The sequence below is a fragment of the Thamnophis elegans genome, chromosome 1, assembly GCF_009769535.1.
Source record: "Thamnophis elegans isolate rThaEle1 chromosome 1, rThaEle1.pri, whole genome shotgun sequence".
NCBI classification, from domain to species: Eukaryota; Metazoa; Chordata; class Lepidosauria; order Squamata; family Colubridae; genus Thamnophis; species Thamnophis elegans.
Window position 1 is genome coordinate 139,704,399 of NC_045541.1, and position 72,089 is coordinate 139,776,487.

Sequence of the window (72,089 nt, forward strand, 5' to 3'; positions counted from 1 at the left end):
ATGAAATGCAAGAGGTCATTGTACAAGTATGCCTACATCAGCATGCATCAAAGAACAGCTGTATTTGGTCTTTCGGCCAATTTATTAAAATCAGCATGACTGTGATCTATGCAGAGCTACCTGGGACTGAGCTGCATGGAAGCCAGCAGCGGTGATTCACGACTGTATAAATTTGATTTGTAAAAAGATCAAAGAACATATCAAAAGTAAAGGTTTGTTTACTTTTTCATTAGAACTACAAACAATTTGCATATATATAAAGTATTTCATCTCAGCTAAAGGAACGAATGAAGTAGTCTCTTATCATTTGCATTATTATTTGCTTTCTCTTGTTTTATACACTGTCAGAATTTCTCACAAACATTATAAATCATTTGCAAACAATTTAGACCCATATTAGCCATTTATAGCAAAGAGTAAGGAGGTTTGTGGCATCTCAAAAGCCAAAATACTTGTTTACCTCACTCACTGCCATAGGAAGAAGGCCAAAGCAAGAAGGCCCCATTAGGTTAATTTTCCTGACATTCAGACGTTATCTAAGCTCCACTCCCTAATCTTCCACCTCAACTACACCACTATCTACTCTCAAGGGGCAGGAAGACAATATCTTAATTTATAAAGTAATTAAACAAAATTTCTTATTGTAAAATTTCAAATGTTTATTGCCATTTTTTCAGATGTGTTGGACTTAAATTTCAGTGATGGTTTGCATCTTGGAGAAATTGGAGCTAATTCTGGTGATAGCATTCATCTGCATATGACTGAAAATGTTAAGAAGATGCAGATGGTACAGGTTTACTTTGTGGATCATAGTTTGTAAACTATAATTGTTATTTGTAGATTATAAACAAGTTGATATGTGATTTAAAGTAATTTCCCAGATAGGTTTCTGCAGTATTGAAGCAGTTGTCTCTTGAAATAGAATAGCTAAGTATAGACTCAAAGTCTGAAGTAACTCAATGGATTCCCTGGTCTGTGAATTATACAAGTATACTGGAGTGGAAAGCCTTGGTGACTGTACCTCATACCTTATACTCATTCAGTTGGTCTCCATGGGATTGACTTTGGAAAGAACCCGGAGACTGCAGTTGACTCAGAATGAAGTGGTTTATTCTTGAATGTGAATCATCATCACCATGTGATAATCTATGGGCCCATCAATAATTGACAGATTTCTTGATGTAATTTAAAGTGTAATTTAAAATTTTAACATAATGCCATATATGGCTTGGCACTTAGCAACCTTTAAGACCTATTTCAAATAGAACGGATTCATCTTGTGCCTTTTCATGGCGGAAATAACTAATGGTTTCCATTAATTATTTTCAGGAGATTTTGGAGCAGGGATTCGCAAACTGCGCCTTTCTGTTGTGGTCCTTATTTAGCACCTATCCTAATTACTTTCTGGAAGTTTTTGAAAACTGAACTGTTCTGGGAAGTTATTCTTTGTAATCATTATTCAGCAGCTGATATATAGCTTAGCTTTTTTCTTCTTTTTATTTTCAGCAAACTTGATAAACTTGTTCCAAATTTAGCTTTGCATCATCTCTACAAATCCAGCATATTTCTGCATACTTTTTGTTGATGAACTGTCCCTCTTTGCACCTTTTTGAATTGGATTATATTTTGGTGTAGTGTATTTGTATCAGTTGTCTTTGATTCCCCCATCCCACTCACTGGAATAGTTTCTTTTGTGATTTTAAGATATTTTTTCTTAGGAATTCTTATCTATCTCGAGTTCCTTTTCCATTACAGATGGTCTTCAGTTAACAATGACAATCTGGACTGGAATTTCTGTCACTAAGTGACACCGTTGTAATGTGCAATATCACATGACCACATCACTTAACAATGGCAGTTCCAGTACTTTCCAGTTGGTATTGTTAAGAAAATCCCATGCTATTACTATGTGACAATATCTGTGAGAGATGGTGCCTATGGAAGGGGAGTTGGCGTGACGGATTACATTGAAGCAACAGTTTTGCAGGAAAGAAGGATCACATTCCAGAAAGGTGGAGGTGCGACAAGAGGCAGCACAGCCTGGAGCTGGATAGGAGACAGAGCAAGAGATTTAGAATAGCCAATCCATAGAATTCTTCAAAGTCTATCCATTAGGGAGAGAATACCAAGGGTTTAGCCTGGCAAGATGCTGTCTATTGCATGTAAGCAAATAAAGAACTGAACTCAGCTCAGTTAACAATATCACATGGTCACATTTGCAATATCCTACCAGCTTCCTTGTTATATATTCCTATAGGAAGCCACCAAAGAAGGTTGCAAATGGCAATCAAATGACTTGCAGAGATTCTGTTACAATCAGCGCTTTGAGGAGCAGTTATAAGTACCATTCTTTCAGTGCCATGGCAAAGTCAATGGTCACTGAATGAGTAGTCACTAAGAGAGAAGCATCTTTAATTTCTTCTGCCATAAGAACCTGATTATTGAGCTTTTAGAAGCCAGAGTATTCCAGAGTTGGTAGGAGTGAAAATGATGGAAAGGTCTACTTCAAACTGCTTTGGAGTGAATGGGATATGGATGGGTCCAAGTGGAAGTGTTTCCTGAATACAGTGGGCTTGGCTAATGCCTTTGATCAACTGAGATTGGATCTGTAGTAGAACAAAATCATGAATGAAATAAGAAAAAAATGACATGTTCATATTCATCACATATTTCGTTTTCAAATTTACATTTTGATTGAGTATGTTGACAAATTTTAAAGATTAGAGCTAAAGCTTCCTGATTAAATCATTATTTATATACTGGATTTAAGAAAAAAGGTGATGGGAATTTTTTAAAAAAAAGGTCCATCCATCCTCCAACTCCAGGTGGCATGGAACCATCTATTTCAACACATTGCCCTCTTCTGTATAGAGCTCAGACTTCCCTGTGTATTCATAACTATATAGGCAAGAAGGCAAAATGTGAACCACAATTTGTGAGTAGAGCACTGAGTTGCATTTAATTTAATTTTATTTCTACAAAAGATATAACTTACCCTTCTAACATATATGCATCATTCAATCTAATTGAAAATTAACCCCATCTCCTCAGGCATCATTTTGTACCTGCCTTTACCATCTCTCAGCTCCTAAAGTGTACTTGGATCCACTTAGAGAAACCCTATTTTTAACTAAAAAATGCTTGAAGCATGAAATTTGGGCATTTATGCCAAAAACGTGACTCAAATATTTTATGTGGCTACTTCATGTGAGTTGATGACTTGATGTGAGTACAGCACTGTGAATGTTAGATGTTAGGTTGCTTGAAAACCACTGACATAATTCAATCTAGAGACAGAATATTCTAGGGTCAAAGTAAACCTGGCATTAATTGCAAATAGGCTTTTGAATGAAATGCAATTATGGTTAAAATGCCATTACATTAATGGAGTTATTGTGCACATTTTTAGGTAAATGACAGCTTACAGGAAAGCACAAACAGCCTTTCAATGTTAGAGTAACTGCAGATCTACTCTCCAGAGTTGTTATTTTCATTTCTACAAATGCTGTCATTGATACTAGTGGAGATTTCTTTGAAGAACACCAGGAGGTCACATTAATAAACATATATACTACCCTCTTGGCCCTTTCTTTGCATGGTTCTTTGATCATAATTGGCACTTTTCCTGTTAGACCCCAGAATGACCATCATTTCTCATGTGCTCAATAAAATTGGAAACGATGGTTAATTGTTGGTTTCATATTCCACTTAGGTCTCATTCCGCTATCACGAATCCAAAGTGCTCACATTTTGGATATCTCCCTGCTGATGCTGCTGAAATAACACCAGCTTCTCCAGAGGCATTTAAATACAGAGTAAAATATTCACAGGCAGAAATAATTGTATATTCCTCTTTTGAATGTACAGTACAAATACTACTGGGAAGCCAGTGTTACTTATGTGGTATCAGTAGAGTGTAGGGGTGGGTTCCAGCTGCTGCTGCTGCCAGTTTACTCAGGATATGCTGCGCATGCGCTTGATGCGCACTACATGTGCATGCACAGTACTAAAAAAAATGCTTCTACGCAGAAGCAAAAAACAAGATGAACCGGTTTGGAGGCATGGCAGGCCAAGTTACTACCTATTTGGCTGAACTGGTACGAACCGGTAGGAACCCACCTCTGCTAGAGTGGGACTTAACCGACAACATAATTTAACCACAGTGCTCAGACAATAAGTTTTGAAACGTTTAAGGCCATACTTGATCTTTAATATTTAATAATAGCTACCCTAAACATAAAAATATGCAGTTTGGTGAAAAGATTTGGAGGACCAGGGGTGGGAGTTATGCTCATGATTAGTGTTGCTCAACCTTAGCCACTGTAAGATGAATGGACTTTGACTCCCAGAATTCACAGCTGGCTGGGAATTTCTGCGAGTTGAAGTCCATTCACCTGAAAATGATTAAGGTTGAGAAACACTGCTCAAGATCTTTAAGAAATACATATAATCCTGCAAAAGCCATTCTGAACATAACATGCATAATCTATCTGCAAGATTCTGTGAGGAAGATATGTAAGATATCTGACACAAAGAGGATTTGTAAAGGTATTGAAAATAAGTAACGTTTAATGGCGTTTAAGTTCAAGCTTCAGTTTTCACAATTCACAAAAGTTACGTCAAATAAACTCATTAGTGCTAGGAGCATATCAAATTCCTTTTAAGCCATTATGTTTTTGTACCTTATTTACTGTTTTTCTTCCTTGTTAGGCCACATGCCAAGTCTTTAAGAAAAGGCAGCCGAGGCATGAGTAAGGAAATCCTATTTATAGTTTTTAATGTAGTCCTGCAATCACTAAAATAGTCTGATTGAGTGTTGCAGTGTAAATAGATACCCCCTTCATTATAAATCACTGGTGCCCTTTCATGTGTGACATGATGTTTTAACAGTATTTTTATTAATAGTCATAGCAATATATATCACAATTAACCATTCTGATGATAGTTAGATAGAATGCAATAGTATGTTGTATTGCACGTCTAACATAACGTGTCTTTTAATCCAAAAATTATATATTTCCTCAAGCAGATGGGATTGCCAGTTCTTCACTGACTTTCTGCATTTATTGTATTTTTGTATTTTAGTTATTTTTATAAAATCCGTGTGCCACCTCAATCATAGATTGTAGGCAGGTAAATGCAACTGGTCAAGGCTGTCATGTTTTTGGCATCAGATGATTTGCCTATTAAATTTCCACATGTGAGAATGCTATGCAATGCCTATGAGCAGGCCATACAGGTAGTCCTTGATTTACGACCACAATTGAGCCCAAATGTCTGTTGTTAAGTGAAACATTTGCTAAGTGAGTTTTGCCCCATTTTACAACCTTTCCTGCCACAGTTGTTAAGTGAATTACTGCAGTTGTTAAGTTAGTAATACTGTAGTTAAGTGAATCTGGCTTCCTCACTGACTTTGCTTGTCAGAACACTGCAACCATGATAAATACAAGCCAGTTACCAAGTGTCTGAATGTTGATCACATGACCCTGATTGTAAGTGTGAAAACCCATCATAAGTCACTTTTTTCAGTTGCAGTTGTGACTTTGAATGGTCACTAAATGAACTGTTGTAAGTCGAGTACTACCTGTAATGCAGAATCAAATGAAACAATGTGATTTCTAAAACATAATACATTTTGAAGCAATTTGACTCACCTCAATCCACATCTACATTACACGCACCCGCTTCAGGAATACTGCTTCTCTCTCAGGAGTGAAATCAGCCAAAGATTGCAATATCGTATATCTCCCTCAACAGGGTGTCCTCAGTTTGGAGCTTCCAAGTTAAGGGACTGAGAAGAAAAGGCAAGATGACCTCTTCTACCCCTTTGCCAAAAGGAAGGGCCTCATTCAAACACCAATTTTTATTCATCTCAAAGTAATCTAATAATCTTTGGCAATTCAGGGCTGTATGTGATATTTGGGGCTGGAGTAATGCAACTGTGGAAGAGACAATGATGTCAAGTATGGGTTGAGTCTGAAGCACCTGCAAGACAGGGGTGGGTTCCTGCCAGTTCTAACCTCTTCTATAGAAGAGGTTCCATAAATCTACAGTGCCATTTAGAACTGGTTCCAGCTTCCTCCCTCTGCCCGTCCACACATCATCAAGATGAAGAGCGAGAGGAGGAATTCTGGGAGTTGAAGTCCACAAATCTTAAAGCTGTCAAGTTTGAACACCCCTGGGTTTTTTTCTAAAGGGTTAGGGATGCAAGGTCTTGTAACTTGACAGCTTTAAGACTTGTGTGCTTCAAATGCCAGAGTTTCTGAGCCAACATTTTGGTTGCTAAGCAAGAGCATTGTTAAGTGAGTTTCACCACATTTTATAAGTTGGCCACGCCCACCCAATCACATGGCCAGCAAGCCACTCCCATCCGGTCACATGGCCAGCAAGCCACTCCCACAAAGCAGGCCACACCTACATAAGAGGTTCTAAAAAAATTTGAAACCCACCACTGCTGCAAGACCAGGAATTTCTAGGGCTCACATGGAGTTTCAGGCTTTTATAACCTTCATCTGAAAATAAAAGGCAAATGTGCTGCTGAGTTTGGATTACTACTTGGTCAGAGTGAGATTTGAGAGCCATGAAAGGATAGACCCCAAACTGTTCTTTTCAGAATAATTGTCAGGCCTGCAACCATCTTTTCTTTTGGGTCTTTGGTCTGCCACATTTCTATTATTCTGCTATGCATTTTTTATTGTGGGGAAAATGGGAGGAGAGTCACATATGATGTAGCCACAACAAAAAATTTTCTAGAAAGTCAAGGTCATCCTTTGTTTCTGCACCGCTGCACCTGACCGGAATTGGCTGGGTGGAACTGCCAGCATGGCAGTGGGAGATTGGGCCATGTGATGGACTTGTGGGTGTGGGTGCAAGTCTTGAACTTTCAACCAGGTGGGGAAAACTGGGAAGCTTTCAGATTCGGGTTTTCCCAGATGTGCCAACATGGCTCTCTTAATAAATTAGAACTTTGAGCAATACTTTGCCTTGGACTCTGATTTACTTTTGGATGCTATTTGGAACCCTGACAATAATGTTCCTTGATCATGGCAATTTCCAGATCTTTTGACTTAAATTCCTGGACTTTTTAGTAACAGCTCCACTGTTACTAGAACCGAGGTGGCGCAGTGGTTAAAGTGCAGTACTGCAGCCACTTCAGCTGACTGCTAGCTGCAGTTCGGCGGTTCAAATCTCACCGGCTCAAGGTTGACTCAGCCTTCCATCCTTCCGAGGTGCTTAAAATGAGGACCCAGACTGTGGGGGCAATATGCTGACTCTGTAAACCTCTTAGAGAGGGCTGAAAGCCCTATGAAGCAGTATATAAGTCTAACTGCTATTGCTATTGCTACTGTTTGGTGAATTCTTTGACATCTCAAAGGCTTGGCTTTTTTGTCTCTTTATTCTGATTTGTGTTTGGTATTTTCAATTTGGTTATGCTGTTTTAATTATTAGTGCATTTGTATGCCTTCCAGACATTGTGTCACAAGAAGGACTATATATATTTACTTAAATAACATATTTAAGAGTGCTCAGACTAACATGGTATAGAGTATAGACAAGGGCCATGTTCTAAGTGTAAACACAGTATAATTGCAGAGACAAGTGAATAAATTTCTTTAAAAATTAAAAAAGCTACCATATTTTTCGGAGTATAAAACACGCCTTTTTTCCTCAAAAAAGAGGCTGAAAATCTGGGTGCGTCTTATACACTGAATACAACATTTTTGCCTCCTGAAGCCCTGCCCCTTCACCAAAATGGCCATGCATACCCTTATGGAGGCTTTCAGAGACCTCCTGGGGGCTGGGGAGGGCAGAAATGAGCAAAAACTGGGCCATTTCCCCCCCTCCCCAGCCCCCAGCAGCACTCTATAAGCCTTCATAAGGCTATGCATGCAATTTTTTGACAAAAAATGGGCCCACTTTTCATGAAAAACCGGCCAATTTTTGCTCATTTTTGCCCCCCCCCCCCCGTAGCACTCTGCAAGCCCCCCCAAGGCTATTCATGGTTTTTTTTAAAAAAAATGGGCCCATTTTCGCGAAAAACGGGCCATTTTTCGGAGGTTTGCAGAGTGCAAAAACTTTTTCCCGCTTTTGGAAAGCTCTTTAAACTGATTGATGAGAATTACATTGATCAAGGGTTGTACCAGCAGAAACAAAGTCTTAGGTGCTGCAGATTGTCAGCGATTTCCTTCTCCAGCACATGGATAAATATACCTGGAAACATCTCCTTACCTACCTACTGTATTTCTCTCTCTCTCTCCCTCTCTAGCTACCTACATACCTACCTACTGTCTCCCTCTCACTACCCATCTACTGTATTTCTCTCTATCCCTCTACCTACCTACCTACCCTGTCTTTCTCCCTACCTACTTATTGTATTTCTCTATCTCTCGATCTCTATTTCTCTTTCTATCCCTTTATCTACCTACCTACCTACCTACCTACCTACTTAACTACTCCCTCCCTCTCCCTACTTACCTACTGTATTTCTCTCTCTTTCTCTCCCTCTCTATTCCTCTATCTACCTACCCACTTTTTAAAAAAATTGCTGCGTCTTATACTCAGGTGCGTCTTATACTCTGAAAAATATGGTAATTATTACAGCGATGGTCTTTTTCCTGCCCTGCACTGGCATATAGATTAGAACTGCAATACAACTGCAGAAATGACTTTTTATGATGATTGGAACTGTATTTTTCAAACATCTTCTATAGGTTAAAATGTATAAGTACTCAATACCAATTTTCTTGGTACTATGATGTGGGGTTAAAAAAAACCTAAGTCTGTACTTATATGATTACCGTATATACTCGAGTATAGGCCGACCCGAATATAAGCCGAGGCACCTAATTTTACCACAAAAAACTGGAAAAGTTATTGACTTGAGTACAAGCCTAGGGTGGGAAATGCAGCAGCTACCGGTAAATTTCAAAAATAAAAATAGATACCAATAATGTTTTTGAATATTTATTTCAAAGAAAAACAGTAAACTAGCGGTGTATTCAATGAAATACTTCACTCACCTCATGATGCTGATGTCCCGCTGTGATGATGATGTCCCGTGCAGCCGCGGGAGCGATGTCCCGCCTCCTATGACACACGGCACAGTGATTCCTATCATTGGATCACTGTACCAGAGGAGGTGGGACATCGCTATGTGGCTGCTTGCCATAACAAGGAGGAGGTGGGACATCGTTGCAGAGCGGCAGGAGGGGGAGGAAGGGGAATCGTAAGACAGCCCTGCATTACATTAGAACGTGAGGAGGGGGGATGGTGCGGTGCGCGCTGCGCGGCAAACTGACACAGAGGGAGGGGAAACTCACAGGGGCACTGGGCCATTCATGAGTGTCACCCAGCGGCATGGCCCCGCCCCTTTTTCTCCTCCATTTCGGGCAAATTTTTCACTGACTCGAGTATAAGCCGAGGCGGCTTTTTTCAGCCCAAAAAGTGGGCTGAAAAACTAGGCTTATACTCGAGTATATACAGTACTTTATACTTACTTTTTCCTTTAGTCTAGTGAAGCTATGTTAGTTCCAAAATTATTCCTGTCCTTCAGTTCCCTTGAAAGCAGCCTGAATGTAAATAGCTTAGACACAGATTCAAGTACTAATTGCTAGAACCATCCAACTTTAAATATTGTGATTGAATTCAGTGCTCCTAGCCAAACTCTCCTGCTAGCTGAAAAGTGAATTCCCTGTTACCTGTGTTTCAACAATTAAGGAATCTTAATTTGATTTGATTTTCCTCTGGGTTCTCATTGGCAAGAAAAATGGAAGTCAGCATCCTAAAAATGAGATACTAGAAAATTATGCACTCTGACTATAGGGTCGTTATTCAGAAGAACTGAATAATTATCTGAGAATAGTAGTGTATTTGTTATTGCTCCTCCTTTTAAAAACATGATTAAGTTGGATGCATGATTAAGTTGCTCTCAAGTATTCAAAGCAACTGGACCTATAATGATTGCATGACTGATTTGCACCATCAAATGAGTTTCATGCTGTCAAGGAAGTTGAGGCTTATATAACTCAAGCTAAAGTAGAATGACATATCACTAAGATAAGACCATAAGAAGAACCATACAGTATGAAATGAAAGTTCTAGTTTAGTGTTCTGTTCCCACAATGATCAAGCAGATGCCTCTGGAGAGCCTACACTGAGACTATCCATTTCTACCACCCTAACCATAACAATGGCTTCAGCATGTTCACCCTTATTTAACCTTTTTCTTAAACCAAAGAGCTCTACAATCTATATACTACTAAAATCTCATGTCTCTAACTTTTAACTGGGTGAAACAGTGCATCATAGGGCAAAACATTTTGAACCCAGATACTTCACATAGCCTAACTCCAGGGGTTGGCTGCTGGGAGTTCGCAGGGGTTTGGGAGAACCTCTAGTTAAGATTCTGTGCAGTTTGGAGAACCCCCAAATCCCACTCCTGGCTGGTCTTGCCCATCCCTCCCCTCCCAGGAGTCCCCACACGGCCTGTTTTGGATGCAGGTAAGTGCAGGGCACGCACAGAGGCTATGTGAGGGTGAAAAACAGGCATACCGGAAGCTTGAGAAGGCCAGAAAGAGGCCTATTTCCAGCCTCCGGAGCCTGGGGACGCCATTTTTGCCCTCCTGGAAGCTCAAGGAAGGCCTACGGAGCCCAGGGAAGGCAAAAACACCCCCCTTGCTGTGGTGCAGGAGGCTAATCAGGCCACACCCACCATGGCTATGCCCACCCAGCAACCAGGCAGAGAACCCCTTGCTAAAAAATTTGAAGCCCACCACTGGCTAACTTTCAGAGTGCATTCAACATCCAGGACCAATGACTCCAATGGAATTGAAATTTAGCAAATTTTATAGAACATTTTGCAAAAATTATCAGAAAGGATTTTGTGGTATAATATAAAATGTCATTAGACATTTTGGGCGGTCACCTCCTGATGTTTGATTGTGCTATACAATCCAACATGGGTTACTTTCAAGGCAGGTACATCTCTAAAAATCCCTTTGAATGTTTAAGAATTTTACCAATACATTAGGAGCTGTGCCATTGTGGAAGGCATTGAAGGATCTGGTAAGGAAAAATCTCTGAAACAATTACCCAACCGGTAACAGCTAATCTAGTGTTACATAGTCCTCTCAAAAAAATGTTTTGCTCCAGCCTCTTAATTATTTTGATCGTTCTTTACTAACACATTGTTCTACTCTGGATCATAGGTTCTAAATTATTCCTGGTATGTGTACAAGAGCTGCTGAATGGAGCACTTGTGTGGACCTCCTTTGCAGCAGAGACACATCCTAGAATCCTCCTCACCCCAAATTTAGGAATCTGGGCCAGCTCTAGACATTTTGGGACTTTAGATAAAGTCATATTCTATTGCCTCCTATGATTTGGCTCCTCTTGTGATATTGTTACTGTAGGAATTTCAAAATGATGCTCTTTTGTTTCTTTTCTTTGAGTTTTTTTAACTGTACACTTACAATTTTTAGTTCCATTTTTTTCCTTCTCTTGGATAATTTCCCCCTATTTATACTGCAAAATTATATTTAATACTTGAGCAGGCATGCTGATTCATAGAGTGCCTTTTTACTGCTTTTTCATTGCATTTTTCAGAAATATTTTCAAAGTTGGTGTCCTTTAAAACGTGGCACTCCAAGCCAATGCCTATTTAACCTTTACTTAGAATCAGCCCTGTTAGGATGTTTCTACTCTGCTATTTTTTAGGCATTGATTGAAACCCTACATGTTCCTCCAGACTTTCCCAGTATGAAAGTTGAAAATATGTTTTTCTTCTTTACTGCCACCTTGATAAATTTTATTGGGTATTATTTTGAAGTGCTCTTTTCTACTATTTTGGTATTATTTTATTGTATACCTTTTGCTGTTCTTAAGTGGATTGGGATACTTTGGTATATGAAGTAGCCTATAAATACATAAATGTTTTCATTTGGAATAAAAATTCTGTTCATGGCAACACATAATGGTTTAGCCTTCCATTGTTTTCCTGCCAAAAATGTTAAAGATGCTACTTATCTTCCCTTTGGAAACATCTGACTTTGGCAGAGTAACTCCACACTAGGGCTTCACACCAGAGGTGGGTTCCTACCGGTTCGGACCTGTTCAGTTGAATAGGTAGTAACTCGGCTGGACACGTAACCATAACAGTTCTATCCTGGGCACTGCCATCTTTATTTTCTGTTCTGCACATGCGTAGAACAATCTTCATTGAAAAAATGTAATTTCCCCCTTTTTAATGGTGTTTTCATGCCAGTCCCAGAGAGGTCCCAGAGTGGGCTGTTTTTCACAAAAATGGAGGCGTTTTTGCCTTCCCCAGCCCCCAGAAACACTCTGCAGTACTCTGGAAACAACTTTTTTTCTTACTGGGTAGTTTGCAGGCGCTCCCTTAGCACCGGTGAGGCTGGAGTCCCTCCACCCCAAGGGTGGTTTTCAAAAATTTTTACTACTGGTTCAGTGGGTGTGGCTAGATGGGGGGAATGTGACTGAGTGGGCATGGCCAACTTGACGTCATTCAAGCCCTCAGTCACATGACCCCCTCACCAAGCCATGGCCACTGAAACGGTGGCTAAAAGCTTTGACAGTTGTGGAGGGGGGGCTCCAGCCTTGCCGGAGCTAAGGGAGTGCCTGCAAACTATGTGTCCGGCCGAGTTACTACCTATTCAGCCAAACTGGCCTGAACCGGTAGGAACCCAGTTCTCCCTCCCCCCCATCAAAACTTTTCACCGTTTAGGTGTGCATGGCTTGGTGAGGGGGGGTCATGTGACTGAGTGTGCGTGAGTGATGTCAAGTTAGCCATGTCACTCAGTCATATGCCCCCCCCATCTAGCCATGCCCACCGAACCAGTAGTAAAAAAATTTGGAACCCACCCCGATTCAAACCCGTTCAAAACTAGTTCTAAACCTGTATACTTATACTTCCATGGAGTTTGAATTGAATCAGACCATTTTTGGCCTTGCTGTGGTATACAGGTATGTGAAGCTGCAACAAAGCTGGCATTTTCATTCCAAGCTTTGCTGAGCATTTGGCCAAAGACTCATCATTGCCCTGCCCCTTGCCTTAAGATAGCCTTTACTCCCTTCCTGCCTTCCCAGAGAGTGGTGTCCTATTCCTGATACTGTCTGTAGCCAGATTGGGGTGACTTTTTTTTCCTCCAGACTGGTAGCAGTTTGGAGCAGGGCACCAATTTTGATGCTCTTTAAACATTTTTTGTGGGTCAAAACAGAAGTTCTAACTGGGTACTAGTGTTCTCTATCTCTTCTCAGGATTTCAAGTTTTGGGTTGGGGGGGAGAAGACAATTGCTTTTTAGTTTCAGAATGCTTTGGAGGAATTGGGAAACTACTGTGCTAAAAATAATCACAAGTCATTTGGGACTTGTGTTAATCAGGTAAACAAAAGAAGACAGTACTGCACAGTTATCGTTCATGTGCATAATTTATTCTGTAATTTATTATATTTTACATAATTTCTAATGCTCTTGGAAATTACAGAAATGCAGGAACTTCAGTTGGCCACTGAAAACTCATGCCTTTGCTCTGGTAATTTTATTCAGTATCCTTTCTCTTCATGTGCTATGTAAAAAATGATGTTATGGATTGAACACTGCAGAAACTGCCACAACTATCAAGGAGCTGAGGCAACTCACATATTAGAAAAGCTACTATATTTAACTTTTGGGCATTTTAGATTATGTTTCCATTTGTACCAAGTTGCATGGATCGGGCTAAGGGTTCATGGTACTCAGCAGAATTTTAAACTATTATGATTTTCTGCATTCTCCTATGCTTAATAGCACCTACTGTGCAAGCCCTTTACATTGATTTATACTAAGGAGTCCTAAGTCCATTTGTGTTGTGTTTCCTTTTTTATATGGCTCTGGATATTTGAAGACCTGAATATAGTTTCCAGTAACACAGCATTTGTTGCAGAGAGTAGACCTAAAGATTCAAATTAGATTTCCAGACAGGATAATTTACTGACAAATATAGTCTGCTTAGCTCTCTCCTTATTGTTCTATTTCTTCAAAAACTTGACATGAGGATCAGAGTGTTGAGGAAGAAGAAATCTCTTCTAAATGGCTCTCCGGTTGAAAGGGAAAGCTCTGTATATCCTAGATGCTATCTCATCCTGAGGAAACATTAACCACTCAAATAAGCCATTACTGTTTAACTTCCCTATGGCCAGGATTCATAATGAAATAAAGCAGCAAAATTGTAATTATTGATAGTTACTGTAGAGCAGGGGTGAAATCCACTTACCTTTGCTACCAGTTTGGACCTCCCGTACATGCACAGAGCATCAAAAACCAACACGATGACGTCCAGGTGGGTGGGCAGAGCCTGCTACCGAGCGACTGCAAAGGTAAGCGAATAGCGAGGGGGAGAAATCACCTATGCCACGTGATTTAGATTAGCTAGAAAGCAGGAAATCCTGCATTCTAGCTAATATAAAACGTGTGTCACAGCTGATCATTGGAAAAACCAGTTCATTTTTTTTTACTACTGGTTTGGACAAACAAGTAGCATTTTTGCTACTGGTTTGGGCGAATCGGTAGCATTTCACCCCTACTGTAGAGTAATAATAATCTGCAGACCACTAAGTGGTGAATAAGAAGTTTCAGTGCCCATCCTGGACCCAATTTTGTGATATTTGCATTTATCAACTCATAAAAGTTTTTAAAAGTTGGCAAGCATATGGTTGGGGCCTGGTGCCGGGGCCGGCAGTGAGGAGCCCAACGAAGAGGTGCCTCTTCCATCCTCAGCTGTTGTGAAGAAGCAGTTGCTCTGGCTGCTGCTATGCCTGCTTCATTCTCCGGCCCCTCTCCTTGGCTGCTGCTGCTGGGGTGCCACCAGGGCAAGCACGGTGTGTGTGTGTGTGCGTGTGTACAGGAGGCATGGACCATTCGGTGGTGAGGTAGACGCAGCCACGGCAGCGGGGGAAGCAAGGCTTCTTTGCCACCCTCCCAGCTGGCAAAATAGAAATTTTCACCGGTTCGGTGGATGTGGCAAGGGGGGTATGTGACTGAGTGGGTGTGGGCGTGAGTGACATCAAGTTAGCCATGCCCACTCAATCATATGCCCACCTAGCCACACCCATCGAACTAGTAGTAAAAAAAAATAGAACCCACCTGGTTCAGTTTCTTTTACCTGGCCAGATGGAAGATAAGAGAGATATGTTTCTGCTTTCCTGCTGCACTCATACATTAGCTGTTCATATGCATTCAATTCACATTCAGTGAAATGTCCAAAGTTTAGTCAATTTGGTTTTTTCCCTCCTGCAATTTCCTTGAATTTTTACAACCAGTTGAAAGATTGTGAAATGGATCCTAGAAATCTCTCAAGGTACTCTGAAAAATACTTTAAAAATTTAAGTTTTCTACAGTGCCATGGACAAATCAAGTACATGGTTTTTTTTTAATTGAAGGGGATAAAGACTGAGTGATTAAGCAAATAAAATTGTATATTGGTTAAACAATTTATTTGAAAGACAGACTGGCAGTGCAAATGTTATTGAAGAGAGAAGCCATGTAAAGATTGGCATTATGAAAAATAATGGGCAACCAAAAGTGACATAATATACTTTCAGGAAGCATATGGATGTATTCCTTAAAAAAAAATATTCTTCCTTTTCAAGAAACAGATTACTCTGGGAGAACATGTAGCAATCTCATATGACGTACTTGGATCTGAGCCACTGAACAATAAACAAAACCGCAGTTATGAAATGTGTACTACAGAAAATGGCACAAAATTGGGCATGGGTTTAGCATCACAGTCATTAGAGCCAACATGTTAATACTTCTCAGAGGAAAAAAGGAATAAAGATGAGTCTTGTTAGCTTCCAGCAACAACCATTTACTGAGGGTTTCAGAGAAGGAGAAAAAGAGGAGGAAGGAACAGTAGACATAATGATTGGCTTTGCTTCTTAACATTATGCGAGCTAGGAAGCAAATATTATGACTTGATTATTAATAAGCTTTTGTCGTTCATAAGGAGAATGTTTCAGTATACTCCACCTCCCCAAGATAACTGCATATGAAACTTTTGAGTTTTATTTTTGAAAATCTGGCCTAATTTTTTTTAAAGTCCTCAATCTGTGAACAGAGCATTGTTTTTGTCCCTCCATTGAAATAATTAATGATACAATATTCTAGATGGTCCGTAACAATGGCTCATTAAAAGATGGTTTTTAAATCTATCCAGGCATTCAGAAAATATGAAGCTCAAAAGCTTTTGGCAACTCCATCTATCAAAAATACTCAGCTGGCATTTCTAGTCAACCCAGATGACTAAAATGGGTCTATTGGTGAACTACCATATTTTTCGGAGTATAAGATGCACCTTCCCCCCCCCCAAAGGGTGTGGAAATGTTGGTGCGTCTTATATACTGAATACAGCCATTTTGGGCCTCCTGAAGCCCTGCCCACAAATCCCATTTTTGTGAAAAACAGACAAAAAATGGAAGTGTTTTTGCCTTCCCCCAGCCCCCAGAAATACTCTGCAGGCTTCAGCAGGGCTGGGGGAAGGCAAAAATGCCCCCGTTTCTGTGGAAAAAAATGGCCCATTTTCTGCCCGTTTTTTTCAAAAACAGGTGATTTTGCCTTCTCCTCAGCCCTGCTGAAGGTAGCAGAGTGCTCCTGGGGGCTGGGGAGGACAAAAACTTTTTTTTTCTTACGTACCTCTTCGAAATCTTAGTGTATCTTAAATACCAGTGGTCTTATAGTCTGAAAAATACAGTAGTTTTGTCCTTCTGACCATATTTTGTGAATTGCCATATTCTGCAAATTATAGTCATTAAAATATCTTCAGTTCACTTGAGGCAATATTTTTAATAGTAAAGACTATGTTTGAAACACTGAGTAAGTCTTGGTATAAGACAAAGGCAAGGGTATAAATTATAGACAATATTTCATAGAATATACTAATCAAAGCAGCACAAAATACTGCTGAAAATTATCCTTGACAATTCTGTATATAAATATCAGTTAAAACCATAATGTAAGGCTATATATCTTTAGATGAAACAAACTCTACTTGACTCTCTTGAGATGATGGAAGTGTAAGGGTACGTCAGAATCTATTTCAAGGAGGGGATAATTGCACTTCCAAAGGGAAGTGGCAGTTAGTTTGATCTCAGAAAACATGATAGCTAGCAGTTTCTATTTTATAAAGAGAGAACAAAGTCTGCTATACTCAAATAATTTATCACTACCAGTTAATGGTATGTTTCAAAGGAATTGCTTTGAGAATTGCAACTGAGGTGTTTCAAAGGACATGGAAGCATAATCATTAAAAGGCTAACCCTGATTCACCGCAAAGTAAAACGGGATTTCGTTATTCATTTCTGTGGAAAGAGGAAGTCCCTTTTGTTTTCAAAGAACCAATACACAGGACAGTGTATATGAAATAATTTACAGAAATTTCAGCTCATTTCATCAGTTTGACTGAAGATCTTACCAAATTAAACCATGAATAGACAACAGAAAAAAAATAATTTGTGATTAATATGATTAGGTCTTAGTTTTTGTTTTATATGCACAACTCTCCAGATTTCCCTTGCACCATTTTTATAATTAAGATTATCTGTCCTCACTTTCCAAGAGTACATAGAGAAGAAGGATGTAATGGGACTCACATTTATGCAACTGCATTGATAACCAATATTTTATTCCTTAATGTACGGAAATAAAGTCCAAAGTATCTGGTATTCTCTACTCCCAGAATTCCATTGCTGAGAAGACTTTGTTGTTAGTTGTGAAGTCATGTTCAACCTATCGCGACCCCATGTTCCTCCAGGCCTTTCTGTCCACCATTCCCCGGAGCCCATTTAAGCTCATGCCTACTGCTTTGGACTCCATCCAGCCACCTCATTGTCGTCCCATTCTTCTTTTGCCCTCAGTCTTGCCCAGCATTAGGCTCTTCTCCCATGAGTCCTTCCTACTCATTAGGTGGCCAAAGTATTTGAGTTTCATCTTCAGAATATGGCCTTCTAAAGAGCAGCCAGGGTTGATCTCCTCAAATTGGACTGACCAATTTGATTGCCTTGCAGTCCAAGGGACTAGCAAGAAGACTCACACCAATATATATAATTATACAGAGGTGTATAACTACCTGACTTTCCAATTATGGTAGACTTTTTGGTTGTATCATGTTTCTTAGTTTTGTAGTATGATCATAAAATTCATATTAGCTGATTGGAAGGATGAAAATTGCAATCCGATTGCTTTAAAGAGGGTCTCCTTGGGGAAAGCTGTTGTTGATGTGTACCCTCCCCCCAGCCATTAGACATGTACTGTCTATTTTTTGAGATCTACTTGCTTCCCAAAACGTTTCCCTTTGTGTAAGCCTGAGGTATGATCCACAGAGGTATTTTTCAAGTCAAGTGTGCAATTTTAGGGTGTTTTATAGGGGGGGAAATAGCACCTGAGTTACAGCATCCTCTTCTCCTACCTTGAAAACTGTCAGCTGTGGTCCGAGACACAGCAAACAGTTCCCCATCTGGCCATTTTTCTCCCACAAGAGCATGTAAGTTATCCTGTTAATTCTAGGCTTCCCTTGCAGCCTACGGCTAAGGCCCGCCCCACGTGGTAGAAAGGTTTACTATGCTCTGAGGCCAATTGTCTTTCGACGGCTGCTCTGAAAACCGCCTCCCCCACCTCCGTGCCCCCAAAGCAGAGGCGCGTACCGAGCCTCTTAAGAGGACTCTGCAAAATGCTTAAATTCCGCCAAGCATCCGCAGCAATAATCCCGGAGGGCAGGGCGCACGGGACTGTGTAGCGTGGCCGCTACTACTGCGCCCGTCCAACGAACGCCTGCGAAGAGCCCGAGCTGTTGCAACTGGCCACTGAGTTGGCAGAGAGGAGTGAGCTGAGGAAGCTCCAGGCGGCGTGGAGGGGCAGAGCTGCCTGCTGCAGTCCTGCTACTGTGCGCCCCAGTCCGGGGAGGAGAGAGAGAGAGAGAGAGAGAGAGAGAAAGGCGCTGCTCTGGCGGAGGGATACGCCGTTCCCTATAAAAAAGGCTCCGCGCAGCCTCACACCTACAGCATTTCTGGCAAAGGGAGGAGGAAGCGACGCTGTTCGCTGCTGATTGTCTTCTGCACCTTCGCCAGGGCACAGAGAGCCAACGCCGCCAGCCGCAATGGTAGGTAGCTTGGATCTACCGCGTGAGGGATTTTGTGTGTGTTTGTGTGGTTGGTGTTCTTGTTCGGGTTTTGTTTTAAAGCACGGACGAGAAGCATCTGGATTTGTCGCTTGACTTCCTACAAGCTGCTGTTGGATCTTTCGACTCTTGGCGGGAACCGACTAGCAACGCGTTTGCCCTTTGGCTACTATGCCTTGCCAACTTCGGGGGCGGGGTGGGGTGTCAGCTTGGACTGCGCTCTAGGAGCGGAGGTGGAAGCGGGCCCTGCGCCTTGAGATCTGCTGAAAAGCGGATCCGCTCTTTTGCATGGAAGGTGGGAATGGGGTGGTGGTGTCCCTGAATGGGGCGAAGCGTTGACAGCCCTTGCCCTTTTTCTTAATCGTTTCTAACTTGGGCTGTGTAGGAGAGCATTAAGATTGCAGGCGAAGTTCCAGGCGGCCTTGCAAGTCGCCTGTCCCGCGCCCGAGTCTCTTTCACTCACTTCCCACGATCTCGTGGCTGTTGTGTGCGGAGCAACTCGCGACCGCTTGCCGGAACTGGCGCTCTTGTCGGCGCTCGCTTGCAGGAGTGGAAGCCGGTTTCCTCCCCAGTTAGCGCCCAAGGCTGGGTGGGGATGCTTCAGAGTTCAGCGATCGCTTGGGCTGGGAAAGTGGCGGATCCGCCTGCTCCCGGACAGGGGGCGATATTTGCTTGGAGAACCGGGCGGTCTGCTTGCTTGGCACGGCGGCGGTCGCAGCTCCCGATTTTGTGTTTATTTGCAAGGACTTTGGGGCAAATGTCTTTGGAGACGGGATGGCAATTGCGCGGGAGGAGCGCCCTGGTCTCCTTTCCACATCCCCACGTCATAGGGGCGAGGTAGTAACTGGGGCCGCGCCTTGTCTGTAGTCAGAGGTGCTGCGTGCGCTTCTCCGGAGCTGAGATTTCCTGTGTTGTAGCTGAAGAGCGGCCCTTCGCCCCCTCCACAAAACGACAGGGCTAAGATTAAGCCTAGACCCTCCCTAAAGAATAAAGACCGCGTATCTTCGGCAGGAATGAGCAGAGGCTGGGGAAACGGATCAGGCCTTCATTGAACACAAGACCGCATTCAAGAGAATTTATCCTATATTTTGGCGGGTGCCGTTTGGATTATTTAGCTGGAAGTGGTAGGGTTGTTTTCTGGAAGCAGCTTTCCCCTTCTCTGCGCCTTCCAGATGTGCTGGCTGATGACAGGGGTTGACAGAGACTACCCTGAGGCATACCTCTGGAAAGTTCCTGGTTAGAACCATATGGGAGCTCAACATATGGCATTGATATGGCTGCAGATGGAGCAAGAACCCTGCCCTGTGAAAATGCAATGTAAAGAGCCATGATTTTGATGTTATTAAAAAAAATGTTGATGATTGCATGTGCCTTTTTTCCCCTGGTGGAGATAGGATGAGGAAAGTAGATGGCCAGGCTGACTGAAGGAGATGGGTTAGGAAGATGGCAGGGGAAGGATGATGGAAACAATCACAGTTTTTATACCAGCTGCACTGCGGAGGGGGAGGGAGAACCTCTGGGACTATTGCACTATTTCTCCACCCCCCAAAAAATAATTTTCCAAAACCCTCAAATGCAGCAATTGCAAAAAAAAAAAAAGGCTTTGAAGGTTGGATTACATCATGTCTCCTCCTCTTCTTCCTCTTGAGCCTCCACCCTACTAATCCCTAGAGGTGGGAAGCTAGGAGAAGATAAAAATCCATGCTATTTACAGTAGCAACTGGAAATTATTTCCTAGAAGCCCTGAACAAACATCTTAAAAGCTCACTAATACACTGTGTGTGAGAATGTTTGTATTTGTGTACAAGAGGGCTTATTTGGGTGATTTTTTGGAATGGAGAGTGAAAGGAGAAATGGGTAAGATCTGCTTAAAAGGCAGTCTCAATCTACTAAATCTACTAAAATTGACACTATAGCTGTCTGGTGTACCAAAATGTATGGATCACAATTGGGCTGTTGGGACAAGGTCATGTTTTATGCAGAAGGCAGTCAGGGGAAGCCTTTTTAACAAGGTTTCCCCTCGCCCCTCTGCCCATAGTGGAGCCCTCCAAGTGTGTTGGGCACATGTTGTGATCTGACCCATTTGGAAGTCATTCAATTAGGGAAGGCTGCTTAGTGCAGGTGCATTGTAGAAACTGACCCTTATATTTCATTTTCCCCTAATGTGCAGTTAGATTTTACCTTGGTCAGACATCTCCCAAGAGCATTTTAGTTAATGATGATCTTTGGTCTTCATTCAGGATTTTATTATTATTTTAACTAGAATTGCTGCGTAATTGTGAAATGCATGATATATTGAGAAAAGAAAGGATGGAAATCTCAGCTTTCATTTCCCATAGTAGAAAGGAAAAGCCCAGGTATGTCTCCTTTCCCCTTTTGCCGCTGGGAGGGGTTACATCATCGGATCTGACTCCCCCTTCACGCAACCCTGTATGGGCGGGGTGGCTGGTTTAGCACTATGCTACTACTTTCATCAGGTAACCAAAGTAAAGCATATTTGTTCTTGCCTAAAATACAAGCTAGATATTATTATATATTGTGTGAAAAACATGTATAAGATCAAAACTTGAATGTATAAAACCTGGATTCTCATCCTTCAAATCACAGACTGAGGGCTTCATACAATCTAGTTCTGTTGATTTGCAGTCTTCATTTTATTGAGGTGTGGTCCAGTTTCCTGCTCTGCATTGCTCTGATACGTTATGTAAATCACTATGCCAACTTGCCTCACCGAAAGAACATCCAGCAACTGGATTCTGGGAAGATTTCAAAAAAGGTTGCTCATTAGTTGTGTACAAATCCTGCAACTTTTTTTTTTAATGAGAAGCTTACTTTGGGATGTCCTTTAATTGCTGGCAAGCCACTGCATTGTGAAGTCAGTTATGCTTGCCAACAGAGGATTTCAAACTGCAGAGGATTTTGACGCATTTATTGATCTTCAAATTTCATAGTAAACTTCCAGACACATCTTCACATACATACATCTTGTGTATTTAACAGGAAATCAGTATTTGGATATGAGTCTTGCAGCATCAAATAGCTATTTCAAACAAAGCTTTAAGGCAGACATTCAATATTTGGATAAGAGTATAATTTTTCCAAATTCAGCAACCTTTTAAAGAAAATATGTAACTTCATTGATATATATATATATATATATATATATCACAACCCCTGGTATGCCCAAATATGGGAGGAAGTTCACTGCTTCCATTCTCTGTCCATCGGCTCGTCGTAAGAGACCATCCAGACAGAAACCCAATATTTTTACTGTTCCCTTTGTTACATTTGTGTTGTATTTGTGCTGATAAATAAATAAAGGGAGACTAGTATAGATCTATTTCAAGCTATTTAGCTCTCATTAGCTAGACATACCCTTACTGGGATTGGAACCTGTGTTGTATTTATTTATCAGCACAAATACAACCAACATACATACATACATATATACATACATACATACATACATACATACATACATACATACATACATATATATATATATATTTCTCACTATATATATAATCTTTCTCACTAAGCTATTAAATATTGATTAGGCTAATTAATTATCTTATAACCCATGTCTATATAAATAACTGACTATATAAATGTTTAAATAAATCATAATCTCTTTGCACTGACAGTGTCATACAGAGCAGAATACCATTTTTCCTTGTCAGATATTACAGAGTGGGACTATTGATTAGGACAGTTACTAAAGTTTCAAAGCAATGCTTTATTTTTGGAAAACTAATAGATTGGCAACTTCCAGTGTTTCCTTGACAAAAAAAAATAAGATCAGATGGTTTTTTTTAAAAAAATATTAAAATTTTTAAACACATTAAAAGCATGTGTAGTTCTTGAAGAGAAATGACCTAAATAGTTAGGCCCTTATTTTGCAGGTTTGTTTTTGTTGGCTGTTGCTTGGTGGTAGGATCAGTAATTTCATGGCTGTAATGAAAACCTGATGCAAAATGCATTTGGGGGGGAGGGTCTGTTTCTTGACCATCAGATTAATAAAGAAGGCTCTCCAGCTTTCTGGGTAATTCATATTCTCTCTCCCCATGCTGTCTCGGTTCTGTTTGCACGATCCACTGAAGAGAAGAATGGTTTATTGCCAATTGCTCTTGGATGTGCCAAGCATTAATATAATGTTATGTCATCTTGCCTGTGAGTTGCTGCTGCATTGTGTGCTTTGACATAGCTACAGGTAAACAATGTTCTGAAATACTTTTCTATTCTTTACATAGGCCGATCAGCTGACCGAAGAACAGATTGCTGGTGAGTATTCTAATTGGAGGGAGATGGTTTCTGTTGGCCTAGCAACTTATTGTGAATACAAAAATATTGCAGAACATTCTTGGTGGCTGCCATCGCTTGGCTATTTCTCAAGACTTTACATTCCTGTTGGTGTGGATTGATCTTTAAAAGACAAGAAAACATCACATTAAATTGTTTTTTGTTCAGTAATTTAAATATGTTCCTGAAAACATACATGTTTGTATTCATTTCTATCTAGATAACTGGTTACCATAGAAATTGAAACCTACCGGCTGGTTATGCAACCCACATCCTTTTTTTGTGTACACAGTTATAGCTGCATAAATATAAAGACTGTGACTATGAAATGGATACAGTCCTTTGATTTCCTCTGTACGTTTGCTTAGGTACCAATCAAGACCACTTATTTCAACATTAAAGATCTGAGGTTTTCTGATGCATTGGATGTTAGTTACTAGGCAAAGCACTGTTTCTCATGAAATTGACAATATTTATTTATAGCAAGGCACATTTATCTGAGAATAAAAGAGTTCTGAGAGTTCTAAAAGCTAAAAAGTATACAGTCCAAAATTATTAAAGTAGTTGGGATTTTTCAGAGAAAATAATGGCCCTTGCCAAATTTAAACAAAATGCTGCCTTTTTTCCCCTTTCCCTTCTGTTACTTTTTGGTTTATCAAGTCACAATTTCTGCTTGGTTTTACCCAAGGTTGTGGCTAACTATACCGAAGGGAAAAAGTAGTATAGCATAATTTGGGGCCTTAAGACAATTGCATTGGCTAGGTCAAGAGTGGGCTGAAAAGTCCTGAGTAGTCATTCCCTCTTTTTGTAATTTTTCTGTCCTGCTCATCCTCTAAAGCAGAAGTGTGCAAAATTCAGCTGTGAAGTGGAAAAGATGGTCCACATGCAGCGTGGGTGTGTCAGCTGCACATTTCCCTGGCTCGAGATGGTTGAGTTAAGAAGGCAAGAGAGCACTGACTTGTGCTCCTTGGCCCTTATTTTCTTGGCACAACTTCTTTAAGGAGCTGCCGACCAGTATAATTAGCTTATGCTAGACCTGAACCATTTGGGGATCTGAATATTGCACACTTTGCATTCAGAGCTTCGTTCCTGGTTGCATTTCTCCCTATGCATGTTATGCTTATAGTAACTCTGCAGGTGCAGCATAACGGCTAAGAGTCTGAGGTACGAATCAAGAAACCCCTAGTCCAGACCTTACTTTTGTTGTAAGTAATTTCTCTTTTTTATATTTTCACTAATCTTGGAAGTATTTTTTCCAAGTAAATCTCTCTCACACACATACATACCAATTGTGTGATTTGCATGATGACATCACCCCTGCCATCATGTCACTGGATCAGTGACCGGCAATTACTGTTCAAGTATATCTGTAGGGCATCAAACCGAGGAAGCTTGATGCATTATGGTATTATTGTGCATTCAGGATGGGATAATAGTTAATCTGCAGTTTCAGGGTTAAGATATCTCAAGTGTGAATGAACCATTAAGAACATTACCACTTGGTTGAATCAAAGCATAGGTGAATGGCACACAGAATTCTTTACTCATGTTCTGTTTCTGGGATTTGTGCAGTCTAGATTAGGGTCCTGTTTTTCACACTGAAACCGTGTCCTCAGAAAACCAACAAGCAGGACATGAGTTTTGTAAGCCCTTGCACTTACATTCCATACTAACTAATATTGAGAGACTTACTGCATCCAGACCTGGAGCTAATAAATAGCTGTCATGATAGTCTCCATGAATTTGCCCATTCTCTTTAACAAGATCTACAATGACATCATAATGAAGCTAATTAGATGCTCTGTGAAGTACTTTCATTTAGCTTCACTGGATGACATGTTTAAGTGCAATGAGAGAAGAAGATGCTATGCAACTGTAAATGTATACAATGTAAAGGCTTTAAAAATCCATGTGTTCAATGTCTAAGAGGGAATTATTTTATACTCATTTGTTCTTTCCTTCAAAAGAGAAAAACAAGATTTTTTTTGCAGCTAATGAGTTTTTAATCATTATGAATGCAATGTATTATAAATATAACTATCTGTTTTAAGTATCAGTAATGTTATAGCTGTCTTCACCATATCTCACTGCCACCCACTCCCAGACTTCAAGTTTTTTAGGACATGGGACTTTGGATTCTTGTAATGTACATTAGGATGAGAAAAAGACTGGTTCCATATATATTCTATGTGTGGGATTTTGAATGCTACTTTCCATATTTCATATCCAAAAATGTATCGATGTTATGGAAATGGATGCTTTTTACATGGTGTGGATTACTAGTCATTCTTTGTTGACTCAACACAATGGTTATTGTAGGCCAAAATGACTTGGGTGTCAGGATGCTGCTCTTGTCTAGGTATTCTAGAGTAACTTTCTTTTTGGATCTTCCCCAATTTGCATTCATAGAATTACTGCACTTTTAATGATGAGATTTGACTAAGACACAATTTTAGGCTTCGACCTATGACCACACCTAAGCCCAAACTTTATGTTGCTATGTGAGGCAGTTGTGAATTTTGCTTCATTTTATGACCTTTCTTGCCACAGTTGTTAAGTGAATCACTGTAGCTGTTAAGTTAGTAACACAGTTGTTAAGTGAAACTGGCTTCCCCATTGAATTTGCTCGTCAGTAAGTCTCCAAATGTGGTCATATGACTCCAGGACACTGCAATTGTCATAAATATGAGTCAGTTGCCAAGCGCTTGAATTTTAATCACATAATCATGGGGATGCTACAATGGTCGTAAGTGTCATAAATGGTAATGTCACATTTGTCAGTGATGTTGTAACTTCGAGCAGTCACAGTTCAGAACAGAACTGTTGTAACGCGAGGACTATCTGCACAGTCCAAATGGGAAAAATTGTAGGCCTGTATATTGTTTGTTAGGCATTACATGTCATTCTATGTATACATTTGCAAAAAGATGGAACATGTCATTAATTTGTTCATTTGTGGTATCATTCACTGGAGAGAAGACTTATTCACACATAGTGCTATCTATCAGGTTGCTGTGGGCTGATGATTGTTTTCTTCCCTGTTCTCAGAGTTCAAGGAAGCCTTCTCTTTATTTGACAAAGATGGTGATGGCACCATCACAACCAAAGAGCTGGGGACTGTCATGAGGTCGCTGGGTCAAAACCCTACAGAAGCAGAATTGCAAGACATGATTAATGAAGTGGATGCTGATGGTAAGCATATGAAGGGATGAACCAGCTATCATTCATACATGAACATAATTCATTTTCTTCAAACTCATAACTCAGTGTTGGTAAAAGTTCTACATTACAGAATTGAAGGTTTGTAGCAGCTAATTACAACTGCGATTTATAGTCCTAATAAAATCTGCCATGTATTAATGACAGCTATAATTGTGTCTGTATCAGGGAAATCTAAATAAAACAGCACATGAAGATACAGCATATCTACTAAGAATATTATTGATTCCTGTCCTTGGCGTAGCTGCTGTCACTCACATATTAATCAAATATATTATGTGTAGCCTGGGACTAATGCCCGGTAAAGCCTTTTGGGGCAGATCTTAACAGGCAAACAAGTTTGAAATGGGAGAGAACAAGTATTTTAGGTAAGTGGGACCTAAGCTGTTTAGGACTGTAAAGGTTAATACCCAAACTTTAAGCTCTGTCCCATAAGCAATTTATAATCAGAGCAGACCTTTTGGTACAGGTATCACATGACCGCTCTTAGTGACAATCTGTCAGCTGCATTTTGCATTGCAGTTTCCACTCTTTTCAACAGTAGCTCCTTATGATGAGTGTTACAGCAAACAAAATGGAATGCAACCAAGGCAAACCATTGCCAAATACAACAACCTCAAGAAAGGTCACACCACACACACTAGGTATAAATGGATCCCAGCTTTAAAGGTTATTGACTTCTGTGGATTGGATGGTAAAGAGCCGCGTCATGAGAAAATTTCCTCCGTATACCGTTGGCATCTGATTATTGCCCCCCCAGCACTTTTCTATAGATATTGAGACAGATCATAACTCTATGGGACATGATAGATAAGCCAGATGGTGAACAATTGGGTCCCACACAGAGTCAAACTGGAAGGATCAAAGCTGCTGTGAAAAGTGGAGTTTTTTCCCAAGATTCAGTCCTATCAGATGATCCCAAAGGGATCATGATTAATGGTATCAAAACTTTCCCAGAAGCCCAGGAGAAGAAGTAAAGCTAATTCCATCACATCTGGTTCTGACAGAGACCCTTGCCAAGGTAATCCTTTGATTAAAATGACTCCCAATGATTAGTACAATTCAGTTATGTCTGGAATTGTAAGGTCTTCTCAGTTAACTTTCCCAGAAATGGAATGATTGTTTATATTGCACATATTGCCAGTGCCAAAGGACATGAGGGTTTTCTTTGCATGGACTACTTGCCTTCTTTATAGAATTAAGATACATCCTTCCCTCAGCAACACATAGATTACTTCTCTTTACCATGATGTCAGTTCTGTCTTAATCAGTCAAGAAAGGCAAGAACTAAATTATTGGCTGGTAGTCCTCATTTCTCCATAAAGCTAGCCCCAAAATTCCAAGTGACAAGCTGTTGGTAAATTTGTTTCCCTATGACTTGTCGGGGATGTGGTGGCTCAGTGGCTAAGACGCTGAGCTTGTTGATCAGAAAGGTTGGCAGTTTGGCTATTTGAATCCCTAGCGCCGTGTAACGGAATGCGCTCCTGTTACTTGTCCCAGCTTCTGCCAACCTAGCAGTTCAAAAGCATGCAAAAATGTAAGTAGATAAATAGGAACCACCTTTGATGTGAAGGTAACAGCCTTCCGTGCGTCTTCAGATTTTAGTCATGCTGGCCACATGACCATGGAGACGTCTTTGAACACTGTGGTTCTTCAGATTTGAAACGAAGATGAGCACTGCTCCCTAGAGTCGGGAATGACTAGCACACATGTGCGAGGGGAACCTTTACCTTTTATTACTTGTCTAAGTGTGTTTATTTATTTATTTATTTATTAGATTTATTTGCCAATACTGGCAATAAAATTATAAACTATGGTAAAAAGATTGGGTGGGAGGGAACAAGGTGTGCAGGGAGTCAGGTGGAATCTGCTGTTAGTCCATCAGTTACCTCCAGGAGACAGTCTCCATTGGGACTCCGAGTCAACTGATAGAGCCAGAATTTCAGATCCTTATGGAGGGTCAGGAGCAGATCTCACCCTGGAGAGTAAGATGTTCCAATGGGTAGGAGCCTTAGCGGAGAAGGCTTTTCTCCTGTATCCTGCCAGCAGAAATTTCTTGACTAATGGGATCCTCAGCATATCTCCTCTCCTGATGCGAGGTGAACCCATCCCATTGGGATGAGATGGTTTCTCGGGTAACCTGGACCCGTGCCACTCAGAGCTTTGTAGGTAATAAACCTATACCTTGAATTGCACCTGGAAGCAGGCCAGCTGCCATTGCAGCTTGCATAACAGAGGTGTTGGAGCACAGCTTATCAACTTTGCCCATCAATTCTGGCTGTGCATCTCCAACATATTGTTGAAGAATATGCCACTTGTACAAATAAAGCAATGCTGGCCTCTTGTGTGGATGGAGTGATGGCAGAGAAGTAAGCATTCTTTAATACTTCTCCAGCTGTTGATCTCAATTCCTGTCCATTTGTGTTCCATTTGTTATCTTATTTGCTTCATTATTTTCATATTCTTTGCTGGAACTGGTTTCTCTTGCTGTGTAAGAGAAAAGAGTGGCCATTATTCAGCCCATTTCTAAATTTCATAGATTAGACCGGCCGAGCACTAACATAACTGATAAGTAAAATGGGAAATTTCCTAAACGCATTAGGGTAAATATCCAAATGCATTGGGTGCCTGAATTGGATTGCTTTAACTAAGATTTCCATCAGCTGCTAGTCTCACTAGAAGGTGATCTGTCCATGCCAGTTGAGTTACCATAATTTCCCCAACATCTAATCACTAGCTCCACTCAAGCAGAAAACCACACCTAATTTGTGTCCTGAACAAAATGCCTAGAGTAAACCAATGCCTTGCCCGAGATCAGAACAGCTAGCTCAGGAAGAGAGACTATTGGGTTACAGGATAGACAATGTGCTAACAGTATCCCTATCTCCAAATGCAGTAGAATGCATTCAGGTTTGGCAGACTGCCAAATCGAGTCAGTGAAATAGAAACCTTATAGGCAACAGCTTCTCTATCTTCTTTCCCTCTAGTTTTAGCCTCTGGGCTATGGAGTAACTTGGCGAGAGATAGACTCCACTTTCTCTACCACGTCCTTGTGATAGACTCCAAATATAAATTAAATCTGGGATTAAATTCCGAGTAAAAGATGTTTGAATGGCAAGAGAATTTGCAGTGCAACTCCCCCCCCCCACCACACAACTTTCTAGATAAAGAGATCTAATCTCCCTGGAGTTTATTATAATCTCCCTAGTAATTATAATATGGCTTGCCATTGCTTTCTTGGGTGTTTTTCAACTTCCAGTCTAGGCTGGGATTTCCTGATTTCATGTTATTACTAATAGCTTTGACCCTTCTTAGTATTTCCAAGGTCAGTCAAAATTGGTTAAATCCTACTACCTGCTGTAAAATAATTGTGTATTGGAGCTGTGTATTTCAGGTCAAATTACACATTGCCTAGCTGCAAATTTTTATCATGCATCTTCATGGCATCAACCCTAATCAGGATGGGACCCTAGCACAGTTGGAGAAACTTAACATACAAAATGTTTCTGTCTTGCCAAAGAAAAGTTATTTGTATTACTTAAAATGTTTGAGTGGCTTGTTGAGAGAGATACAGAAGAAAAACTAAATTTGAATTGGCTGTACTATATGTAAATAAAACTGGGTGTGATTAATATGATAACTGTTCCACTGATTTGTTTAACCATTTTTATCTTTTATGTGTTAACATTTGAGTTCTCTGGGTACTGTTCCTTAGAGTGTGGGGGAAACATAGACAGTAATAAAGGAGAATATTTGCAACTCACAGTTGAAATGAGGGATCCTTAGTGCTCTCTGAGCTTGGTTGTTTTCTTGCAGATGTTTCATTACCCAATCTAGGTAACATCATCAGTGCTCATTGGGGATCAAAGATTTCTTCAAAGTTAAAAGCATCTCTAGAGCAGAGCATGGCATAAGTGGAATCGAAGCCCAATCATGCTCCTGCATATTCTCTTGTGATACAAATGAGTTCAGCATGAATACTTCGAACGTTATAAAAAGACAGCTTGATCAGAGGTGATCCAGATTTTTGAAATACCTTTCTAATCTGCAAAGAATAGCTAACATTTTCTTACAACTATTTGTATCATCCAGTCTTGTCTACAAAATAATTTCTAGTCCAGTAACCTAGTGGAAGAGATTCAGAGCATTACTACACTGTTGTCTTCCAGACAGGATATAATTCACTGCCTTCTCTGCCAACATGCTGTGTCCGAATGGGAGGCATCAAGTTTGAGAAAGCTTACAGTTGTATATCATGTGTTGAAGACATGAGAACCAATTTTTAATAAAACAACTGTCTGCTTATAATTGGTTAATTTGTCTTATACCTACAAATATGGAACAGTGCTTTAAAAAAGCCTTCACTGAGGCCAATTGTACAACATCCCTTCCAAAATAAACCACACACCCTTGAGAATTTTGAAGATCTGTCGCTCAGATTGTTTGCAGAATCTGAGTAATGAGTGTAAGGAATAGATTATAAGCTGAACAAGATATAATGTTGATCTTCCAGTCACCTGCAGTCCTGTTTCCCAAGATCAGCAGTCAGATTTTTAGTTCCTTTGAAAATTATTCTGGTATTTAAAGAGAAGGGAATGACTGTGAAATTATAAATTAGCATTAAAACTAGAGAGAATATCTGGATTTTGTAAAAACTAAGCATTTCCAGTTCATAGTTGAGCAGGCAGGAGAGAATAAATTGCATTTCTCTCTTTCCCAAGTCCTGAAATTTCCACTTGCAGTGGCCTTTGAACTAGAGAGCACAAATTTAGTCAGTTATGTGATGTTTTCAAAGCAATTCAGGCATGCAGGGAGTTGAACTGATTGACATCTGCTAAGAAATTGCATCTTTTATATCTAAAACCTTTGATGGTATAAAGGGACTCTCCTATGGCAAAAAAAAGGTTTTTATTTTTTAAAAAACTGATGGCATGCACATGATGTCATAACTTGGCTGAGAATCCGAATGATTTCTGGTGAATGTCAAATGCAACAAGGAGTATGAATCTAAAAGTGAATATATCCAAGAATAGTGGTGTTTTATAGGGAAAATGGAGTGAGTGATTCTAAATTATACATGGTGAAGAACTGGAACAAACAGATTAAACTGTCCCTTAGCAGAATGAATTATACAATTTTAAGATATGTAAATCTACTAGAAAGGCAGTGAATAGCATGAATGTTAAACAGCAGTGAAGCTTAGGCATGTCAAGGAAAACATAGAAGTATGTCGAAGTTAATAGGAATAGCATTCCTTTGATAAAATGAGGTAGGTTAAGGGAAAAAATAGGTGAATGAAGATACTGAAAACTGAACAATATAAAAGAACTTCATTGAGGTATTTGATTAGAAAGAATGTATGAGAATTCAGTTACAGAACAAATTTTAACTAAAGAGGAAGGGATTGAGAGGAAGAAGACAGAACAAATTACGTTTTGATAGAGTTGAAAATACATTTGGACATATTTTTTCCTTTCTATGCCTTTTTTTTGACAGGCAACGGCACCATTGATTTCCCAGAATTCTTGACTATGATGGCTAGAAAAATGAAGGACACAGACAGTGAGGAAGAAATTCGTGAGGCATTCAGAGTTTTTGATAAGGTATGATTTTAAGGTTAACTGGTATGAGTGTTAGTGTTACAATATGCAGGTTCCTTGGAATTGTTCTTTGTTACTAAAAGCAAATGCCCTCCTAGTAAAGTCCAGTGAGTCTTGTAATTTGCATTTCACAATCAAATTTCTAACTGGTTGCTTTGTTTGACTTATCTTCCTAGCAAAACTATTTGGAAGGGCAACACAACGTGAGAACTGTATGGAAACAAAATATATTACAGTTCTGCAACTGTTTGCAAAATTCTGCAAACGCATACTTGAAATCATGAATGAGGACTCTTTCACAGTACTGTTTACTAGTTGCATATCTTTAAATATTAGTCCAGTGAAAACAAGTCCAGTGTATAAAATGCCTTTAACAGAAAACCAGAATTGCCCAAATTGTGTTGAGTGTGCTTGTGGCAAACGCTTTAGTATATTGCATTCTAATGTAAAGTTGAAATGGTTCTGATTAAGAAAGTTATTTGTTGTTTGGGGTAGCAAATAGCGATGCTTGCCATTCTGGTGTCTGTTTCACTGTAGGAGAAAGTTGTTTGAATTCTCTGGGAACATTATGACTAAGTGAAAAATTTAATCCAGGTCTTTCTGTTTCTAATTATAATGCCTTGGTAAGACCACATTTGGAATATTGCATCCAATTTTGGTCACCACAAGGTAAAAAAGATGTTGAAACTCTAGAAAGAGCGCAGAGAAGAGCAACAAAGATTATTAAGAGATGTGGAGGCTAAAACATATAAAGAACGGTTGCTGGAATTGGGTATGTCTAATTAAATGAAAAGAAGGAGTAGGGGGGACACAATAGCAGTGTTCCAATATCAGGGGTTGCCCCAAAGAAGAGGGAGTCAGGCTATTCTCCGAAGCACCTGAAGGCCGTACAAGAAGCAATGGATGGAAACTAATCAAGGAGGGAAGCAACCTAGAATTAAGGAGAACTTTCTTGACAGAACAATTTAATCAGACTTGTCTCCAGAAGTTGTGGATGCTCCAACACTGGAAGTTTTTAAGAAGAGATTGGACAATCATTTGTCTGAAATGGTATAGGATTTCCTGCCTAAGCAGGGGTTGGACTAGAAGACCTCCAAGGTGCCTTCCAACTCTGTTACTCTATTCTATTCCTTATAGAGTTGATGTATCTGTCAGAATCAGAGTTGCCCGAGTTTGACTAATGAATCTTTTCTCCTTGCTTGTATTCAGTAAGGTCAAAACTTGAATGGGCTATTTTTTATCACAACTTCACCTTCTAAATGAAGAACTGAATCTTTCACAGAGAGTCTAAAACATGTTTTATTTTAGCACCTAAGCTCTAAATTCTACTTTTCCAAGAGAAGAGGTGGATTGGATCAGATTCATCATCTCAGTCAAATACTTGATCATTCCAATCAGGAGGCTGCCAGATATGTTGGGTCTGCCAATTCAAAAATTCCTAGGCAGGAAAGCTTTCCGGGAACTGCATTTCGGACATTCCAGGGGTTGTTAGGTTGAGAATAGTTGCAATAAATCCTGGCTTATTAGACTTTTAGAAACAAGTACCCAAATTTCCTATAAAATCTAAACTAAGAAGTGGTTAACAACTTTGAAAAAAGCATTCTGAACCAACCCAATAACTTAAAACTCACTCTTATGTTGACTTCTCAGCACTTGGTACTGTTAGGATATTTGTATGATATAGGTTTTATGTTTTTTTAAAAAAAAACATTTCTGTTTGTATTTTTCCAATGGAAAGGAATTTCTTGCTATTCTCTAGAGGACTTCAAAGTCTTTGGAGATGATCTAGGCATTCAGATATGCTGTTGATAGAGTTAGAGAAACTTCTCACTGTATTGAGACGAAAGACACTGTTCCTCATATATTTAGATTCTGATAATTTGGTTTTTATGATGGGAACTCAACAACTTTATTGGAATTTTAAGTGATTTCATGTTAAAAACGTTCTTCGTGGTATAAGAAGTAAACCAATAGAATGGAACAAGATTAGAACATTGATTCCAAATCTAATTACAAAACTTTTAAGTTGGCAAAATAAATAGTTTGAGAACTTAGATTCGAATTAAACCTTAATTCTTTTGCTGCTTACAATGTTTGCCTAACAGTAACGTTTTACATAATACTAAAAGATTATTGTTCTTCTGGTAATCCTCCATTCCTGAGAGATTTAGGATATGTTCTTTGCACATTTCCCTAAGACTACACCAATACAGTTAAATTCTGGATAATATATATAGGATAAAGTTAATAACCACATAGAACATAGAAAATAGCCATATTACAGGTTTAGCCCAGAGTTAGCTATTGCTATAGCATCTTTCTAAGATCTCAAATGTGAATTTTCCTATTAGTTGTTCCCTGATCTTTGGGCTGGAGATACCAGAGACTGAACTTACAAACTTATACCATCAAAACATGTACTTAATTAACAGAAATACTGTCCTATTATCCTTCCAGTTTTTTTCATTTCCAAAAAAATTGCCATGTTTAGTTGTATTGTACATTTTTTTTCTGGAAACTTATAATTCTCTCAATTTTGCATTATTTGTTCTCCACCCCACCCCCCCAACCCCCTAGGATGGCAATGGTTACATCAGTGCAGCAGAACTACGTCATGTTATGACAAACTTAGGAGAAAAGTTAACAGATGAAGAAGTAGATGAAATGATCAGAGAAGCAGATATTGACGGAGATGGACAAGTTAACTATGAAGGTATAATCTGGATTCCTATAAGTAGAATTTTGCAAAAGCAGAAATCACAGTGGGGTCTTACAAGTTGTACCTCTTAGAATACAGCGAGGTAAGGAATTTCTGCATTACAATTTGTTTAATTTCTGAAATGGTTCCTTTGTTTCTTTCAGAATTCGTACAGATGATGACTGCAAAATGAAGAGATCTCCTTTCACCTTTTTTTTCCTCTAGAAGAATCAAATTGAATCTTTTACTTACCTCTTGCAAAAAAAATGTTCATTTATTCATTCTGTTTCTGTATAGCAAAACTGAATGCTGAAATACCTTCTGTCCACAAACTGCATGTAATGGTTGGTGGTCCTGTTCCCCAAAAAATCAAGTTAGCCATCAGTTTTTTCCCCAATATAAATAATTGTTCTGCCTTTTAAAAATAAGAAAGCACTTAGTGAACTCCTCAAAAGTTCCATTTGCTAATAACTATTACTCTGTTTGGGCTGGCCAGTTTTTCATGCATGCAGCTTGACAATTGAGCACAGTCAGACATTTGTATTAAAACAGTTTTAAAAAGGAGAAAAACCTTAAAGGGAAAAAAAAAAGCCTAATCACTCTTTTGTCAAAAAGTGGGTTCTGGCTGAATCTGTAGTTATAAAATTGTCAAAGCTGGTTACTTTCAAATTTGTTTTATACCTCAGGTGGTATGCAGCAAAGTGGCTGAAGACTGGAAAAAGTTTAGAGGCAACCCCCCCCCCCCCCCTCGTTCCCCACCTGAGGTGGAGAAGGCTCACCAATATGTAGCTGTAGTTTGTTTCCAAAAGCAAATAGGTGGCATTTCTGTGTTACTACATTGATTTTAAAATTGTCTGCATTGCACTATTGTGGAACGGATGTTGGGCCATTACCGTTCTAAAAAGTTTTAACAAAATCTTTACCAAAGGGCAGGAGCACCTTTGGGTATATGCTCCTTCTCTCTCTCTCTCTCTCTCTCTCTCTCTCTCTCCTCTCTCTCTCTCTCTCTCTCTCTCTCTCTCTCTCTCCCTCTCCCCCTCCCCCTCCCCCTCCCCCCTCCCCCTCCCCCTCCCTCCCTCCCTCCCCCTCCCCCTCCCTCTCTTTCTCTCTCTCTCCCTCTTCATCTCTCCCTCTCCCTGTTTCTCTCTCTCTCTCTCTTGCAGTTTTAAAATTTACTGTACCGAGACTTGGAGCTGGCAGAGGGGCCTGTGGACTTCAGCACAACTATCAACATCGATGTTCAAGATAGTACAGTTATGTCCATTCCAAGTTGTAAATGCTAGTCTTTTTTCCAATAAAAGACCATTAACTTAAAGGTGGTGTTACATGCTTTGTAAAAGCCGAAAAGATTTATCTCTATACGATTTGAGAGATTAAACCAAAAAGGAAAAAAAAAAGAAAAAAAAAAGGTAAGGCGGCAGTACGAAAGAAAAATGTGTTCTGTGAATGACTTGCTGCTAAATTATAATGCACATGTATGCAATAACTTAACCTGTTTAATGTTTCTTCAAGATGGCAAGAACTGACCTCTTGTAACCCAAGACCTTTGCTATAAATAAATGAACTTGTGCTTGCCTTTCATCTTTATGACAATCTTAATTCGCTGGCTTGTTTGATTCTGACTCATCCGGAGTCTGTAGGGAAGTGGCACCATTTTTTATTCCTGGTTTATGGTAGCTGTAATGCTAGAACTGACATTTATTAGTCTCTAGTCTAGTCTACTGAGGAGCTGCATATTGACAAGATGTCCAACTTTATTAAAAAGGAAGGAAAAATTCAGCAACAAAGTGGGCGTCCAATGAAAGAGACCTAGAGTCAAGCACATATTCAAATGAAAGAGGTTTAAGCATTCAGGTTCAGCTTTGGTCCATGCATTGCTTTATAAGGCAGAATCCTAACTATATCTCCTTTAACAGCTCATAATGGTTTCATTCACAGACTACAATGAGGGTTGCAAATTCTGAAACTAAGCTTTGTTCAAAAAAGACTTGGCTCTTTGTGTTACGCACCAAAGCAGAGGATAGAGAACCTAAGGGATTTGGAGCTTGTTTGCTAATGTTTCTTTAGTTTATACATTGGCAATTGGATGCCCTCCAGAGATTTTGGACTTAATTCTCAATAACACCAACCAGGATGATCAATGGCAAGGATTGTCCAAAATATGGAAGGTAGGCTGTCTGTCTGCAGCAAAATGCAATAATGTGAATAAGGGATATGCATGGAACTGTGAAACCACTTAGATTAAGAGTGAGAAGAATCTTTAGAATAAGAAATCTTATCATTTTGTTTTGAAAATTCTGTAACCCTTTCAAAAAGTATTTAAAAGAAAGTCCATACATCTCAGCTGGAAATTCCATGCCATTATTTGATCAGACAACCCAAAGAAATGAGATCAAATGATGAAAAATTAATAGCTTGTTGAAGTGGACAAGTATCTGAATGCTTGTATGTTTGCAAATGAGCATTCTGTAGTGCAATTTTTCTGCATCCATGGATTTTTAAAGAAGGTCTAGGTAGCATCAAGGTTTAATCAAGCGGTCTTTGCATGCTGCTGTATTTGCATTTTTTTTTTAAAAAATGCAAAAGCATCGGAGGAGCAAAATCCAATAGGAATATAGTTTTTCAGTTTCTATTTTCAGCGAGAGGAAAAGACACTACAGAAACAAAGGGTTTAGGAAGATAAATTATTGGATTTGTTCTTTGTTGTCAGGCTGAAGATGAAACAACAAGAGAAAAGGGGAGCACATTTTCCTATTTATAATACTAGAATTGTAACTCCAATGTAGCCATAATTATTTGGCCCCAATTCCCTTTCTTCTATAAGCGTGGAGGTAAAAATTGAGATTGACTCCTTGGAGATAATTATGCAGTTTCCTTAGCAACATTAAGGAAGTCAGTTGCTACTGGCACCATTTGAGATGTTTTTTCACTTCTCAGTCTAACCGAGAGGCCTGATATTCTCTAATGGGACTTCCATAGCCCCAACCCTCTACTTGGTAGCTTAGCAAGGTAAACCAAGTGCTGCCACAATACAGCGCCCTTGGAAAGTAATTCAAGATTAATATGATGCAGAAATATGTGTTTCAAAAGGAAAATGGGAATGGATAAATATGAAGATGTAGCTCGATTATATCAGATTTGTGTGAATAGAAGATTGGGGTTGGGTTTCTACTTCTTATAAAATCTCTATTTCATACTACTGGGAGCATGAACAATATTCTGTTGGATTTACATCCCACATTAAATTGCGGTGGTGCAATTCTTTGCAAGGATAAGATGCCAATTTCTCCCCTCCCTCAAATCTTAAAAAATCCCACCCACCCCCCTCCCAAAACCTGCAATATTGCTTTGAAGCATCATACCAACTCACTTGAGGATGTCCAGGAAGATTCTTGATGCTGCAACCCTAATCCTAATCAGTTATTTCTTTTCTTTTTAAAAACGTAAAAGATTTACAACTTTTTGGGCTAAAGACAGCTACATGTATGTATTTTATCCCTCTCTTCCATTAGGCGTGCATTTTTAAAAGCAAGGCAAGGTACTACAGCAATTCACCTCTAGTTTATGCACAGTCATGATATCAAAGGGACTCAGTATCCATATAAGTAACAATGGCAAAGCAGCTAGCTCTGAGCAGGATCTTCATCTCAAAGAAGAAAAACCAAAAACAGGCCATGCGCTGTAGCTCATTTCTGCTTGTTGTATTTTTCGGTCTGCTTTTGTTCTTCAAAAGAGATGTTCTTTCCATGATTCCAGCGATGTTGAAATAATTAAATTGCAGATCTCTCCTACTCTTGCCACCCAGTCACACTTGGCAGGAAAGAATTCAGAACATTTCATTCCACGAGGAACAGCAAAATAGCAAGGCTGGTGTTACAGGAGATAGTGACAGACCCTTTTTAATAACATTCCTGTTGACATTTTAAAACAAGAATGCAGGTGTCCCCGGGAGGGAAGAGCTGAGTAGAATACTCAAAAAGAGCTTCAGAACAGTGGCCCTTATGAATGATTCAACTGACTTGATGGAAAACAACAGACCATGTGAAACTACCCACTTTCACCAGAGCTGTTCACTATGCTACACAATTACACCCCCCCCCCCGCTATCCATCTACTTAACTTTTCTATATCTTTTTAGATTGTATTCCTATCTAGCTTTACAATTTTGGACTAGGAGTGAGGAATTCAAATTCTAAACATTCTGGTGCCCATTTCCCAGAACCTGACATCAGTATTGGTCTTTTTAGACTTGATGGCAGAGTTTTAACAAAGTCCCCAGACATCTGTCTGCTTTTATTTCTCCCTACAATCTTGTTCCTTCTTATGGTACTCCAGGCAAGGCTTGCCTTTTGCTTCATCCAGCAAGGGTGGCAAAGTCCAGGTTATGGAATCAATTCCCACCCTCCGTAGAAATTTGATGGCTTTCAAAGGGCTTTATTCCAAAATAAAAAGCCTTTTTATTTAAAGAGCAAGTCTGGTTGTTGCATTGTGTTCCTATTTAACCGATAGTTCTAATTTATTTAAAATTAAATATTCTAAATATTAATATTTGTAATAAATATTATACACATTTGGTCCTTGCCACTGATAATTATAATTATTATGTTGGTTGTTTTAGTATTGTTTTCTGGATATTGAGTTGATTTTATTGGGTTTATTTGTAATAATAAAAATAATAATTTATTAAATTTGTAAGGCACCTGATTCACATTGACTCGGGGTGGCTCACAACAATCAAAGAGAAATTACAATCGAATCAACACAAAAAGATAAAAAGAGAGTAAGCCTCATGAGGCAAGGGGTCTCCCTCTACTTTGACAAAGGCCTGGATGAAAAGTTGAGTCTTCAAAGCTCTTCTAAACCTCAGAGTGGAGTGCTATCTGGACATCTTGAAGAACTTTGATCCAGAGGGCCCAGACTGCTCCAGAGAAAGGTGTATTTCCTTGGTCCATTTTAAATGAAGAAACCGGGAGTATATCAATCGCGCGAGATTGACTAGCAATACAGATACTGTGGGAGACAAGCAGTATCTCCGGCAACCCTTGTATTGTTGTTTTTTGTTTTGTACTGTACTACAGTTTGGTTAAGAAAGATGATGGTTTCAGATGGAGTCAACTTCAACCATTGGATAACTTTGGACAAGTCCTTATTTCTCAATAGAATCCACCTCATGATTACTATGAGGGTAAAACTGGGAAAGGAAATGCATACTAAACTACTTCAAACCTTTGGAAGGCTCAACAATATAACAAGGAACAAGTTGGTTATTATGTTATTATATAAATAAGCATGAGAGTCTTTCAGGCTGAACAGTGAGATATAAATGCTTAACCAACAAACTGAATGTATGTAAGTAAACATTACTGATATTTATTGGCAATAATAGTTGGAATTCTAGTAGATGAACAACCTGACAAAAGAGGTGAGGAACCTGGAGCCTTTTAGATATTGCTGTACATCAGCCCCAGCTAGCATAACCAATGAGAAAGGATGCTGAGAATGATAGTTTATTAATATCTGCAGGGACATGGTTTTCTCAGCTGCATGGTAGGAGTAAGCAGCATTTCCTTGCTTTTGGAAATAATGCTGATGAAGGTCAAGTTGAAATTACGTGCTACTTAAGAACTTCCTTCCATTAGCCAAGTGACAGTCCAGGGTAAGCTCAATGAAATATTCACAAGGCAACTAACTAAGGAGATCGGTTTTCCTTAGGCAAATAGCCATATAATTGTTAAGCTTCAAACTAGGGGGGAAAAAACCCTACAAATGACACTTCACAGAATGATGCAGATACTGCATCTGACTGCCATATGTGCTAGAATGTTGAGCTGGATGAGGGAGGAAAAGCCTTGGATATACGATTGCATGTAATTCTCTGTTCATGAAATCTGCCAGGTAAGACCTCACCCTCCCTTCATGTACTTGCTGTGTTCAGTGAACCAGATGGGAACTTTGCCGCATCAGCTTCTCTTAAGAGTTTATATAATATCACATGCTCTGCGACTTCTTTACCTTGATGAATTATGGTGACATTAACTTGATTAACACTGACTAGAAGGACAGCAGAGCATTTTTAATTAGAGGAGTAATGTAACAATATAGTTAGGGACAAGAGGTTTATTAGCTGCGATTGACTGTGATAGCCCAATAGAAGCTCCATATTTAGAAACAGTATGCCACTGAATTTAGAAACAGCCTAATGCTGGGAAAGACTGAGGGCAAAAGAAAAAGGGGACGACAGAGAAGAGGTGGCTGGATGGAGTCACTGAGGCAGTGGGCAGGGGCTTAAATGGACTCTGTGGGATGGTGGAGGACAGGAAGGAACATTGTCCATGGGGTCGCGATGGGTCAGAGACGACTTCGCAACTAACAACAACAAAAATGCCATTGAATAGTACATTTCCCCAAAAATAAGACAGGGTCTTATTTTCTTTTGACCCCCGAAATAAGCACTTGGCCTTATTTTCAGGGAGGTCTTATTATTTTTGAGGTGCAGGAGGCAGTGAGCGTGATCACATCATGGCTGCTGCTGTGTTGCAATATTTTGGGGGAGGGCTTATTTTTTGGGGTGGGCTTATTTTAGCCAATGCTAAAATAAGCCTGATTGGTCTTATTATCCAGGGAGGTCTTATTTTCAGGGAAACAGGGTAGTTGCTCAGAAAAATGAGATGTTTTGTATTCCCCTTGTCTACACAGGGGCATGGCTGCCAGTTTGGAGAATACAAAGCAGAGCAAGAGGAATCCTTGATCCCGCCTAAGTCTGGGCATTTGCAAAAGATATGAGGGGGGGTATACTTCATCATGTGAATAACTTGACTTACATACTTGCATCAGATGTCATCACAAAAGTAAATTATTGTATCATTTCTGTCATGGTACAATAGTGTTCTATCACCTGCAATTTGTTACTTGGTCAATTGAAGGACCAAATATGCCATTCCAAGCAGCTGTTAACATTAGAGAAAGAGTGATTGTGAGTTTTTTGCTGCTGGCAGCTAATGCCTGGTAGTAGGGGAAATGAAAGATGGAAAATCCTCTGAATGCTTTTCTTAACTTGTCCCTCATTAAAAATATAACGGCAACACCACTCGCTGGGCTTGTCGTTATGGCAGAATAAGTCTTGGCAGTCAGGGCAGAATATTTATGCCAAGATGTTTTTTCTGCCAGCTCAAAGACCAGGGGGAAGCACTTGAAACAGCCATCTGGTAGAACATTTGGCCTTAAGACACTTCATCCCACTCTTTGTTTTCTCCTAATAGCAATTATCAAATTATTTTACAGTTTTTAAAGAGGGTGGTAAAAATGTACAATATTATTATGTACTCACATTGTGGTATCAATCCACCAACCTTTCTCATTTAATGGATACTTGAGAGAGCTTTTTAAAAATTCCACATCAGATAAATTGGGTCAAGAGCTGCCAAATAAACAGCAGCTTTAATATGAAACAAAACAGTAGAGCTTGAAGAAAAACTTTTTTGATAACCACTTCTGCATCAGAACCGAAATACAGCCTTGATCATTATTTGAAATCTTTAAATCATGGAAACTTGGGGGTGAATCTGAGTGGATGTCCAAAGCCTCGATGGCCCCAAATCCGATCTCCACAAATCAGTGTGTCTGTTTTCCTCACTCTTCAATCTTTTCCTCCCTGCTCCCCTTTTCTCTGCTAATCAAGCCATCAGCTCAAGGCACAGAAAGAGCAAGGAGTTAAAGAATTGATGCTGTTGAGATGTAAAAAGAACAAGGGAGTGTGTGTGTGTGTGTGTGTGTGAGAGAGAGAGAGAGAGAGAAAGAGAAAGAGAGACAGACGACAGAGAGAGACAGAGAAAGGGCTGCACAGATCAAAATATGCTAGAGCAGGGATGTCAAATTGGATTTCTTCGAGAGCTGGATCAGCATTGTGGGGGGGGAGACAGGATGGATGCCTCTTGTTGGCCAAAACAAGGTGCCTTCCCAGCCAAAATGGGAGTACAGGGGTGTGCACGACCCCTGCACCCCATTTTCAGCCGGGACAGCATCCTGCAGTACTTTGCCGGGCAAAATGGGGTCCTTTGCTATTTCCAGACCAGCCCTGCGTGCCAGATTTAAGCACCCCTGTGCTAGAGGATGACCTGGAAAGCATTTTATCCAGAGCCCCTTAGTCTTAGTGGCAGTACTTAAAACTGCTAACATTCTAATAGACAAACACTGAAGAAAAAGAATCAGAAAAAGTTATCAAGTTATTCAGAATAAAGATTTGAGAAAGGATTATCAGTACTCTGGCAAAAAGACATGGTCTTTTTTTTTTTAACCTTATGTCCTCTTTCTAGCATAGAGGTGGGCAACATTAAACACTCAAAGAGCCAGAAAGGTCCTAACCAGAAGCACCCCATTCAATTCTGGAGGTGACTGGAAGTCCGGTTCCCCCACCATAGAGTCTCTTCCTAGCACAGTGTCCTTTTTCCTCTACCTGTCCTAACTGAAAGTCTTATCAATTGTGGAGCTGACTGGGGACAAGGAGCCGCAGTAGAGTGATGAAAGAGCCACATGCGGCTCCAGAGCCGTGGGTTGCTGACCCCTGGTCTAGCAGGTATAGACTTAAAATGAAATATTGTCTGGCTTTTTGAGGGTCCTGGGGTGGTGGGGTTACTGGCGCTGGGATTGTTTCCACAATAGAGCCGAGGTGGCGCAGTGGTTAAATGCAGCACTGCAGGCTACTTCAGCTGACTGCAGTTCTGCAGTTTGGCTGTTCAAATCTCACCGGCTCAGGGTTGACTCAGCCTTCCATCCTTCCGAGGTGGGTAAAATGAGGACCCGGATTGTTGTTGGGGGCAATATGCTGACTCTGTAAACCGCTTAGAGAGTGCTGAAAGCCCTATGAAGCGGTATATAAGTCTGCTTAACTGCTAACTGCTACTAATAGCAGTCACTGAAACTTTTTTTATTGTGACTTTGTAAATTGTTTGTTTGTTTCTTTCTCTCATCCATTGACAGACCAAAAAAAAAAGATGTATATTATTTAATTTATTTTCTGATTCCAGACATAGGTTTCAATCTAGCCTTTTCAAATCTATGATCACTGTAGTTTAGAGATCACATGACTCATCATACAGTGAAAGTTGAAAACAGGTTGTTATCAATTTTATATTATTGCTTGCATCCTCTTAAAAATAAAGATTTGTTGGAAAAAATACTGAGTTTAAAAAGACCAGTCTTTCTGGAAAAAATAGTTTTACGTACATGTAGACCTAAGCCTATTCTTTATTGCCCATGCCAAGAAAGTTAAATAGTTAGCATGTCTTTGTTTTCCTACTATTTGTCCTCCTTTCCAATTGTCTATATCTTCCTTGGCATGACAGATATCTGATAACCAGTGGTGGGCTGCAACTGGTTTAACAACTGGTTCAGTGAGTGCACCCTGCGTGCGCACACACACCTAACACACTTGCGCACAGCGTTCAAAATACAGCAATTTGAAGCTCAGCTGCTTACCTTCTAAGGCAGCCCCAGTAAGTGGAACAGTGGAGGCGTGGAAATCAGCTATGCCGCGCGAATCAGCTGAGCCAGAAAGAAGGAAATATAGCACAGAATAGGGCGGGGTGGGTGGGCGGGGCCAGCTGATCATCTGACCTACTGGTTTGCCTGAACCGGTCCAAACTGACAGCAGCCTACCATTGCCCTTGACAACTTTGATGAAAGGCTGACACAAAGCCTTTATGAATTTTCTTGCAAATGCTAATTTTGTCCATCCCACCAGTGAGCATATTTTACCTAACGGACTGTGCTACAGTCAGTTGGAATTCAGAGACAATGTGTTTTCCTCTCCAGGACAATGTATCCTTAGATCTTCATTTCCTAAAGGAGATCCTACTGCAAACCTGCTGAATAAATCCATTAAGAATTGAAGACGGTATAGATAGTCCTCAGCTTACAACCACAATTGAGCCCAAAGTTTCTCTTGCTAAGCAAGACAATTGTTAAATGAGTTTTGCCCCCTTTTACCACCTTTCTTCACTTAACAGTTGTTAAGTGAATTTCTGCAGTTGTTAAGTTAGGGGGAGGGCCTTCTCTGTTGCAGCTCCGGCCCTCTGGAATGACCTCCCCGTTGAGATCTGGACCCTTACTACCCTCCTGGCCTTCCGTAAAGCTACTAAGTCCTGGCTGTTCCGGCAGGCCTGGGGCTGTTGAAGTATCCAGCCCCCGTGGCACGACAAAACCGCGCTACGCAAAATAGCGGAGATTAAATTGCGTCGCTAAAGTCGCGACGTCATCACCGCGCGTCATCACCGCGGGGACAACAGCGCGGCGACAGAAGGGCGTTCTTTGCCTCCAAAGGTAGCCCTCCTCCTCCAGCTGACAGTGGCCACGGGGCAAAGCGGGCTGCCCAGCAGCAGCAGCCTGCGGGAAGGGTCCAGCACAACCACGGGGGGCAGCAGGAAGCCCGCGGGGGGCCCGAGCAGGGCCGCCGACGCTGGCGGCGGAGGAGGACGCAGCAGCGGCGGCGGCTGAGGCTCTCCCGGGGCCGGCGAAGCGGGCTTGCCCGGCAGAGGCAGGCCGCCCTCTTCTTCCTCAACAACATCTCCTTGGATGGGCGGCCGCCACCACCAGGCAAGCCCGCTTCGCAGGCCCCGGGAGAGCCTCAGACGCCGACGCCGCCCGCCCTGCCTCTTCCTCCGGGGAAGGCGCCGGCGGTGGAGGCCGCCTGTCCAAGGAGATGTTGTTGAGGAAGAAGAGGGCAGCCTGCCTCCGCCGGGCAAGCCCGCTTCGCCGGCCCGGGAGAGCCTCAGCCACCGCCGCTGCCGCATCCTCCTCCGCTTCCTGCTGCCCCCCACGGCTGAGCTGTACCCTTCCCGTGGGCTGCTGCTGCTGGGCAGCCCGCTTTGCCCCGTGCCCGCTGCCGCTGTCAGCTGGAGGAGGAGGGCTACCTTTGGAGGCAAACAACGAAGCATGTAGAACACCCTTCTGTCACCGTGCTGTTGTCGCGGCGGTAGGGTCGTTTTTTTCTTAGCGCTTCGGACGCCGCGGATTTGCCTCCGCACTTATGTCGGCGCGGATAAGGGCATCGCGGTTTTGTGGTGGAACCTCCAGCCCCACTTTAATTGTGAATGTTGTTGTATTTTAAATGTTGTATTGTCTTATTTATCACCCTTCCCTTTTTATTGTAAGCCTCCTGGAGTCCTTCGGGAGTGGGCTGCATACAAAACTAATAAACTAAACTAAACTAAACTAAGTTAGTCACACAGTTAAGTGAATCTGATTTCTCCATTGACTTTGCCTGTCAGAAGGTTGCAAAAGGTGATCATGTCACCCGGGATATTCCAACTGTCATAAATATGAGTCAGTTGAAATCAAGCACCTGAATTTTGATCATGTGACCATGGGGATGCTGCAATGCTTATAAGTGAAAAACAGTCAAAAGTCACTTTTTCCAGTGCTGTTGTAACTTTGACCAGTCACTAAATGAATTGTTGTAAGACAAAAACTACCTGTAATTGTTAGTCAACAGACAACACACAGAATTCTGCTAAGAAATAACTGCAATTCCTAGAACAGTTAATGTTCAGTATACGTCATGCTTCTACCATGCTAAGATTGCCTGCGACTGGATTGTAGCAGGAAATGAGATACTGCTGTAAGGTTTATATTTTGACTTTCTGGGACTGCTGTCAGTCTTCACTCTTCATTCTAATTCCATTCCACAAATAATACACAGGAAATTAATGAACACAATTGCTGTCATGTGTGCTCCTTTTTAAAAAATCTCTGAAATTTTTATTATATCATGAGACTTCAAGGAATCAACCAGAATAGCTGGCAATATGTGACTGTAATATAACACTTGATTATATTATCTTTGACACTGTTGTAATGAGTATTGATAGCAATTCCTAAATGATAACTGTGATAAAAGTCACAGTTTATATCTTCTCGATTATGGATGCTATGAGGGAATCTTACTCTATGGTGGCTACTCTAAGTAAGTGTTTTTAAGGGTCTGTTTTAGAGCCCTGTTCTCTGATCAGCTTTCTCATCAAGCCACCTGCAGGTAGCCTTGGCTTACAATCATTCATTTAGTGGTTCATTTGAAGTTACAACAGCATGAAAAATGTGACATAATCATTTTTCATATTTACAACTGTAGCAACATTCTCATAGTTATGTGATCAATGACTATGGATCAGATAAATGGCAACTGGCATGTATTTATGACTGTTGCAGAGTTCCAGGATGACATGGCCACCTTTTGTGACTTTCCGACAAGCAAACTCAGTGGGGAAGCCAAATTTCCTTAACAACCATATTACTAACTTAACAACTGCACCAATTCACTTAGCAACTGTGGCAAGAAAGATTGTAAAATGGGGAAACATTCACGTCGTTACTTAGCAATGAAAATTTGGGGCTCAACTGTGGTCCTAAGTTGAGCACCACCTATACTTTCCCCATGTTACACTGCAATTGCATCCCCAGTGCAATCTCTTCCTATGATTTCATTTAGATCAGGGACATGTGAGGGAGGGCATGCTATTGATCTGTAAATCTAGGCTTAAATTTCAGTAGCATAGATGAACTAAATGTATTCTTTGTGGTGATGAATTCAGAATCTTCCTCTTGCTCCATGTAGTCTTCCAAAGCAGTAGTATCACCACTGTTGTTGTGGTATCTTCTGACCACGTTCAACCACAAGGATACATGATGGCAGGTATAATGAACAAGTTGTGGAGGTGCAGGAAAAAGGAAAGGAGTGCTAAAGAGAAAAACAGCAACTGCTAATCAAAGTGATCAGAAATAGTATTGCATTTTGTTGGACATGGAACAAAGAAAAAATAGCACTTTCTAAAGAGTGCATTCCAGCTTTCCCAAGTTGGGGTGAGGTCACATGTATAAACTGTTATGTGGGAAATAATTCTTTATATGAATTGGAGATGAAAAAAAAGCTGACAACCATAGTATTCTGCCTTAATTCAGTTCACATTGGGTATTCAACAGCCAGTATCTGACAGAACTGAATTTGGGGCTTTATTCTCTGAAGAAACTGAACAAATTTCAAGACGAATGAAAGAGAAGAGGGGAAAAAATAGCACAATTTTTCACAGCAGAAACAAATTTGAAATAAACTTGGCAGCTCTATCCTAAGATATAAAATTTGAAGAATTCCTCTAAAAGCCAAAACCTTGGATCTATCCTTATTTTAGGGTTAGGTTATTTTAAGATAGATTATTTAAATCCATTTTATAGTGTTTGACAGACCTTGGCTGCATAGCTGTATCTATCTATTGTTCCAAGTGCTAAAGATTTTAACCTCAAAAGTATTTATACTATAATAAATCTAATAGTTTATAGACTTAAATTTATAGTCTTGTTCACTTGTAGTTTTTAGTTCATAGTTTTTAACCCCACAGGTATTTTGCCGTAAATAGATTTTATGTGTACACTTATAGTAATTTTATTGATTTTATTCTTATAGACATAGTAAATATCAGTACATCTTACGTTATTGTACAGTGTTCTTGTGTTACATAGATATTTCATAGATTTGTGATTAATTGTTATTGTTCTGTATTTCTTGCAGTTCAAAGTTTGAAGTAAAATTGATTAATCAATTGAAAGGCTTAAGATAAGATTACATTTTCTTTATGCAATTGTTTAAGAATAGATTCATGCTTCTTAATTTTCTTGCACAGAATTCAGGTTGGCCACTGGATAGATCATGAAATAAATTTTAACATACACAGTTCAATTTAGGAACTCTCAGATTTAGTCATTTTTAACATCTCTGATTTAGTAATATATGTTGGTTTAGAATAAAATAAAATTTTCAGTTGGACAGTTTCTAAATCACACACACACACACACACACAAATATATGTATGTGTATATACTGTATGTATGTATGAATACATCCGTTTAAATTCAGTCAACTTCATGGACATTGTATATAGTTTTCTGGGCAAAAATAGGGACATGGTTTTCTATGCTTCTTCCGTTTTTAAAATATTTCCAAGTGTAGCTCTGATAGTTCCTGGTGATATGACACTGCATAACTTTTTGAGATCTGCCAAGGGTGGGCAGATGCTGCCAATCATCTGACTTAAATAACATAGAACAACCTTAATCACGTAAACATAAATAATAACTACAGGAAACATAAAATAAATGAACTGACTGAAACTCTCATCTTTCAAAAGCTTTTCTTCAGAAGGAAATATCTGGCAACATTACAGTAGGCCTTTATGGAGAAAAGCTTCCATTAGTTGATTGTTGATTTTACTTTGACATATCTCTGGAAATGCTGGGATACATACAAATCTCTGATAATGATTTTAAGAGACATGTAGATTTATATGGGAGATCTTGATCCTTCCTAAAGAAGCAGACAATTATGGTAAGATGCCTTAATGAATGGCTTTTGTGCCTAAGAACTTGTCTTGGTAGATCAAATCTGGCAGGAGTCTTGCTCATAATAAACATCTGCAGAACTTCAGGCTTTTGTGGAATCTGAAAACCCTTCCCAGTGCACTAAAATGAACACTGACATGTAGATATTCTCCTGTGTATAATTAATATCAGGTCACATCTTATAAAGTATGATGGTTGTAATACTTAGAATTGCTAGTTTGACTTTTCATCCTGATATACAATAAAACAGGAATTTTCTTGAGGACATCCAACACAAATTTTAAAACAGGCTTAAAGCTACACACATTCCACTAAGTATAGTGTGTGCAGAAGGAAAATATGTCATCCAAGTATATTGCAATGTGATTTTTTTATGTTATTAAACATGTAAGTTAATTTTTGTACTGGAAGTGTATGGATCACTTCAACTTTTTATTACCATGTAAGTCCATCCACCCTTTCATTAGAAAAAGCTCAGTGAAGCATCAGTATAACAAAATATAAATACATTATTTAATATTGCATTACTTACATGGTTTGTATAATACACTTAATAATTAAAACAAGGAAGGAACAATAATTAAAAGCAGTGAATAAACAAATATGTTCAAGATTATGTGGTTAGGCTGAATGTCTTAAAGTATATTCTGTATAGATGCTTTTCAATTTCTGTTGAGATTTTTAATAGATTTAAGAAAAAAGTTGGGTCTTGGAATCCTCAGGGAATTATTGAACCAAGTCACAATGGCTGACAATGTATAAAATCATGATAACTTGGATTGCCCCAATTATTTCTTGCTCAGCATTTAGGCTAAATGCTAAGATGTTCCTTACCCTCGATTGATGCAGTGACAGATTAAATATTCAAATCACAAGTAATATAAAATGACAACTCTTTTATCATCTCTTTCTTACCTTCTCATCCAAGGAATTGGAAATGTTCGCATCACAATCTTGAATATTAGGCTGAAAACACATTTAGTTTTCCCTGAAGTGGAAAACTTAAGCTTAAACTGCACCAAATTGGACTGGGAACACTTATGATACTTATCAGTTCTACTGAAAGATCATTTTAAGTGGGCTTTTTCAGTTTAAAGTGATGCAATCCAAACACTTATTTTTCATTTTAGTGAAATTTAAACCATGGCAATTAGCACAAAATCATTCTGTAAATGTAATTGTTAAATAATATTTGAACCTAGATTGACTGTTACATTAATCTAGCTAACTGACATCCACCACAAATATTGAATGGTCATGACACATCTGTTAATTAACACAATGTTAATTAATAGAGAATATAAAATAAATAGAATGCCATAATGCACATTTTATTATTATAATATAGAAAAAGTATTTGTTGTTTTTATTGCATCAAACTAATCTATTTCTCCTCTAGAACCTAATATAATATATGGTAACAGTAATTTATGATGTGTTATAAAATGCATAAAGGCTGGCTTATTTATTATGCAAACCACAATATTGTTTATTTGGCATTGATTATATAAATAAAACAAGTTTAATATAAGATCACCTAAGATTTTGATTGAGTAAAACTGTTTTTATTATGATTCAATCTAACACTTACGATTTGTAAACCATAACATAAATCAGACCCAACAAGAGAGTTTTCAGTGGTTATCTGTGAAACAGTGGCCTTCATACTTTAGATAGGGCTGGGCAATGTTTGGCAGTTTAGATTTTGTTGCATTACAGTATATTGCAACTCCTATATAACAGCCCTGGGGTGCAATGGTTAGAATTCAGTATTGCAGGCAAACTCTGCCCACATTCTGGAGTTCAATCCTGATGGGGCTCAAGGTTGCTTTCCATCCTTCCAAGGTCAGTATAATGAGGACTCTGACTGTTAGGAGCAATATGCTGGCATTGTAACTGCCCAGAGAGCACTGTAAAGTACTATGGGGTAATATATGTCTAAGTGCCATTGCTCCATATCCTTGACATCAAATGTAGGGCAATCAAGATATTCAGACATCAGGGAAACTACACATAGGTTTATTAACACTAATGGGTAACAATAGCATAACAACTGTAAAAGAGTTCTACTTGCTTATTTATACTAATGATCTAAATATACTTTCTAATAAGAGTACACTGTATTGAAAATTAATTTTAAAGAAGTTGGTTGTGATTTGGCCAATCCCAGAGGACTCTGGGCAGCTTACAAATACGAAATAGAATAAAATAACACATAGGGGAAAGAAACATACACAGTTTAAAAAACACACAACATACATTTGGCTTAACTGGGGGTTGGACCTGATTTTAAAAATCAGCAACCCCAGGCCTGTCGAAACAGCCAGGTTTTGGTGGCTTTTTGGAAGGCCACGAGAGTGGGAAGGGTCCGGATCTCTGTTGGTAGATCGTTCCACAGAGCCGGAGCAGCTACAGAGAAGGCTCTCCCCTGAGTGGTCGCCAGCCGGCATTGTCCGGTCGACAGCACCCGGAGGAGGCCTAGCCTGTGGGTTCTTATCGGACGTTGGGAGGTGTGTAGCAGGAGGCGGTCTCTCAGATATCCAGTTCCAATGCCATGTAGGGATTTAAAGGTAAAGGAAAGATATTCTAGCTTGCAGAGTTTGTATGTGCCTATTGACTAGACTTTTCAGAAGGCTGTATTGACCTTTGCAAGAGAAAATTGAGTTTTACTTTAACTCTGTAATCTGTGAATGCAATCATTGTGTCTTTAAGTGGAGACATCATATGATTGGACTGATTTTTCAACACTTTTGCAATGATCATTAAGCGAACATTGTAATCATTAAGCAAAACAATTTTCCCCAATAGGTTTTTGTGTGTGTGCTAAAAATCCTTAGTAAATGCCAGAAACTAGCAAAATGTCAAAGTGTGGTCATGTGTCCACAGAGCACTACAAACAGTCACAAAGCTGTGGCTGCATTCTGTTTGTGCGGCCATTTTTATTTTGAAAATGGGTCATAACTAGCTTTTGTGGAAGCCCTGCTAAGTGGCTGGTTGTATGTTGAGGCCTATTTGCAATTGTTTTCTTTGGTTTACTTTGGTTTTTGTGACTCAGTCAACAGTTCCTTGCTCAGATTGGAAAACAGCTACAGCATGGTGTCTGCCTCAGCTTCTGCTTGAACTAATTTGCCTTGTTCCAAGTGGAAGTGTAAAGTGCCAATTTTGCAGGCAGATTGAGGAGACAGTGAAGAAAACTTTTGCAGTTGCTATGGCTACTACTATCAATTATTCAGAAGACCCAAACCCAATGCTTTAATATACCTTATGCTTAACAAAAAAAAAAAAATCCCTCCAAGAAGTGTTATTTTTTTATTTTAAGGATATTCTTTGTGCCATAATGAGGGAGGGAACCAATTTGCAGAAGACACCCTGTATGAAGTGACAGAAATAAATAACCGCAGTTGGCAGTGCAGAAAGCCAGTGTTTCTCAATTAGTCTCAGGGGCTTAAACTAAAAACCAAGCAAATGTTTAAAATGCAAAAGAGCAGATCCTCAGGCGAAAGAGCCAGTTGTAGGAAAAGAAAAATACTTTACTGGACATAGAAAGAAAGGAGAATTAAACAAGGCTGCCTGGCAACAGGGAATGCAAGTCAGAACAATTCTTGACTGTCATTAGTAGGGCTGCAAAGCCTACAGATGCACTGTGGGCCATTCTATTATTTTTTTTAATCAAATAGATGGTAAAAGCTTGGCTTTATCTGGTTTGCAGGTTCAGTGATTCCATTCCTCCACGTTGCATACTCCGTATACAATAAGTGCAGTCCTCAAACCTTCTCTCAAGATTGGACTTTTATTGAAAGGTTTACCACCCTCAACTGTTTAAGGCTCTCTTTTTCCCTGAGTCTACTCGACATCCCTTAGGATTCACAAATGTTTTATGCTTGGCTGACACTTTTATTATTTGTTTACCTCTGCCATAATTGTGCTGATGCACACTTCAGTGATGCTGGTATGAAACAATTTTTAATTAAGAATGATCCAGGAAGAAGTGGCCAGATGGGTTGGTAGAAAAGAAGGAGATAGGTATGATACATAATATTAGGTACCTGAAAAATAAATATAACATTTGGGAAGAGCTTCCATCTATATATGCCACTTTCTTTAAAGCAGAATTACAGAAATGTTGCGCTGTCTTGTACTAGCTGTCATCCATGAATAGGTAGACCCATTCACATGAGATAGCTGGCTGGAATTATGAAACGGCTAAAATGCCACGACCTTCTTCAGCACACTATTGAATACCTTGACCTTGAAGATGTGGAACAATGCAGAATTGCATCCCCCAGTTTCTGGAATGGTTTCTTACACAGCAAAGATATATTTGCACAGAAATTGATTTTGTGCAGTTTTCTCAATTTTATTTGCTGGATTGAGAAGGTTTTGGTTACTGTTTTTAAAATATGTATGGGAATGTAATATTATCTTTATCAGTTCCTTGAATAATTAGCTTTAGAAGAAGGTAATAGAGAGAAAAGTTCATATACCCATTTGTTGTAATGAGAACACAGGGTTGAATCAGTCTGGACAAGGATGCTTGGGACTAAACTAACATCTTCTGGTTCATACCAGAAGTTGGATTAACTATTGCACATAATACAATATTTCCAGCTGATCAAATTAGGTATTAGAATGATACTTTGGAGGGAAAGGGAAATACCATAATTTTTAGATTATAGTACATTTTCTTTTTACTCTGATTAATAAGAAGCATCAATTAGCCTTGGTCCTAATGAAAGCTACAAATATTAGAATTTCTATGCATAAATTACATGAAAGAAAACCTGAGGGACTATGGGAAGAGACCAGAGATGTCTTGAAAACTGAACTGGGGAAAATATTCCAAAAATATTGAAGATGAAAATTTCCAAGTAAGATGGGGAGTAAAATCCTTGGATAAAAGGATGAACAATGATTGAACACAGATTTCCAATGTAAAGCCAAGAAGAATTTGGAAAAGTAACTCAACCAAACATGTCAACTATTAAATATATTTAATGAAAAAAGAGATCTTTTGAAGGATCAGAGAAATCACAAGAAAATTTATAGCTAAGAAAAATAATAGACCAGATCTCCCAGAAGCAAATGAGGCAAAAAGAAGACATAAGGTTTGTAGCACAAGTGGGATTTTAGAATGACAGAAACATTTGTCAAGAGAGAATATATTCAAGAACCAATTCCTCTAAAAAGTGAGGTATGACAGGTAATAGACCACCTGTCAAATAGGCAAGTACCAAGTACAGATGAATTGTCCACTGAACAATTTAAAACTGCAGAAGCAGCAGTTAAGCTGCATCTAACCACAGTTCAAATATGTCCAGACAACAACTTTCAATTTTTTAAAGAGGCTGGTTTCATTTTAATACCGGGCTTTAAGGATATAATTCTATTCCTCTTGTTTCTGATCTGTCTCTCCTACCACTATTCTGCTCTGGTTTCCCTAAACAGCTGAATACAGGGATGTTTGGCGCTCTCTCACACTCTCTCTCCCCTTCCTTCCTTCCTTCTTCCTTCCTTCTTTCTTTCTTGTGTCTCTCTCCCCTACTTATATTCTTTCTTTTCCTTCCTTCCTTCTTTCCTTCCTTCTTTCTTTCTTGTCTGTCTCTCTCCAACTTTCTTTCTCTTTCTCATTCTTTATTTCTCTCTCTTTCATACACACACACACAATTTCCCTCAGGAAATAGAAGAAGGTAGACAGAATGGAGAAAGTAAATAAGCAGGATGAAAAAGACTACTAAAATCTCCCTGGAAGAACTATGAATGACTTTAAGCAATATCAGGATAGCAAGTATTACCCCTGCAGTCATCAGGGGTCGAAGCCAACTCAGTGACAAGGAATGACTTTTCAACAAGCTAATTTTTAAAATATGTGTCACTCGTTGACTGCTGTCATCCCTGTTAAATCAATATTTTGTTATTTATGCCACTATTTCAAAATTATGCTGCTTTATATTTGAGAGATTCTAGTATGAGTCACAACTACACAAGAAAATGAATTGAGAAATATGAATAATACATTCTAGCACACAAGGCTCAGGCAAGGAACAGCATATATCCATAGGAAGCAGAGGTGGGTTCCTATTAGTTCACACCTATTCGGTAGAACCGGTTCGTCAAATCTACTGAACCAGTTAGAAGAGGTTCCACCAGTGGACCCAGAAAGCAGGCCACACCTACAGAAGAGGTTCCAAAATTTTTCTGGTGGGTGTGTAATGTCCCACAGTTATCTACGCATTAATAATGATCTAGTAATATTTCCTTATACATTTTAGGGACCTTTCCTTACATAATTGCTGTTTTCTTTCATACTTTCGGATTTCTAATTTCTGTTTCTGTTAGTTGGCAATTGCTAAAACCAATCCCACGTGAAAAAGTATTCAAAGCCTTCTTGATTTTAATTGTCAATTTATTTATTCCTGCACATTGTAATATTTATTCATTTACATATCTTTGTTTTTCCATTGTTGTGCAAACACAATTCCAGCAGCTGCTAACATGTGTAAAATTAAATATATATTATGCTTCCTTTCAAATAGCTAACAAAATATTTCTGGTTTTCATTCCATATCTTGCTTTACGATTGCTTCTAACCACTAACTTCTGAATAGCTACTTGGACCAACCTAAGTACTAATTCATACTTTCATATCCGGTCACATGAGCGGCAAGCCACTCCCATCCGGTCACATGGGTGGCAAGCCACTCCCACAAAGGAGGCCCCACCCACAGAGTAGGTTCCAACAATTTTTGAAACCCACCACTGCCATGCCCACCAAGCCACGCCCACAGAACCAGTAGTATAAAAATTTGAATCCCACCACTGACACACACACACACACATTCCTGCACAAAAGACTTTGATTTCTGACACCCCATAATTTAATAAACCTTAGCAAGTCAAACTCTGATCATCAGATTCAGTGTTCAGATGATCTCTTCTCTATTACTTTTCCCGTCATTAAAACACAACAACAGGAAAAAGATGTGTTTAAATATTGTATCTTCAACTTCAGTTAAGAAATTGTTATTGAACTCAGTATTTTAGAAGCCTTCCCAAAAATGTCAGAAAGAAATAAGCAAATCAACTAATAAACTGTCAGTTCCTATTGGCCTCTCCTTTCTTCCCCACTGACATTATTTGGTTATATATTACAAGTATGCCTTTTTGATGATATATGATGCTAATCTGTCAAGGAAGCACCATCAGTCAGATGATGTACTGGAATAAATGCATCATTAAAATACAATATGATACAGATATATATTATTCAACAATTCAAGATGGGATTCTGGCCAGATTACCTTTGTAAATCAAAGCTGCTGGAATCCAAACATAAAATAAATTAAGAATTAAGATAAATTTGTACTAAGAACAAGAAGCACATATAGCAATAAGGCTGTTTTTTAAGCAATCTGAATTAAGTAATGAAAATAGCTTTTATTACAAATATTTCTTTCAGAAAATAAGAATTACAAAGTTTATTACTGAATGCAAATGGAACAATATCCTCCAGTGGCAGAAAAATAATGGTCCAAATAAAGAAAGCTCAAAGATTTGCAGAAACCTTGCAACTTCTTTTTCTAAAGTGTACCTGATCTATCTTTCTGTTTTTAAAAATTAAAACAAACATCTCCATCTTTAAGAAGATTAAGTACCATAAATCTTTGCTTGGAATGTTCTCACAATAAAATACTTCAGGCTTGGGTGACAAGCCAATCAGTCAACTCCAATCACAACCAATGGATCAACACTCATTTGATCTAAAAAAAAAGTGGACCTTGCACTTGCAGGAAAAACAATAAGATATATATATATATATATATATTCGTAAATTTTCATGGGTACAGGTATACAGATCTTGGCGTATTCGGATCTTTTCCCGTGTAGGATTGAGAGTATCTTGGTGACAATATGTTTTTGTAGATTTTCACGGGTACAAGTATATAGATCTTGGCGTATTTGGATCTTTTCCCGTGTAGGATTGAGAATATCTTGGCGACATTTCGATGAGGTCCCACTCGCCATCTTCAGGCTGGTGACCGGCTCGCACAAGCACGAAGCCAAAGGCACCAGCCTAAAGATAGTGAGTGGGATGTCGTCGAAACGTCGCCAAGATATTCTCAATCTTACATGGGAAAAGATCCGAATACGCCAAGACCTGCATATATATATATATATATATATATATATATATATATATATATATATATATATATATATATATTGTGTGTGTGTGTGTGTGTGTGTGTGTGTGTGTGTGTGTGAATAAAATTAAATACTATAAATACTATAAATGTTTGGTTGGTCTCACAATAGGATACTACTGAATAAAATATAATGATACCATTGCAATGTCAAGGAACATTTAATTTTTTTATATTGGCCAACCAAATGTTTTTGAGGCGATTGCAAACAGAACTTGGAGACATACTCCTCTCCCACCATTTTGTCCTTGAGATCAGCATTTGGAGCCATACTTCTTCCAGCACAGAAATAACACTGAGATTTCAAGATCAGTATCCCTTGATAGAATTGTCCTTCATGAACTTATTTAATCAAACTTCAAGTCATTTACGTTCATGGCCATCACTGAATATGGTCTACACTAAAATGTCATTGAATAGAATAAAATGGAATGGAATGGAATAGAATAGAATAGCCAAGTATGCTTGGACACTCAAGGAATTTGTCTCTGGTGCATATGCTCTCAGTGTACATACAAACAATAAAGTAATATAATCTTAAAATGCCAATAAGAAAAGGTAGTGGAGAAGATGAGAAGGATAATGGCATCCAATCACAAATTATAGAACTATATTCTGCAGATACGGTATGAACCAATTTGAAATTCCTTAGCTCAGGGTACATTTTGAATGCTGCAGGTTATTAATATGAATAGTGTGAGATAGCATAATACAATACAATAGCAGAGTTGGAAGGGACTTTGGAGGTCTTCTAGTCCAACCCCCTGCCTAGGCAGGAAACCCTATACCATTTCAGACAAATGGCTATCCAAAATCTTCTTCCAGTGTTAGGGCATTTGCAACTTCTGGAGGCAAGCTGTTCCACTGATTAATTGTTCTAACTGTTAGGAAATTTATCCTCAGTTCTAAGTTGTTTCTCTCCTTGATTAGTTTCCATCCATTGCTTCTTGTTCTACCTTCAGGTGCCTTGGAAAATAGTTTGCCTTTCTCTTCTTTGTGGCAACCCCTGAGATATTGGAACACTGCTATCATGTCTCCCCTAGTCTTTCTTTTTATTAAACTAGACATACCCAGTTCCTGCAACCTTCATATGTTTTAGTCTCCAGTCCCCTAATAATCTTTGTTGCTCTTCTCTACACTCTTTCTAGAGTCTCCACATCTTTTCTACATCATGGTGACCAAAACTGAATGCAGTATTCCAAGTGTGGCCTTACCAAGGCATTATAAAGTGGTATTAACACTTCATGTGATCTTGATTCTATCCCTCTGTTTATGCAGCCTAGAACTGTGTTGGCTTTTTTGGCAGCTGCTGCACACTGCTGGCTCATATTTAAATGGTTCTCCACTAGGACTCCAAGATCCCTTTCACAGTTACTACTGTTGAGCAAGGTACTACCTATACTGTGCCTGTGCATTTCGTTTTTCTTGCCTAAATGTAGAACCTTACTCTTTTCATCATTGAATTTCATTTTATTAGATAGTGCCCAATGTTCAAGTTTGTCAAGATCCTTCTGTATCTTTAGCCTATCTTTTGGAGTGTTGGCTATTCTTGCCAGCTTGGTATCATCTGCAAATTTGATGAGTTCCCATTTATTCCCTCATCCAAATCATTGATTTCTCTAGAAATCTACTGGATTTCTAGTTTCTATTAGAAGAGGGACTTAATTGTGGAGGATCTACTGTAAAGCCTTATTTAGGCCTCCGAGCCTGTCTAAATGTTGTATTCAGCAGATATCAACATAGGTTATTTACCTGCTGTTATAAAATATCTTTCTTGCTTAATTTATAGGCTTTCTCTTGGTACTCAAAATAGAGAATCCTTTGAACTCAATGCTGTTATAATCTTCACAAAAAGCTTTCCAACCATGTCAATGTAACAATGGACCTGCACCTCAACTCTTGATGCTGGCTTCAGCTCTGATCCCACTGACTGTAGAATTGCAGAAGAAATATTTTAACATGTTCTCATCTGTATCCCACAAACTGTTAATCAACTTAGTCTGCAAGTAACTGCAGCTTCCAGTTCCCAGTTCCCTGGCATAGGCACTGGAGAAAGTTAGGAAATCTTTTTTCAGTTGCTTGAAGAATCCCATTAAGTTCAAAAATTCAACTCCTTAAAGCAGCTTCATCTAAGCTCACCTTAACTCCTCGCTAAACCTTCTTTATAACCCGGTTGTAGAAATAAGAAGGTTTTATATATAACAAGTTATTGAGAATATAGACAGCATGATTGCTTGAACTTTTTCCATTTTTAAAAAAAATTAGTGGTCATCATAGAAGGGATCTCTATTGTGTGTGATGAAATAACTTGCGTCTATGTTTTGCTTTCCTCTCATGTTGCATCTGCATGAATTCATGTGTTTCATGTGCGTGTGTACTGGGATGCAAAAGATAAACTGTATTTATCTAGGTTTGTGACTATGGCCCTTTAATGACTTGTGAACTTCCAACTCCTAGAAAAGGTGGCTCAGGAATTCTGGGAGTTGAAGTCCAGTCATAAAAGGGCCGTAGTTCCCCACACCTGCTCTAGGTCAAAGGTCCTAAAGGGAGAGGCCTAGAAGGGAGCGGTTACACAGAGTTGCATTGTGGGATTTTGTGTTTTGTCCAATATTTTTCCTTTGCTGCCCCAGTCAGATCTGATCCATTTTAAAACTCAGTCTTTCTTTTTTCCAGTTTCTTTCTCTGGCACTAAGTTTGGTATCATTCCATTCTAGTTTTGGAGAGTAATCCAAACAAGGAAAGATCTCAGTAAATTTGCATAATTTCTTATAAACTTCGTGTTAAATTGGAAAGAATAAAAATGAGGTTCTGGAGATTTTTTTTTAAATTTCAAGACCTAGGACTTGGCAAATCCTTGTGAAATATTCCAAGAAATACTGTTGAGATAACCTAGCCATCATTGTCTGTCATAAGGACTTCTGTTTTTAGTAATATAACTATATAATAATGTAATAATATATAATGACTATTAATATTACTTAGTATAGTAATATTAAATAGCATAGTAATATAATAATAAAAGCTAAGTTGGGGGTGACAGAAAACAAGGAAAGGCAGAATTTGATATGCATCAGTAAAAATGAAACCAGTGAGATTAATTTAAGTGACTTCTTTGAAGGGAACTATTACTTTTGAGAATTTACACATAATTTCTTGAAGACAGAAAGAGAGGTTAAGAAAATATTTTTGACCTCCTGCCTAGATATTGCTACGAGGACTCAGACTAAGAACAAAGTGTTCTCAACTATTCATGGGAATCTGGACCTAAATTAATGCATGATTAAACACACATTTTGAACAGACTTTTTAAAAACCCCATACGTTATTTAAAAGGCCTGGATGAATAAAAAGTCATTTATCACTGAATCAAGTCACTGAACCAATAACAAAAATGCCATCGGGCAAGTTGTTCTGGGAAGGGGAAGGCTATTCTATAATCAAGATGACACTCCCAACTACAAATCACCTGATCTGGGGAGTCCAAATGAAGCAGACCTTCAAACATATCCTAAAAACTGCTGATCTATTCAGGCAAAAGGCAAATTGGTAGTGCAAATAGGGGCCAACTCACTCACCTTAGAACAATATTCTCAAACCTGGTGCCCTCTAGAACTGGTTGGATTATAAATCCTAGAATTTGTAACCTACATGGGGTTTTTTGGGGTGTGTGTGTGTAATTTGAGACCAATGTAGCTGGGCACCATCAGAGTGGAGAAGGAAAAAGTTACATAATCATTTGCTGTAGCTTTAACAGATCATGGCTCTGATGTCTAGCCTAGGCTACATAAACAAATAAAATTTCATTACCCAGATAGAATCAGAGATTAATTCCACGGTCAAGGTGAATTAAGGATCAAGATCAAGCACATTATTTTAAACTTCTTAAGTGAAAATATGAATGTTGCCTATGAGTCTTCCAAAAGCATACTTATTTACACATTTTTTATACTTTGGCACCATTATTTATAAAATTCTGTAGCTCAGGAGCAATGGATTGAGACCAGAACTTGTGGAGAATTAGAATTTAACAAGAAATAACACAATAATAAAGTTGGAAGAAATCTAGGAGGTCTTCTAGTCTGACCCAGGAGACCTTATCCATTCTAGACAAGTGGCTGCCCAGTCTCTTTTTAAAAGCCTCCAGTGATGAAGCAGCCATAAGTACTGATGGTAAGCCATTCTACTTGTTAATTGTGTTCACTATTAGGAAATTTCTTCTTAGTTCTAGGTTGCTTCTTATGAAGCTTCACCCTGCTCATTCTCACTTTGATCAGAAGAGGTTAGAACCATCTATACAGTTTACGGGCACCTTATTTCACATTATTATTTTTCTAAACAAAGAATACAATATGCAGTGTTGAGTAGATGGGATTAATTTCCTAGATGGCTGAGAGAGAACATGGAAGAAATAGCTTAGTGTTGACAGCAATTCAGCATCTGCTTCACAGGCCCTATATAATTGCAGAGTCTGTAGCTTGTAATTACTATCAAAGGATATTTCTGTTGATTTATCATTTTCTGCAGACATTTGGATCAGCAGAAATTTTGCATCACTAACTGATTTTAACTGAATATTATCTGTGAATTATAGATCCTGGAGAAAAACAGTGAAGTGTTCACACTTGGACCAACTGCTCATTTGCCAATCACTAAATTTTATCCAGCTGTTATTTCAAACCATCTGTTACTGTACTGTCTAGCAGACATTAACCTTCAGAAGTGATTGGGTCATTTTAACACTGCATTCTCTTTAATAGTAATTTTATTAAAAATGAGGATTACAATGATAACAATACAAACTAAAAAATAAAAGACTTAGAAGAAAAATAGAAAAATATATTATTTCCCTCCTTTATCACAAGTATTAACAATTTAAATAACATCACCATTTCCTAAAATACAACAAATGATTTTTTCTTTCCATATCAGAGGTGGGTTGCTCCCAGTTTGGCCCGGTTTGGCTGAACCAGTAGTGGCGGTAGTGGGAGGCTCTGCCCACCAGCCCAGACACTTCTGTGCATGCACAGAAGCATTGCGGGCATATGTGAGTGTATGTGTGAGCACAAGTGAGCCAGTAGTAAACTGATTAGCAATCTACCACTGTTCCATATCCTATCTCTTATTTATAAAGAAATAATATAAAGAAATTCTTAACAACTCATTTCCTTAAGCGTTATCAGAGATAACATCATATCTATTTTAATCTTGATCAAATAAACTAACTTTATATTTCTCTTTTGCTTTTAACAATCTTGTTCTTCTTTACTCCCTTCAAATAATGTGTGAAAACTTGAATCAATAACCTTGAATTCACCTTCCACCACCAGCTTCAGACTTTACAGTATTCACAATGGCAAAATGGCAATGTAAACATATCTGAATCTTTTGGTATTCTTTCCTTCCTCAATCTTAATTCTGTGTTGCTTCTGAAGAGAAGAAAAGCAACGTAAATGCAATCATAATTTCTGCATACTAGCTGGCTGGTGATCTGAAAAAAATGCCCTACATTTTCCACAAAAGAGACCTAATGGCTAGGCCTCTCAGCAATAGAATTGTTTAGTAGGGATGGTGCCTTCAAAGAGCACACAGTAAAAGCAGCCACAGTAATTGGGTCAGTGGATCCTGTCTATCAAGAGTGAATAAATCTTAAAGCAAAGCATAGATGGACCAGAAATAGTTGCAGCTTTATGAAGAAGCCCCTCAAATTCATTTACTTTCTTTGACATTGGCATCCTAATGAAAAATATGTCGAAACATCATTTTTAAAATAAGTTGTTTTAGTTGGTGATGAGCAACAGGAAAGGTGATGGGTGATATATATTCTCGGTGGCAGCTCCGACCCTATGGAACGATCTCCCTGTGGAGATTCGTACCCTCACCACCCTCCAGACCTTCCGCATAGCCCTTAAAACCTGGCTGTCCCATCAGGCCTGGGGTTAAAGACCGCAACCCACCCGAATTGTATGAATGTTGTGCTTTTAATGATGTACTGTCTTATGTGTTTAATCTGTTTGTCCTCCCTTCCTTCCGAATTGTGAGCCACCCTGAGTCACCCCAGGGAAAAGGGCGGCATATAAATAAACTACTCATACTCATACTCATACTCATACTCATATATAAATCTTGGAATTTACTATTCTTTCAAGTTGTACCAAATTTATAAGAACATTTAGAAGCATTCATCTGTTCTATTTTCCTATGATATTAAGACATCTACTTTCTCTCTCTTTCTACACACGCATACACACGTGTATCTATGTATCTACACACGCACATACATACATATACACATACATACATACACACATACATACACACACACACATAAACATACACACACACACACACACACCAGGGGTGGATTGCTGCCAGCATTACTGCTGGTTTGCTGTGCGTGTTGTGTGTGCATGCTCAGTTGCCTATACATTGTTCTGTGCATGCATAGAACATTAAAAAAGGAATAAAAACATGCCTGCAATGGCCTGGTCAACTGGGAAAACGGTTTGGGGGCTTTGCCAGCCTGCCACCCCTACCGGTTTGGTGACCCAGTTGCTATTTCCACTACTGGTTTGCCTGAACCCATATCTCTCTCTCTCTCTCCCTCTCCCTCTCCCTCTCCCTCTCCCTCTCCCTCTCCCTCTCCCTCTCTCTCTCACACACACACACACACACAAATACAGACAATATGATCTGATAGAAATTATCTTTCATTGACCGAACACAAAACTAAAGCAGCTAATAATGAAAATGTACCTAGAACATGAACTCTGAAATTTTGAAATGTACTTGATGTTAGGAATGCTTTTTGAAGTATATGATTACAGGTTCACGTTTGATGCCAAATGCAAACAGGCAGGCCTGCTTTTTCCACAGTGGAAGGATGATCATTAAGGTGGCAAATGTAAGGGAAAGCAAGTGTAGAACACTGGGGCAAAAGTGTCCTAATTTCACATGCATGCTGAACATCCGCTGAGAGTGGTGACAGCAATGACTAGTCAAGAAAAGATCTTTGTGGGGTGGTGTAAAGCAAATGACAACATTGATTCAATGTGCAGTGTATCTGGAGAAAGTGCTTTTAAGGCTGGCAACGGTTTGTAAAAGAATTCAAAGTGCTGTGAGTGTTGCAATTCCTGATAGCCATGAAGACAATAATACAGCTAAAAATTTACTAAAGAACTTCAGAATAAAAAAAATACTAAAGGTACCCATTTTTGTTTACAATGTTCCTGTACATAAAGCACTTGCAAAATCAAAAGTAGCATATAAGGAAGAAGTCCGCCATAGAATATTTCATCTTCAATTTCTGGTTTTGTTCTGTATTCAACAAGTACCTAGACAAGCATTTAAAAATTGTGCTCTTTGGTTCTAAAAGATGGAGCCATTATTTATTTATTATTTAGTTTATTTGAAGCCCATCTCTCTATATAAAAGCGAAATGCCACTCACGCGGCATCATGAAATCTCCAGAGCTGCAAAGCCTAAAAAATTTAAATTTGGCACGTATGTTCCTCTTGGCTTCTAGGTGCTCACTAAGAAAGGATTTTTCAAAATGACCATCAGATTATTAGTATTTCTTTTATTATTATTAACACTCTGATGCTAAGGAGGTAGATGTTCTATTCTCTCTCCCAACCTGAAAATAAATCCGTTCCAACTGCCACTTGGGGGTGGCCAGCGCATGACTCATCTGGCCTGCGGGCTGCAAGTTTGGAGAAGAGCCTGAGGGAGAGAAGGGGATAGGAGAGGATCAATGGGACCAGCCCGGGGGAGAGAAGGGGGATAGGAGAGGAGAGGCTTCTGTGAGGCAAGCCTGAGGAGAGAAGGGAAGAGGAGAGGCAGATCTAACTACTCATTAATTTTCAATCAAGTGTTGATTTATCAAGCCCAATCACATAGTTTCATAGTGGAGCATGTGTATTCAGCTAGTATTTTATATTACCAAGAGTTTATTTTTTTTAAAAAAAAAAACTTTATTTATTTTATACCAAAATACTAAATTATAGTATTTGTTGGGGAAGCTTTGGTGAATAGAGAGTAGCATTTAACATTATTGATGAGGACAAGGCAATGCTGCAAAGAATGGGGCTATTCCTGATTTGGAGGAAATTTGTTTTTGCTTTGAAATGAAGACAAAGTGTGGTGTGCAAGGTGAGAGCACAGGCCTGTGACCTGGAGGAGCTCTGTGGACGGTGCAAACACAGGAAATTTCATTTTGTCCTTTTTCATTCCTTTCAGTTGAAGCCCCCTTAGCAGTCTATTAAACTGCCTATATTCAGCAAAATCTGAATCCTCTACTCTAAATAGGATATAATAGCACTTACATTAAAACTATATTAAAATTAAGTACATTTAATTGGTCATCTTTTAGTTTAATGCTTTTCTCTTTATATCAAAAATTAGAATTTGGGAACAACCTTTCAAGAACTTCTGATTTTTGTGAGCCACATGTGGCACTTATTTATTTATTTATTTATTTATTTATTTATTTATTTATTTATTTATTTATTTATTTATTTGTCTTGTATGCCGCCCACTCCCGGAGGACTCCGGGTGGCTCACAAAAGACAAGGGAAAGGGGGGAACGAGACAAAGACAACATATTAAAAACAAAACCAACATTCACAATTTCCGTGGAGGTAGATGCTTCTCAGCTCCCCCCAGCCTGCTGGAACAGCCAGGACTTGGTGGCTTTGCGGAAGGCTGGGAAGATAGTAAGGGTCCGGATCTCAGCAGGGAGCTTGTTCCAGAGGGCCGGAGCTGCAACAGAGAAGGCTCTCCCCTGGGGAGTCGCCAGCCGACATTGGCTGGCAGATGGAATCCGGAGGAAACCCAACCTGTGTGATCTAATTGGTCTGAGAGAGGTAATCGGCAGGAGGGCCTCCCTTTTTTCAACTTTAATATAAGTAGTTTCTTCTGCTGTTCAATGGACCATCATTTCATCTCCCTTATCCACAGCTGCTAATTATTTTAAGTAGCTCCTAGAGCAAGATGAAGGCCTTGCAGTATATAGAAAGGAAGCTCTTTGAGACAAGGATCAGACAGGCAGACAGTTTGTCTTTCATACAATCTTTAATTCTAGGAAACACACTGCAGAAATAGAAGAAAGAACAAGGAGTATGGGTTTCCACCACATTTTCATGCTTCTGTTTTTATACAAAGAATCAAATTCAGAAAGCCATTTAAATAGCAATTGTAGAGAAGAGCATGACTCTGTCTGTTCACCAAGTGTGAACAGTTGTGGATTGAAAACCTCAGGTCATAAATTGGAAAACTGTAATACCAATAGGCTTGGATTGAGAAACCTTTCAATGAGAGAACCAGTGGTGGGTTCCGTGTGGTACGGCCCGGTATGGTCATACTGGTAGTAGCCAGGAGCAGCGGCCACCGTACCAGTATGGTGGCTTCTTCGGCCCACCTGCCTGCCCACATTCCATGGCTGTTTATAACGCAACCGTCCCATTGCACATGCATACATAGTGTGCAGCACCTGTGCGACCTCCGCCAAGCAGCTGTGTGTCACAGGGAGGTGGTATGTGCATGCCTGCACAGCGTGTGTGCCCTTCTAGTATGCCCAGCCCTGTGCGCTGTGTACCAGCTGTACCAGGGTCCAGAACCCACCACTGGAGAGAACTATCTTCCTCTCTTAAGAGTAAATCCCAGTCAAATGAAACCATCCTAAGTTTAAATTTGGCTCAGCTTTCAAAAACTTCCAATTCTTTCATTAGTTTCTTTACAGATGCCAATGGAGCTGACTAAAATGTAGAAAAAGTGGAGGGTGGAGGAGGCACAATGAGTTTCCACTGGCCTTGAACAGAAACATTCTCTTCCATTCCAGGCTCTTCAGCTAAACAGTTGTATCTCTTTAACAATGCCAGAAGCAACAGAGAGGGACTTGTTTTCTTGTGGCAGATTCAACTTGTCTCTCCCTTCAATCTTGTGTTGACCTTTCGTTCAGTCTTGTGATGGTTTACCACAGAACACTGTCCTTTTCTCTCAGTTCATAAGAATTGTCTCAGCTCAAAGCAATTCCTCACACCCCCTCAAGTGCTAAAAATGAGCCCGTACCAGCCTGCATTTATGTAACAATTCTCAGCACTAATTTTTGCCCTTCTTAACTACAGCAGGCACTGAAAGGGGAAAATTTCTCTGGCAAAATGTAATCTGTTATTGGGCTTCCAGTGAGCATCTCAGATATGCTTTTCCTGCCCTCCAGTGTGCTCAGGAATGCAGATGCTTCCAGTTCATGCTTCTCATGGCTTCTGAGCCATATCTCTGCTGCATTCTTAATAAGGTACAGAGCTCTTGTTTGGAAATCTGGAGAATGAAGTCAGTGATAATAAATAAAAGCTTATATATTGGTTAGTCTTTAAGAAGCTACACGTTTTTCAACACAACAGATTAAGACAGATCCTCTTTAGAAATCACTCCTACATATTTGAACCTTCTCTCTTCAAATGCTGACAGATCGTAGCTCTGTGCACGGTTCTTAACTCTGTGAGAGAGACAGGCAGTTTCTAAATGTGATAAACAAACAATTCCCAGTTCAAGGAAGAACAAGCAATTATATCGATAGCAATTTTCAGCCCCAGATAAGAGATGAAAATGTCAGGAAATATCTGTCACCTGAATCCATTATAAAATGTAGCTTTCTTTATTCAGGCTAGTCTTAAAAGGTGTTAGATGCAGCTAGTACTGTAATGAATTTAGTTAATTTTGTATCCTTTATGTAATTGTCTTATTAATAGTTCCCTTTCAATGGCATATCTATTCCTCAAAATGTGAATAATCAGACTTGCCTTGTTCATCTTGCCCTGAAGGCCTCCTGAAAGCATCACCAACTTATACATCTTATTGGTAAACCTGCAATTAATATCAAAATGGATTGAAGTTACTTTTACTCCTGGATTTAACACCTGTTCTTTTCTTTTCTCCATTCCCATAAAGCAAACACCGAGGCCAATGAACAGAGAATTTGGTTTTTTTTTCCTTTTGCAGGAAGCTCTGTGGACTAAAATCCCTGCTGTCCAAAGCACTCCAAAGTTATGTTGGAGGAAATGTCTATCGGTGTTGAGTTCCAAATGGGGGGAAAGACACTGGATTCATGGAAGTTGCTTGGAAAGAAGATTTATTGATGAACAGGATCACATGGCTTGAGATCCTGGGCAAAAAGAGAAGAGATGCTGAGAGTGCCTGGGTTTTATGCCCTCTGTTGGTCTTTGAATTTCAGCTTGTGTTCTGATTGGTTGTCAGACTTCCATGGGGCCATGCAGGGGTGACTTTGTAGGTTGTCTTTTGAGCCCCAGGCTTGGTTGACTCTTGCTGTGTGATGATGTAGTGAAACGGTTTTGGGCAATTCCTACTATGGTTCTGCCTGAAGGAGATAGATTACGTAGAATAGACTGGCCCAGGCCTTAGTGGGTCATTGACAAAAGTGTGTGTTGGGGGGGAGGTGAGTTTCTGCCTCCTTTTAGGGGGAAATATTTCATTTTCCTAGGAGAGGGGTGGGTGCTAACTTCCTACAGTTATAATAAGCCAGGAGCATTTAAACAAGAGTGGAGGGCCAGTCACATGTATGCGTGGGCTGATTTCAGTTGTAAAATTTGGCAACTCTGATAATCATGCATTTTGAGGCTGTGAAAATTAGGCTCTTCTGTGGGAGCCGTTGATTACTGATTCTGAACTAGTAATCCACACTTCTGTGGTTCCCAATCACCCACACTTTCTGTGCCATCATCTGGTCTGTAACTAAGGCCTCTCTCCTTCCCCAAGCCTTCTATTTCTCAGTCTTCTTTGCAAGTCCAACCCCCAACTTTAATTTCACAGTTTGTTTGCAGTCTTAAGGGAGAGTAAACCTAACCCTCTTCTTCCTTGTGCCAGCTCTTCTAGTCCTGGAAGACTGCCATCATATGTTCCCTTAACTTTCTCTTCATTAATTGAATATAACCCTTGACCAATATTAAGATGGTTCTTCTGGAAAAAATAAAAAGCCAGAAGAATAACTCTTAATATGGGTCAAAGGTTATATTCAATTAATGAAGAGAAGGTTAAAGGAAGACATGGTGGCAGTCTTCCTATACTAGAAGAACTATCACAGGGAAGAGGGTTTAGTTTTCTTCTCTGTAGGGTTTGAGGATCAGGCAAGAGCTAATGAATGGCAGCCGTACAGGAGAGCCCTAAATTTGAAATAAGGAGTAATTCCCTGACCATAAAGATATTAAGAAACAGATCAGTCTGCCTTCAATAAGTGCTTCATCACTGGAGGTTTTTTCTTTCTTTCTTTCTTTCTTTCTTTCTTTCTTTCTTTCTTTTTAATATTTCATTAAATTTCTGCAAAATATAAAAAAGAATGTAAAAATGAGTTAAGAAGGAAAAAATGGGAAGGGGAATTTGAGAAGGAATAAGGAAAAAAGAGTAACTTCCAATTTTCTATAAATATAAAATATATTATTGATGTAAATTTCAATATTACACAGTATTTTATCATCATAAACAATCCTGATAGTCAAAGCCCAAAATTATTGGAGCATTTATTTTGGTTTCCAGCAAAAAGTCCAAAGTGGTTTTGATGTAGAAACAAAGCTAGAAAAGACTTTTCTCCAATCAAGGTAGTTAATTTTGCCATATCAGTCAATTCCATTAACTACACCATTCATTCTGGGAATCTGTAAGTCTTTCCATTTCTGTACACATAAAAGTCTTGCTGTTGTTATCATATTGACAATGATCCTGAAATTTTATTTGGATACTCAAGCTGGATGTTGACACACGTATTTTTAAAAAGGCCATGTTTGTGTCCAACTGCTTATTCATAAACCTTAACAAAAAACCTGCAGTTTCAATTTTAAGAATTAGATCCCAATAACTCTTAGCCTTTTTATATGTCCACCAAAGGTGATAAAAAGTACCTTCAGAGTGATTACATTCAGCACAAGAGGTTTTCAAACAAAAGTTGATTTGTGAAATAATGAATTAATCTATGGCCCAATGTTACATGAAAATCCTCATACAAAACTTTAGTTGCAACTTCCAGAAAGATCATCCAAAAGTTACAATAGAATGGTATTTTTTTAAAACGTGGCAGAATCAAAATGGTTAAGTACAATTCAGAAGCTATGCTAAATGCATTTAATTAATTTAATATGATGTTAATTAAATCAATGTTATTGTTTACTTTACCCTATCTATTTCTGGAATGTAGTCGTAGCATACCAGTCAAATGTCAAGAATAGCCTTAGACTCTGCAAAGTCTGCACATCCACACTGTTTGAGAAGCTGAGGAGAAGATCTTGCTAGCAATAGCAATAACGCTTAGACTTGTATACCACTTCATAGTGCTTTATAACTAATAGTGTGAGGATGGAGATTAGTAAATGATTCAGAAGAAAAAAGTCCACTTTTCTCTATGGCAGACTCATGTCCATGGAAAATATACAGAGGGAGATAAACAGATTACAACTTTTTCAAATCTTGGTCTAACTTCTTTTCTCCACAGAATATAATATTTAATTAATTGATTGATTGATGTATATGCCCATCATCCTACAAATATAACTCTGTGGGACAGGATGGAGAAGTAGGGTAGTTGTATGCAATATCTTGTGGTAATATGAATTATGTTGCTACATTAATTATTAAATCAAGCTATTGATATGTATTTATTTATGAGATTTTATACTACTATAAGTGGGACCCTCTGAGCAGTTAACAAAAGTTTTAAATCAATAGGATAGTCAAATGACATGAGGATATTAAAACAATATCAATATAATAGATGTAATAAAACCTTCAGAAAGCTAACCATAAACCATAATAAAACTGGTCTAAAATCAGGATGTATGAAAGTAAACAAAAACAATAATTTGATAAGATAAAAGTTTAAATAATTCACGAACTGGTCTGTGAGATGAAAAACAGCAACCCTGGAATTGGGAAAACTTGTATATATTTCCACATCCTGTTGTTCCATTAGGAGTGAAGAAGTGAAAAAGGAAAAAGATATGTCTCTGACCTGTACTGCTACGCTCACATTTCTCCTTTGCAGGAAATGAATTGCCTAGATAGTGTCCTTAGGTCAGGGAACTAGCAGGAATAGATTTCAGAATGAGCAAATTGAGCTTTCCAATTACAGGTACTCCTCGACTTACAACAGTTCATTTAGTGACCATTCAAAGTTACCTCACTGAAAACAGTCACTTATGACCAGAGAGGGGATTCACTTACCATCCCTACTGGTTTGAAAATGTGAGCACGTGTGCACCTCACACATTAGTCGGGGGGGGCAGGGGGCGGAGCTCTCTTAGCCGCCACTATCGGTTCACCCAAACTGGAGAGAACTGACTGAATATCACCTCTGCTTATGACCATTTTTTACATTTACAACCATGTGATCCCCTTCTGAGATTTCTGACAAGCAAAGTTAACAGGGAAGACTGATGCACTTAAGAACGGAGTTACTAATTTAACAACGGCAGTGATTCACTTAACTGTGTCAAGAAAGGTTTTAAAATGGGGCAAAAATCACTTAA

The 72,089-nt window shown here is 39.2% G+C and overlaps 1 protein-coding gene across 1 annotated transcript; it reads left to right on the forward strand.

Moving 5' to 3' along the window:
* Positions 1-19,038: 19,038 nt before the first annotated feature.
* On the forward strand, positions 19,039-35,571 carry CALM1 (calmodulin 1). Its single transcript, XM_032232920.1, has 6 exons — positions 19,039-19,147; positions 23,416-23,446; positions 26,513-26,656; positions 32,180-32,286; positions 34,861-34,996; positions 35,146-35,571. Exons 1-6 carry the CDS (start codon positions 19,145-19,147, stop codon positions 35,172-35,174), a joined length of 450 nt encoding a protein of 149 aa, XP_032088811.1. The 5' UTR covers positions 19,039-19,144; the 3' UTR covers positions 35,175-35,571.
* The last annotated feature ends 36,518 nt before the right edge of the window (positions 35,572-72,089 follow it).

Excerpts from the sequence above, each read along its gene's own strand:
- CALM1 (XM_032232920.1), top strand. Across the intron at positions 23,447-26,512 it reads GACCGAAGAACAGATTGCTG|AGTTCAAGGAAGCCTTCTCT; the intron begins GTGAGTATTCTA and ends CCCTGTTCTCAG. Across the intron at positions 26,657-32,179 it reads TAATGAAGTGGATGCTGATG|GCAACGGCACCATTGATTTC; the intron begins GTAAGCATATGA and ends TTTTTTTGACAG.